The sequence below is a fragment of the Pyxicephalus adspersus genome, chromosome 3, assembly GCF_032062135.1.
Source record: "Pyxicephalus adspersus chromosome 3, UCB_Pads_2.0, whole genome shotgun sequence".
NCBI classification, from domain to species: domain Eukaryota; kingdom Metazoa; phylum Chordata; class Amphibia; order Anura; family Pyxicephalidae; genus Pyxicephalus; species Pyxicephalus adspersus.
In genome coordinates, this window is record NC_092860.1 from 138646203 (window position 1) to 138698304 (window position 52102).

Sequence of the window (52102 nt, forward strand, 5' to 3'; positions counted from 1 at the left end):
CTCCTTTCCTTGGCTACAGAAGGCTTGTAGGGTCCCTTCTCTTCATTGCTACAGAAGGCTTGTAGGGTCCCTCCTTTCTTTGGCTACAGAAGGCTTGTAGGGTCCCTGCTTTCCTTGGGTACAGAAGGCTTGTAGGGTCCCTCCTCTCCATTGCTACAGACAGCTTGTAGGGTCCCTCCTTTCCTTGGCTACATAAGACTTGCAGGGTCCCTCCTCTCCATTGCTACAGAAGGCCTTTAGGGTCCCTCCTTCCCCAGGTTACAAAAGGCTTACAGGATTCCTCCTCTCATTTGATACAGAAAGCCTGTAGGGTACCTCTTTTTCTTTCTACAGAAGCCCTAAAGGGTCCCCCCTTTCCTTTGATACAAAGGGCCTTATATATTAAAGCTCCCCAAAGCTAGAGAGCATGCACTTCCAGCAAACCTGGAATAGATCTGGTCCAGGATTCAAAACATTTGCTAGCAAATTACTTTGAATAAATCCATTCTAGGTTTGCCAGATCACCCATCTTCACTGATGAACATGTATTCTCTCCAGCCTTGGAGAGCTTTAAAAAATCAGACCCAAAGAGCCTGTAGGGTCCCTCCTTTTCTGTTGCTACAGAGGGATTGTAGGGTTCCTCCTTGTGACCACTATCTCCTACCGGCTACAGGGTGGTGCTGTGAAATTTATTACACATTTAGACCTCCATGAATGTAGACCTAGAGCAGCTCTCCAGAAAGTGTAACCACCTACGGAGACAACAGTCCTCACACTTTTCTAGGGGACGTTGACAGATAGCATTGTCTATTTTAAAGCCAGGAATAAGTAAATGTTCTCTTCTGCGATGCTGACTCTGTTTACATTAATGAGACATGAAATTACAGGAGCAAGTGGTGAGCTACTATGGGTCCAAACTGATAGGTTTGGGGGACTCCTGATGTTACAAGGGTTTCTCATGTAAAGGGGAACACTTAATGTGTAGGATGGGACTCTGATTTGCAAGATTCAGTATGCATTTTAAATTAACCATGGGGGATCTTAATTATCCAGGTAATTGTTTATCTAGTAGTAATTAGTGACCTTCATCTGGACTTGGCTTTGTAATGCTGAAGATGTTGCACGGCACTCCAAGCTGCTTCACTTGAAAAATCTTCAACATTACAAGAACAAGACCAGATAAATGTTACTAACTACTACTAGATACATAGATAACTAGATACTAGATAAATTGAGCAAGTTTTAAATTATAGTTGGTAACTTTTAAGTGCTGTATTTCTTCTTTTTAACCATGGGTATGAATTGAATTAAAAAGAATGGAAAATTTTTGGTTTCATCCCAGTATATTCTCATTCCATGACTGATAAATGATTCACTTAAATTCAGACTGCAATTTCAGGGAGCTTTCACAAAGTAACCCTCATTCTTCTCAGCAATTCAGAAATCTTATATTTAGAAAAACGTTTAATGTTTCTATAGTTTTCTTTCCACAGGTGTAAACAGAACTAAAGAATAAAACAATTGCACAGGATGAGGAGTGATTTACAGGAACTGTGTGCAGGTGATGATGTCGTAACGCTTGCTTTAAATGTGTAATTAGCACTTTTGTTTACACCAATAGAACTTGGAAATGAAAACACTTGTTCTTGATTTCTGTCATTCTGTAATTCTTCATTATCATGCTGAGTTTGCATCAAACTTTCTAAACTCTTTTACATCTGAGACATTCAATGACACTTTTCAAAGCTTTTCTTTCATGATACAGTTTTTTTAAACTTTAGTCTTGGATGGTTGTAAAGCTTTGTGTAGTTTCCAGAGATCCTTATATTCTTTCTAAATTAATTGGGTTTAAGAATATTTGATGTCTGGGGTATCAAATCTAGTCAATGCAATGCGTCTTCTGACAGTGGGGACCCATCTGTTAATTACAATGAAATCCCAGTATAGCCTTTGAGTACAGTGCTATGTATGAATAATGGAGCACAACAATCAACAGTATGCAGTCCTTGTAAATAAAAAATACACCGACAGGGCTTTTCGCAGCTGTAGAAGAAGTCAGTAAAAATAAAAACACTAAAAAACTAATAAATAACAAAAAACAATAAAAATAAAAAAATAAAAATCAGATTTTCCAATATACATTTCTACAATAAAATAAGTTGCTGTTTTTAACAACCACACTTACAATTGAATTACATTGCATTATTGAAGAGGTCATTCAGGCAACTAGAGAAGGAGAATCGCCATAACTGCCATGGCCTAGTGATAATAAATCTCTAAACAAATAGAGATCAGAAAAATCTGGTTATTTTACTTTTTAAAATTAGGTAACTCTGACACTAACAAATGTAGTATCTCTTTAATTTGTAATATATATTAGTTTACCAAGTTTACCCCAAATTTTCACATTTTTACATTTGTGTAAATTAAAGAATGTATAGGTCATAGGTAAAATTTGATTTACACGTTTTCTAACTCATTCTAATGTGTAAGTGAGCACAACCGTTTGTGATTCTTGGGTGAAAACATTTAGAGATAGACTTTATAGGTTTTCTTTGAGTTAATCTTTTTTTATTTTTTTAACTTTGATTTTAAAGATGAGTTATTATAATTTTCTCAGTTATCTTGCCTTAAGCCCTGTACAGCTGTCTAATGGATATCAGATGATTTTTTAAATTTTTTATGATCATTTCCAGTGACAGACCCACGTGTCGTTCTGTTCTTTGTAGGGGGTTGGAAGCTGGTGAGCAACCTCCCCGCTATGGTCTTCTCCATTGAAATGCACAGTAGTTGTTCCCAATCAGTTTTTCAGATTGCTAAATGACATCAGAGGACCTCTATATACATGTTAGACCAAGATGAGAATCATCTGACGTGTGTACATAGCTGAATGAATAGACTTCAAACCCATTAATAAAGAAATTCTATTCTAATGAAAGTGGAAGGGTACATGGCCTTAGAGTGCCATAAGGATTAATGAATGTCCAATTTCCAATAAAATTTCAGCTAATCTGAAATCGGTATTTTTTGCTGTGAAATCAAGTTCACCAAATTTCATCCTTATTAGCAACTGAGAACCCCAAAATCTTAAAGTTCATATGCAGAATATACCTATATTTTAGTTTCGTATAGAGTAGCAAAGGGTTAGAAGATTATTATTGTTATTATTAATAAAGACTATTTATGTAGCGCCAACATATTACAGAGAGCTGTACATTAAATAGGGGTAGCAAATGACAGACTGATGAGATCATGATGTGTTTTTTTTTATCTAAGCATTTCCTGTGAAAACCTAAATACCACCTGTAAAACATTGCAATACTTCCTGTGAAGCTCCAAGAAATTTTATGAAAATTTAAATGTGAGGAAGAGTGCATACATACCGTACCTTCTGTGTGAAGATATTTTAAACACAATTTGATGGATATCTCTTCTTGTACAGAGAACGTGCATGGTGTTATCTGTGATGAAATGTTCAACTGAAAATTCTTCATATAGGGGACTATTGATGACACTATTGATAAATCAGCTTTCAGTGTGTCTATCTTAAAAAATAAAGGTACCTGAAAAGTCCCAATTACACATTTTTTCCTTTTTTTAGAAAATAAAAAATTGCAGAGTTAAAGCAGAAGTAATCCCGAAATATAAAAAAGTACTCTTACCTTCAATCCTGCAGATCAGTGTATCTGTCGGGAGGTTTCTTCCATCAGGTCCTGTGTCATTCCAGTATCTGTCTTCACCCCTGGATGGAGCGCCAGGCGCCGACATCTTCTCCTCTCTTCTTGCATGTTCTTCTTCCTACGTCACCCAATCTCACACTGCGCATGCGTGATATAGGCACTTTTTTTTTCCCTATTGATAAAAGGGCTCCTTCTAAGCATGTCCGAAATGCAGCCAAGAACCTCCTGGGATGCATGATGTAGGTATTACAGGAGGCTCTGCCCTCCCATTCATTCTCGATTGCCTAGGCAGTGCTGCACTATAAAAAAAAAAAAAAGGGTGCTGCCCTAGAAAAGCACTAACAAACAAAATATTTACTTTAAATAAAGGGTTGCTTACTATTTTTATGTAAAGCAAAAATTCGGAGTTTAGGTATGCTTTAAAGGGGATGTGGTACCACAAGCTACAAACTCTACCTTAAACTAACAATATGACTTAAACACAGACAGATATGCTTATTTATTTTTCTAGGTAAAATATGAAAAGAATAACCATTGTCATATTTGCTATTCCCTTGCTTAATGAATGGTGAAACCATTGTCATCAGAAAAGACAGAAACTTAGGGTAAATCTCCTGAATAGAGCTCCAACCAACAGTTCCAACCTTTCTTAGTTGGTACAAAACATGAAAAATAATTTTTTTACTTGACAAAAACCTATGGTGAAATTTATTAATAAAATAGAGACCGAGCAGCAGAATGTAAAAGAAGATAATTTTTTTTAATTTAATGGGTGATAATTGTTTTTCACTTCTCAGCCTGAACGTTCCATTTCTTTAAATAAATTCTTACTAAAGAAGAAATCTTTTTCTAGTTTTAGATTGGAATTAGAACATCTGTCAAGTTTTAAATGCTTGGTGCGATTTCTCTTTACTCCCTGTTGTGTTTGACAACTGTCACACTAAGTTTTTACAGCAAATCTATCCCTTCTTCCACACCATGCAAGAAAAAAAGTTTTGGCTGACGTAAGGCTTTAACGTTCATTTAGAGAATCAGCAAAAGTGTAATAAAAGATCAGCGATGGTAAAAAAGATGAAACAATCAGCAAAAATCAAAGTCTGTCTGAAAGCTTCCTAGCATGTCATCCCTGCAATTATTCCCACTCAAGCTTCTATGTGCTGTTTTGCTGGCTGTACCTTTGCTGCAGATACCTGGACATCAGAGGCAAATCATTATTCCTATCAGAATTCTACTAAAGGCACACTGGAGTGGACTATTTAAGAAATACAAAATTACAGGAAAAGTAAAATTCCTCTTGTAACACTCAGACATAAAGTACTCAGATATTAAGTACAAGACTTCAGAGGCCAGTCATTATTTCTATCAAAGTTCCAAATGCTACAGAGCGCAAATTCAATCTGATCCAATAAAGAATGAAATGAACCTGTACGTCTCTTTTGGCTAACCTTTTCAAATAAATTTAATCAACATAAATGTTATCACCAGGATGATGTCAAGAAATGGTTGTGCATGCAACTTAAGTGAACAAAAGCATGAAATATGCCTTGAAAAACTTACATTACATGGTTTCTTTAAGACCTCATTCATCAGTAAGTCACATGTATTAGAGGGTTTGTCCAATCAAAACTTTTTTTTTTTAAACATGGGAAAGATTATCAAAGGACTGGAACCGGTTTGTACTGTTACAAATGCCACTGCCTTTTGCTGTTACCCTGTTTAACTTGAGCAGGAAACATGTTCACAACTCACTTCTGGTTCCTGGGTCACCTCTGCTTTCAGGGTAATTGTGAGTTTATAGATGTCATTTATAACACAGCTCAAGAAAAACATTTGAAAGTTTTTTTTTTACTTGCCAAGAATGTTTCAATATATTTAGTGTATTTCAGGTCTTCTGAACCCAGAAATGATATCAGTTTCATTTAATAGGCTCTAGTTCCAAAATACCAAAAACAGAATAGCATATTTTTATCAATCTTTATTTACACCGATGTTTTGCATTTTATATTTTAAATGTAGCATTATTTTCATGAAACTTTCATTTGCCTTTTTTCTTTTCATACAATTTCTTTTTTTATGGAAATATGAGTTCTTCAAGTAGAAGTTGTTTCTATTACCCTAATGTATTTTGCATTTGTGGTGAATATTCCAGTAAAAACAGAAACATTACAGAATTTGTGAAACAAGCATCTTGAATATTTTGGTATTAAACTGGGCAACCAAGATAAATATTGGGCTCCCCATATGGCATGCAAAACTTTTGTAGAGTGTCTACGTCAGTGGAAAAATTGAAAACTGAAAAGTTTGCAATTTGGTGTACCTGTAGTATTATAACATAATGATTGTTATTTTTGTGCTGTGAAAGTAAAAGGTTTCAATTGTTACAAGAAAAACAGTGGGAGTATCCTGATTTGGAATCAGCAAGGCGACCTGTGCTACATGGTGCTGATGTTCCCATACCAGTGTTCAGTACATTCCCTGATATTCCTTTATCTGACATGGAGGATATACAGGGTTTGGAGTGTAATCCAGGAGTTAGCAGTGGAAGTGAATATGAAGGAAGTGTATCATCAAACCAGCAGTTCTCCCAGGAAGAGCTCAATAGTTTAATACGTGACCTAAGTCTGTCAAAACAAGCATCTGAACTAGCATCCAGGCTAAAAGAAAAGAAATGTCTGAGGCCGGAAGTTAAAATAACAGTTTATAGGACAAGAGAGGTGACACCCCGACCATATTTCAGTGAAGATGGAGACTTTGTGTACTGTTGTAACATCCTGGACTACCAGCCCATATGGAAGTACCAGAATACTGAGCAGAAGACCGGCGGCTTTTAATAGACAGTTCCACTCGAAGTTTGAAATCTGTTTTACTGCATTTTACTTAAATGACAATTACTATTCATCAATTCCAATTGGTCTCTCAAAAAAACTTTTTCTCTACAAACTTTCATTAAGGAGCCAATGGTTGACAAAGAAAAAAATCATTCTTCCCCCACTACACATAAATTTGGAATTAATGAAGCAATTTGTTAGAGCTCTGAACAAGGACGGTGATTGCATCAAATACCTTTGTAGATTATTATGATTACCTAATATAGTAAATCATTCCAATTTCACAAGTTGCATGACTGATACTGAAGCTTCTGCCTGGCACAGCTATATCATGGTTGTCAAGAACTTCTTGGGTAACCATAAAGTACAAAATTATAAAGAACTGGTACAAAACTTGCTCTTAAACTTTAAAGATTTGGGTGCTACTATGAGCAAAAAGGTACACTATTTTCATAGCTATTTGTAAAAGTTTCCAGAAAACCTTGGCGATTTCACTGAGGAACAAAGGGAGAGTTTCCATCAAGATATAAAGGTGATGGAAGAAAGGTATCAGGGCAGATGGGATAGACTACTGCTGGAGCCTTCAATGTGATTGCCCTGATCATCAGCAAAAAAGGAAATCATACAAACAGAGATTTTCAATGAATCCTTTGTGATTAGTTCTGTAAATATACTTAATATAAAATATATTGACATTAAGTATTTAAAATTTTTTATTTTGTATACGTAGGCATATCTAGGGTATTATTGAGGTCATTAATTCATTAATTCAAAAACTAGAGCCAATCTAGCAAAACCAATACCATATTTGGAATCTGTGCATCAAATATAACCTAAAATGACTTTACTCTGTTTGGCAAGAAAAGAAAATGTTTGTTGACCAGTTTGTTTGTTTGTTGCCAGTGTTTCTAAAGCTTTTTAACATGGGGAGACTATTCAAATACATTTCAGGTCTTCAGGGAACCCCTTCTATAAATACTATACCCACAGCTCACAGTATATTAGTGTAGTTGTTACTAGGAAGAATATTTCTTACATTGCTGACCAGTGGGAAGAATGTTACCCTTACAGATAGCCAAAAAAATCATTGGTGTCAGTTAATCTGACCTGGGAGCTCATTGTTTAAGGAACCCCTAGCAAACTTCTGGAGGAACTCTAGGGTTGCGCACAGGGGTGTAGTCATAAAAAAAGAGGGGACATGGTACTATCCATGCGAGTGAGCCGCATTGTTATGTAAACATGCCCGCCCCACTATACCCCTGCCTATGTGTCACTCAAAGGGGAAGAAACTTCCCCCAGAGTGATGTCATGATACCAGAACACGCCCACTCTGAAGGTGGAATAGTTTATAAAGGAAGGGGATAGAATTACAGACCCCTTTTGGAGCCGCCTATCAAGACTTGAAGTGCATTCTAAAGAGACCACCCGCCCACCACCCTCAGGCTGCAATTCCATATGGGAGAAATGGTCCGCGGCTCTGGCAGGTGCACCCCCCAGCGGAGTCCTTCTCCTGACCCCACGTGGGCGGAACGGCTGGAGCCGCAGACCACCCAAAAATTCTTTGCAAAATAAAAGTTCCTGAACAAAGTGAGGGCACTGCATTCCTACCTGTGCCTACCCCACTACACTTCTGGTTCTGCAGAGCCCTGGTTAGTAAACACTGCTTTGTTACCATTTGCAATTACCATGTATATTTTTAAGTCTTTTGTATATGGTTTGTTCTGTTTATTGATTGGATAAAGGTAACCATTGTGCACCAGAAAAACAGTGCAGGCTTTTCAAAGAACCACAGTTAAGAGATTTCGAAGAACTGTGAGTGCTGACATCTTTGGATTTGTATGTTGTCACCTTTGTCATAAACCACACTCATTGAAGGTTTGGTTTCTTCTGCTATCTGTTCCATTAGAAGGATTCATATTTTTCTTTACTTTCTGTCCTGCTGATTTTACAAGAGAAGAGGAAAGCTAGAAACTTTGCTATATTTTTTATTTCTGCCTGTGTCCCAGGTTGTTGCTCACTTCCTATCTAGTGAAACTATTGTCAACACAAAGTGAGAAGGAATAACCTTCCTCATTGACTCTTATTTCTTTAGGCCAAATTTCCTGAATTTTAATAAGTTGGAATTGCCCAATTTTGTCCATGCCTATAGAGGACTATTGAGCACTAAGGGTAGAAAGACCCATGAGTGATGCCATGCACCCTATGGTAACCTTACGAGCACACATACTCATGCCTAAACATAGCACCACTTTCCTAACATTGAAATACTGCATACAATTTTGAAGACGATGAAAATTAACTAAGCAATGTAAAACTGGAAGCACTCACTGAAGAAAAGCAAACACTGTGCACTTATATAGCAGGTTGTACACACAGCATCCCTGCAACTGATCCAAGGGCTGGCAATCATATGAAAGGCTTGTAACTTTATGCCAGGGAAGAGTCACATACGCCCACGGCAAACACGGAAACACAAATCATTTGTGGAACTCCTCCATGCAATTCTACAAAAGACAGTCCCAACCCGGGTCTCCTAGTTTAGGTGAGCAGCTTCTTTTATCATTTGCAAGCATTTCTTAATAAATAACCCAAACTTACATAGTAAAATGACCATGTTATAAAAAAGCATTTAGCTGCAAACGGATGAAAATATTTGAGGGATGTAATAAACCAAATAAAATTATGAGTACTCCAGTGCCTAATCTATAATTCTGTTTTGCGTCCCAGTAGTGGTGTCTGCCATGTGTTATCCCGGTTGCCATAGAGACCATGAAATGTTTATGAAGAAATACAACAGACGTATTGAGCAGATTTTCGAGCACAGTGAAAGTATTGACAAGAATGATGTTCCTCTAAGCCTTTTATTTCTTCACTAATACTACATATACAGAGGATTAGATATACAAAGGGGGGGGGGGGGGGGTAGGTTCTGTTTTTAGCTAATCATCATTACGGTCTGTTTTATTTTTCGTATGTTACGTACAGAGAAATATGTATGGATCATGACGTATTGGCCTCATGTACCTCCTCTCCATTGTTACTAGTCAGGCAGGGTGGCATACACCAGGGACAGCCTGGCCAAAAGCCCTAAGGCCATACATTTTAGGATCCTAGCTATAAAAAGTAATAAATAATAAATAATAATAAAATATATATTTAACAAGAAGATCATTTATGTTGTTATTATTTTCAGCCGTCACTTTTATAAGGTAAAATCATAGCAGGGTGGGCAAACAGGCTGGAATTCTACTTTTAACATATCATTCCTACTCATATTTAATTAGAGGCTAGCAATATAATAATTAATGGGCAATAAAAAATGGTATTGCAAAAACTATGGTTTCCCCAATTTCTGTGCCACATTTCTTACTAGAACTGCAGATAATTAACTTGTTATAAGCACAGCACCAAATAAACATGAAGAGATTGGATGGGAACCCAGAGATGGCTTAGATCTGCCAGCCTAATTGTCCATGTCTAGTTAGCAGATTGTTGAAATGATATCACACTCCTGGCAATGCTGTTCAGCAAAGATGCATGAATCACAAAAGTGGCTGGACAGATTACAAATCCTTTTGGATGGTTAGAGTAAAGCTTGTTAGAAAGGGAAGCCTTGACTGCTGGAAACATGTGTAGGGTGTACAGAGAATTTGCATGAGTCATCCTATTGTTGGATTTATACGGTAAGGATTAGGGTTAAAGTAAATGAAGGTGGAATAAACAGTCTATAAAGGAAGGGGGTTGAATCACAGACCCCTTTTGGAGCCACCCATCAAGACATGAAGTGCCTTCCAAACTTCCCTATTGTGGTCTTTCACCCCTCTCCCCCTTTTTTTCTTTTCTTTTACAGGTTGTCACAGCTTTATTGATGGTCTTTGTACCTAACCAGCTGACATCAAGGTTATGGGAATGCCTGATGGGAACAAACACTGGTTGAACTCCCTGCCAGATTCAGCCGAGCTCCAGCCTGTCGCCCTGCAAGACATCGCTCGATTCGCCTGTCTGGAATTTAAGATTGTGGTGTTTACAGCATTGCTGGTGGCCAGTGAAAGTTCATCCAGGTATTAGCACTATTCAGGGGTGTGGTGGTAAAATAAAAAAAAGAGGAGGCACAGTACTATCCATGGCGAGTGCACATGCGCATCATTGTTATGTAATCGTGCCCGCCCTACTACACCGCTGCCTATGTGTCACTCAAAAGGGAGAAAACTTCCCCCAGAGTACTGTCATGATACCAGAACTCGCCCACTTCAGGCAAGTGAGACAACCTGCCCACAACCCTGAGCCTGCATTTCCTTACGGGATACAAAGTCTGCAGCTCTGGTTGGTGCCGCCCCCCCAGTAGGGTCCTTCTTATGACCCCGCGGGGGGCGGACCGGCCAGAGCTGCAGACCTCCAAAGAATTATTTGCAAAACAAAAGTGAGCATGCGAGCCCAAAATGTGAGGGCACGGCGTGTACACCTGTACCTGCCACATTACACCCCTGGCGCTACCAGCAGGGGAGGCAGATAATGGCAGAAGGCGAGTGAATCTTCTGTGTTGGGACACACCACACATACAGACTAAAGCCAATTACAGTCTAATGCCTTAACCAATCTAAAAAAAAACATATAAAAAATGCTTGGGTTTTTCTTGTAGCAACAGAGAGTGGAGTTTTGGAATTTTAGTGAATGATGATTCTGGAATTTTCAAGACAAGTGGACAAAGGCAGATTGCTTACTTCAATCTCAAGGATCTCTAATTGGGTCTGCAGAAGAACCTTAATAACCAGAAATGGAAGGGAGGTTCCTCAGTCTCCTGAAATGCAAGACCCCATAAAGACCCCATAAGGCTCCCAGAGAACCCTCGGATAAGTTCCTATGCCCTTCTACTTTCCTGTTTATAAGGACAGAATATGCAGGCTGCATTTATAATTCTATTTATTGTGAATCAAAATGAATTATATAATGTCACAGGAAAGTTGGATCTGATACTCCATTTCGTGGCTTTGCATTTACTAAGAAATATGAGTCACGTGTGAATAAATGGTAATGTTGTCATTGTACACACTTAGTCACGAAAGAGGTTTGTTTTGTGAAGGGGTTGTATAAATGTATAATATTGTAGAACAGAAGAGATATATTGCTGTGCCAATGCAACACTGCCTACTTAAAAGGATAATCATTGTCTCCTGCCACTTCACTTGGAAGACTGTTCTTGTTTATATGTAATACTTGGTTGATTTTTTAGAAGTCTAGTGAAGGATATTACATGTTCATTGTAAGTGCATCAGAAAAGACGAAATATACTTTGAACATTGTAAGTTTGAAAACAGCAAGAGTTTGCAGACAGCAGAATGTCCTTGAATAACTAATTTTGATTTTGCTAATTATTTTTTTTAACATTCTTAATCTAAAGTTTTTCAAATAAAACAAGACATACAAATAACACAATAATCAAAAAGGTATAATAGTATGTTACAAACTAACATTCAAACAAAGCAAAAAAGGAAGAACGAAGAGGTGGAGGAAGGGAAGGAAGTTTAAAAGGTAAAGAAAAAAAGGGAAAGACAAGGGCTATGAACATGAAAAGGAACTTTGTGAACAGTAAAACAGCAAATAATCCATCAGGGGGTCTGGGCTTGATTTATTAAAGCTTCCCAAGGCTGGAGAGGATACACTTTTATTAGTGAAGGTGGGTGAATCTGAAAACCTGGAATAGATTTCTTAAAAGTAATTTGCTATTTGTTAACAAATGTTTTCAATCCTGGACCAGATCCATTCTGGATCACCTAGCTTTGCTGATGAAAGTCTATCCTCTCTCTCCATCCTTGAGGACATTTAATAAATCAGACCTTGAGTCTTATGTCCCATTGCCCAGGTAACCTTTGTATCCTGCTGAGTCCAATTGAGTCCCGTAGAATCAGGTGAGTGAAATATTTTTCTCTTTGTAAACATGACTGATATCTTGTGCATAGCAAGACTTTCAGGCTGTGACATGATTGCTTATCTAGATTTGGAGGCTATCAGCAAGCTGCCTAAGGTATTTATTTTGTTGGCTTACCTTGCAAAAAGCAATTTGAAGACAACTGAAAGAGAAATGTGGACTTTTTTCGGGTCTGGATAAGGAAGGAACTTTGAGCACCAAATGTGTAGCTTTTCTTGTGTCAAAATATAAACTCCATAGTTTTCTCTCTAAACTAGATTGTGATACAGAGGTCGAAGGCATAGCAGGGCATTCGATGGAGATTCTTGACAAAATTTAGTTTTTGTTGCAAACAGGGCAAGAATCTTGGATGATGTGGGTTGTAAAAAAAAAAAAAATTTAATGAATCAACTGCAAGAGAAAATTGTGTGGAAATGTTAGGTTAGAAGAATTGAAGATTGAGCTGAACAAAAAAGATTGTCTGCATCCCTCGTTAAGCTATTGCTTTTAAAATTAGGAAGTTTAAGTAAGTATTAAGTGCGTATAAAAGAAAAAATTGGGTAAACTTTATAATAAACATTTCTGTCCATTCTGTGCTTAGTTTCTTAGGACTTGGCTGGTTGCACAGTTAATGCGATTATAGTTTTTACCGCTAAAAATCCAACAGTCAATAGCAGTGTTCTGCCACATCACATGCTAATGGTTTTGATAATAAGCTTTGTGAGCTGACGGCTCTTACGTCAAGGAAATCAGACTTGCAAATACAAAGACATGGTAAGACATTCAAGTAATGACTGGGAAATACCTATACTTGGGTACGCATTGTACAGAAAACTCAAAGGAAAGAGGGGAGGTGTGGTTTCCATTTATGCCAGGAAATTCTTTGGGTTGGCTTACAAATCTTTGAGATAAATCTTTTCACATAATTGATCAAGTATATAGACCCTGAAGATTTTAATAGCCTGTTGATTGATGAGATGTCTCAAATGACAATGCATAAAAAGTCATTTATGTTAACATTCTAGAGATTAAGTGTTTTTAAATTATACTTACAAACAGGTATAGAGATATGTTGGAGGCAGTTAGAGGAGTTTCATTAAATAATTGTAAAGCCCAACCAGAGAAGATACTTTTCTAAACTTGGTACTGACAATGGGGACCAATTACTTGATGTTAAGGTGAGTAACATTTGGGTTCTAGTAACTACTAATGTCTGAGGTTTTGATATAAGAATAAACCTGAAACGTTATTCACGGGATGAGGTGTAGTGGCTATCTCTAGTGCAGAGCATTCGTCCAGGGATTCGGGATGCTTCTGCATTGGGTACTCTAAGACTGAGTGTGAACTCTAGTATGTGTGTAAAAAAAGCTGTTTTCCAGACTTATGTCTTATGAACTTTAATCTGTATCCACCACTCTCTAGGTCTTCATACAGCATACTGGACATACTTTAACTAAACTATAGTCTTTTTTACAGACACTGATCACCTTGGAACTGGATTATGGAGCCTCCCATTTATTGATAGACAATATTGAAAAGAGTACAATACAATTTAAATGTTTCACATGGACATACAAAGCATGGACACGCTAACAGAACTCTATCCAGGGCATAAGCAGACAGACAAATCTGTTGATAAGGCACAGATATAAGGCTGTGGTCTTAAGCTACTTACACACTTCCAATTATTATCGTTGTTAAACGAACGACGAACGATCCTGCACGATATCTGCGAACGATCGTATAGCACCGATCCTGCACATACAGATAACGACACGATCGTTCGTAGATATTGTACACACAATAGATACGATCGTTTGAGCGATACAGGGAGTGACGTGCACGACAGGAAGTGAACGAACGTTCGTTCGTCACGCATGCTCAGACCATGGACGATCAACGAACGATCGTACACACGAACGATGGTCAACGATCGTCGTCCAATACGATCCGCCGGTCCGGTCGTTCGTTTCCAACGACTTTCCTCGTTCGTCGGCGTCGTTGGTTACTTTTTTTACGAATGATTTTTGCCCAATCGATCATTCGTCGTTCATTTTGAACGATAAAAATTGGAAGTGTGTACGCAGCTTTAGTTTAGTCAACTAGTGTGAGTAGGAAAGAGGCTGAAGTTCTTAGTAGAGACCATATCTGAATAATGACAACATGTTTTAAAGTTTTAAGAAAAATCATTACAAATAAAAAGCAAAAAGTGATTGAAACGTCAAACTTATATATGGATATATGGATAAAGCTTGAAATAAAAAGAAAATGGTTATGTTATACTATTTAAAATCCCCTCCAAAAGAAAAGTGGAAAGGGCTGATTGTATAACCCAGGTGGCAGAGGGCATAAACCATGGGCAAAGCAGTCCTGGGGTACAAGGTGACTACCAACTGTAGGTTAATTAGTTGAAAGAATAACTGTGGGTATACATAAATATTTCCTTATTCCCTTCTTCTCCTACACATACCCCATTTTGTTTACCCTAGATGAACCAGTTATTTTTTCTACCAACTGCAGCCTACTCTAGAGCAGGTATCATTAGTCCTCAATGTGCTAGGGTTTACAGCAGAAACTACCACCCTTGCCCAGTACATCACATCCTAGCAGTACATTTCAAAGGTTTGAAGCCACTCAAGCTTGTTCAGAGGATGGCAATTGTTGGAAATAACTGGAATTTTTACCTTTATTGCAAATAAGAACTGCAGGTATGGTTTAGATTCCAAGCTGATTGAAAGGTCATGTCCAGTGATGTTGTCAATCTGCACTAATTTGAATGATGTCTGGAGAGACACATTGTCAAAGCCATGTGGTTCTTTTATAATGGATGGCCAAATGGAACAATGTTCCAAGAACAGGTAAGCCTAAATAGATGTGATGGTGAATGGGTGACAATACCAGAGAAATTCGGTAAGGAGAATAATAGTTTTCACCTGTTCACCATGGGCAAACAATAACATTGAGCCATGACATTGAACTACCAGGATAATCAGAAAGTATGGACATGACAGGAGGCACGACTAGATGGATTTGATGGCAAATGGGTGAGATGGGTAAGAGAAATTTAGTAAGGAGATTAAAGGTTTTCACCTGTTCACCATGGGCAAACAATAACACTGAGCCATGGGCGACCATGACATTGAACTAGCAGGATAACCAGAAATTTTGGACATGGCAGACACATTGTTTTTAATTGTTAATATTTTACCAATGCAGACACACATTTACTGAATCTTTGTATTTATTTTAATGCATTTTCTCTTGCTACCCTGAAGTCTATTCAAGTTTAAATGTTACAAATTCCCAGGATTCTCTGCAGGCAATAGGTTCCTAATTCTGCTGTTGGCTTAGGAACTGTCCCTGACTAAACTCATAATGCCTAAATCAAAGTGAAGACACTTATCAGTCACATTTCTGAGTCATTCGGAATCTGATACTCGATTTTCAAGAAGAAGCACAATTCTTCTAAGTAAAATAGAACACATTCAGGAACAAAGGGAAAACAACATCTTATATAATATAAATTTAGATAACAAAGTGCTTCACAAACACGGGTGTAAAAATATGTCACAGTAAGGTAAACATGTAAAAAAACAATGAAATGTCAAAATGTCGAGTATGGCTATTTAATATAGTTTTATATGTGCTTATATATTTTATTTATATGTATCAATTTTGGCTTATCTAATAAATAAAAAATTATATGGTATGATATAAACCAGTGTTTCCCGACCTTTTAAACATGGGGGAACCCTTTAAATAACCTTCAGGTCTTCAGGGAAACCTTCCTATATTTACTATAACTACAGCTTACAGTGCATTAATGTGGTGATCAGTGGGAAGAATTCTCTTACCTTGCTGGCCATTGGAAATTTTGCCACTTTTACAGATAGCCACAAAGATAATTGGTATCAGTCAAACTGACCTGAGACGTACAAATTTTTCATTGCTCATGGAACCCCTAGCAACCTCTGGAGGAACCCTAGAGTTCTATGGAACCTTGATTGAGAAACACTGAAATGGACACGTCTAAATTTCAACTCATTAAAGAGACGGGATTATCCTTATACCAAGGTGTAATGGAGAATTTTCCAGTTCTCTGTCCTTCTCTTACAACTTCGCTCTTGCATTGCCATTCTGTTACATCTGCATTTGGTGGAAACTATAAGTAGCCTTGCTGACATTCATTACTTGGGTATGTTCCATGGTTGTCACCATCAGTAATGACACCCTGAGCACAGGGATGGTTTTAAACAAAATTGTCAGATATGCAGTGGAGACCCCATTTGCACAGCATTTAAGGTTCCTGTACCCCTGACAGTCTGTCAATGGGGGCCCTAAAGAAGGAGGGGCTTATGGAAATTGCACAGTTTGTCTAATTCTAAAATTGTCTTTTCCTGCACAATACCATACATGCTGGTGTGCATGTGGACAAGAAGAAGAGGCTGCAGAAGATCAGTATCATCAAGATGCAAAAAGGAAAACAACAGTAATTTGTAAAAGTAAATACATTATTAGCATTGTCCTATATATTCTGAACTTTAGCAAGCTAAATATTATTTGTACTTGAACAATAATTCCCAGATAATTATATGTGGCACAAGGGAAGGGGAAGTGTTAAGACAGCCTTGCTGCAGATTTTTGCCGGAAGGCTGAGTAGTGACCACGCAGTGAAATGATTGTAGCCTCACAAGATGTGGTCATATTCTTCAGGGTAAAGCAACTATATAGCCTGAGGGACACTAACAGAGCTGAGGTCTGGCTGCATAGAAAAAAATAAATGGCTGTTATAATTAATGGATTTTTTGTACCGGAGCTGCTTTCATTGAGATGACTCAGCTTAGTAAAGAAGACAAAACAAACGTCAGAAAGACTTGTGTAAAGAATTAGGTATATTGAACTGGTGCTACAACTACAAACAGGCCCTGTGTGTATTACACAAATTAGGTCTTAAAATGGTGTTAGGCACACAGTGAAAAATCCTTCTATAAAATACATTGGTTTTGTAAAAAGAAGGCAGGAGTGTTTGAAGATAAAAACAATGAGAGGCAGAGATACCGGTTGAATGAGAGCAATGCTATCACTGAAGATATTCCTACTGACAATATTACCCTACTGTACCACAATAACCCCTGAAAGCCAATGGTTACATTTTAGGTGACTCATTCATGCAGCGCTGAGAATTCTGCAAGGTGCATTTATACTAAGGACAATGCTATGACACATGATGATTCATGGAAGCCATTAAAACACAAAGAGTGCATTCGAAAATATTGGTTTAGGCTAAAGGAGGGCATAACAAGCTAAGGGCTATGCTACATGGGCAATCATGATGCTGGCCATTTGTTTCAAGATCACCGATGGACTTCACAGTCTTTTTGGAATTACTCCCACACAAGTGATTGGGATTCTTTTATGTTTGGGGCAAGCAAGGGAAAGGCGACCAATAGGCACTCCCATTTGATTTTGCAGCTGGTGTTTTAAATGACTAGAAGTGCATAACCTCTGTGGTTTTAACTCACAAGCTTTTTTACTTAAGGACATGATGAGGTCAATTTACTAAAAAACCTAGAAAGATAGAAAAAGCAGCGGCTCTTTATGACAAACTTAATAAAAACTAGAAAAACTCTTTTATTAACTCTTATAAAATGGTCACACAAACATAACAACATACAAAATTTTATAAACACAATAGGGGAGAATCTTTATAGTTTACTACACGTGCTACATAATCTCTAGTAATCCAGAGATCTCCAGTATGTAATTTAGATGTGTTTATAATGGATGCTCACCAAACACAAAATTACTAGGTCAGGATAGGTGTATATTTACAGTCTCTCTCGACGTGTTTCGACCCCAATGGGCTTCCTCGGAGGACAATTGAGACGTTGATATATTGACCCAATAAGTGACACTAATAGTAGTAAGATGGAAGATCAGAAGCTGAACTTACATTAATGACCAGAGTTCTAGATAGAAGGTAAGTAAGTTGAATATGTTTTGGACGGTATGATAGTGAGTGTAGTTTGTTAAATATTTACATCATGGATTAAATTCCTATGAAGAGTGAGTTGAGATCGTTCTGAGATGAGTTCCAAATGGAACCTAGTAAAACTAAGGTAAAGGTGAATATTTGTATTCCTGATGGTGTTAAATGTTTAGGAATATGAAGAGGAATTATGTGTAGATGCTGAGCAATGTTCACAAGATAGTATTATTTTGACAAGAGTTTTGTAGGGTAACTGAGTAAAGTAAGTAACTGAGTACAGGAGTAATGAGTTAATCTCGTCAAAATAATACTATCTTGTGAATATTGCTCAGCGTCTACACATAATTCCTCTTCATATTCTTAAAGATTTACCCCATCAGGAATTAAAAATATTGACCTTTATTAGTTTTACTAGGTTCCGTTTGGAGATCTACTTTAGTAGCTTATACTTGTATCACCCAGGGTATTAGCTATTACCACATGTACTACTAAAGGACTTCAACTGTTTACTTAGCAAAAGTCAATTATCACTTGACTGTGTGTGTGACTCAAAGGGGAAGAAACTTCCCCCAGATTGACTTTATGATGCCAGAACCCACCCACTCTCCCATCACAGGTCTGAGCCTGCGATGGGAGAGTGGGTGGGTTGTGTCCAGAGACCTGCGATGCATACCGGAGACATGGTCCGCGGCTCCGGCCAGTGTGCCCTCCCAAGCAAGGTCCTACCCCGCTGGTGGGTGTACTGGCCAGAGCCACAAACAACCAGGGTTTGGGAACCCCCGCTGTAGATGATTTAAAGCTACCTTTATTGGCCAGGCCAGGATGAAGTAACTCCTGTGCAGACACTTGAGAGTTCATTCATTCCTGACACATGCAACCAAAGTTGAAACTGCACATGATTAAATCAGCTTTTTGACAGATACGTTGAGTGATCAAGCAGGTAGGAGGGATTTATTGCAGAAGAGGCATCGCCTGTCCCTATTTGCAATAATGACCTGCCTTGTTGTGGATTGCTAAAAGTGGAACTTTTGTTCTGTTTTAAGTAAATCAATGCCAATAGGTTCAATTTACAAAGCTAAGAAACCAGGATAAAGATATTTATTTTTCAGATGGGTCCAGTGGAATTTTAAGTAGCATGGCTAAAAGTTGAGACACTTATCATTGTGTAAAGATTTGTAAATTGACTCTCAAATATTGTAATTATGAGGCTACAACCCAAATTTATTGCTCTTCAGCATCACACATGACAAAAATGAACCTTCTTCAGTTTAAGTTTTGCATTTTCCTGCCTCAGAAGATGTAGGATAAGGTCAGATTCCCCATAGTAATATAACACATATCTATCATATATATTGAATGTTATGTGGTTCACCTATCTACTGTAGAGAAATTCTGCAGAGCTTTATAGAGTACATAGACTAAGGGCATTGCTCTTGCTCTAAAAGATTCATGGAACCCTTGATATCTGTACTTTCTCTGACTCTTTTCTTTATCTCTTGACTTTGCCCAGAGTCAAAAGTTATATTAGATTTGCAGGATGTCATATAAAGCACTCAAGTATCAGATGGAGAAAAATGAAACACTTTTGGTGCTCTGATATTACACTCTGATATGAGTTATGATTAATTCTGCACTTTAATAGGCACCAGATCACCATGAAATATGTTCTGGTCCCAGTCTATACCAATACATATGGAGGAAAGGCAGACTCTAGGCAGACTGCATCCTTGGTGAGAATGAAGCTCTATCCTACACCACTATTCAATCAAGTCTAAATAATTTTTTGTACTGTAAAAACCAAAAAGAAGAACTATATATTTGTTCAAAATCAATGTGGAGAATTTTGTACCTAATTCTATTGGTTTTCATAAAAAATCCCACTGCCTAATGAAACAATGAAATATTGTACAATTATTTCTGGATCCAAAAGGCATCTGCAACCTTTAATTATTGGCATGGACTATATATTTTCTTTCTCCTAGAGAATTATGAAATTATATGTCTTTTAACTTTATATATAGAGTTCTAAGATGTTCATTGTTATCACTCTGTAGGGGATTTCTCCATAAGGTTAGTGAATGTAATTTGGAAAAGTCCCAAAGCAAAGCATACTCAATGTATATGCAAGGAAATAAAAAAAAACATAATTTTTGCTTAGACGGGATTGGATAGTTGAAGTCAGGCTTGAACTTGTAGAGTAATAATTGATTATGCTAAGTGAGAAACCTGAACTCATTTAGTAAATCAACCTCATAGTTGAATAATATCCACCAATAAAGCGTAAAACCTTGTCCTTAAACATAAAAATGCCAAATACCTTAAAAAAAGGAAAGAGGAATAATGTACTTTCCCACTGCCTGCAACAACAGAACTCTGTCTTTTTCAATACAAATCCCAATCTGATGTCCACGGGAAAAGTGACGCTTCTCGACAGCGGCCAATGGTTCCTTCCACCAACATCAATGTCACTACAAGAAACAGTTATGATGTGGAGATCAGCTGGAGGGGACCTAGGAGTTTGTCACTCCTAGGAAGTTTTAGTTTCTATCATTTGGTATTGTATGGTGTCGTGTTCTAGTGGTGCAGCAGTGGGAAAGGTATGTATTCTCTCTCTTCTGTTTTCAAGTAGAGATTTTGCAAACTTTTTGTTTTTAATGATAGAATAATTTTAAAGGGGATATAACGAATAATTTTATTATGATTTGCAAGTTTATGAACTTTTTTTTTTATACTTTATTTTATCCTAATTTTGTAAATAATATATTATGCATATAGATAATGCATCAATGATTTACAATTTGAAGCATGCTGGACATTATAACAAGAAAGCACAGCACTATTTGCATGCTTGGCAACACCCCACAGGGAAGAAGGTTGGCCCTTTCTCAATAAATCATTCTGCAATGTATTTAATCTGATCTTCCAGGCATTCAGGTCTATTTCATGACATCTGCTAATGTATGATCCTGTAGAATGATAAATACTGTTATAAGTAGTAAATACGAATAATTTTTTTGCAGCTGTAAACATTAATAAAGTATACCTAAAAATGCTAAAGAAGCAGTGTTTTTTTCTTCTTTTTTATATACAGGGAAACACAGGAGGTGGAGCTTCATCTTAGCTGAAAAACGTGGGTTTTAAAGTCAGGCATTTCATTTGTGTTTGGAAAGACTGGCTAGAAACTCTACCCCAGGGTGCAATTGTGTATGCTACCTTAAGTTTGTCATAAGAGCATTTTTGCAAATATAAAATCATATAAAAAAGAAAAGTGCATAATTTAGTTATATAAAAGCACAATAAAAAAATAAATAAAACTATATGTATTTTCAGGTGCTCTACAGGTATTTCTACTTTAAAATGTAAGTTACCAATTAGGGAACAACTTCCTGTTCATCCAGCACATTAGATAAATTGACACATGGATACACGTGAGTTTTGCCACCTTTTTTGTACTTCTGTATACTGACTCTGTCACTGATGAATTCTTGCCAGAGAAAGAATTGGTAGTGTGACATGGCCTCAAGGTTACATTTACATACATTACTGATACAAACAGCACCCAGCACTACAATTTATCCAAAGTTGGAATGTTAAAGCCCCCTGCAAGGGGAAGCCCCTAAATCAAATGCTTGACATGGAATGAACTCTAAATTTGTCTTGTAGATGAGCACAAAGTGACATGATTCCTAAAACCAAAAAAGTGGACCCCATTCTTGGAAGGCTTGCAGGTTATTGAAAAAGTCAAGTGTGTCCTTTTAGTGTCCATATGAATGCAACCTTATCAAGATCTGGTTATGAATGTACTCTTGTCAAGGGAGAGTCAAGATTAGCTGATCAAAGCCAAGGTGTGCCAAGTAAACCTTTGCTTTTATAAAGTGTTAAATACTTTATTATACATAATAAACACTTAGATTAGGTATTTTGTGTGCATCAGTCCCCATGGTATTGAAATGAATGGCAATTTCATACTTGAAGCTGTCAATCTTAGAGAGACAAAAACCTTTTCTTTATTATATGCTTATAGCATTCCCTATTATGTAACCACATGTGGGAGGATAAAAAATAATTCCTATAGATGGTAGACCACAAAGCAAAATTCTGCTCCCACCTAGTACAGTTACCCATTTTAATCGATCCAAGCTGTTCATTAAACCTGGTAGAGCACAAGCAGCACACACAAGTTTCAGGGTTATCAGGTCTTGAGCTTCATATTAACTGATTGAGTACTGGAAGAAAATGTACATAAATGGATATATTATCCATTTAAATAAGAGAAAACTCCTCTTGTTGAGTCAATATTCCACTTTGGAATTACACCATTGTGAAAAAAACTGTATTCTGAAAACTGAATTATTTAGAAAAAAGTACTTTATGTGACTTTATCCATATTATTATCAACAATTACAAGTGACAGGGGTTGGAACAAATGATGTCAATGCCAGGGTTGCTTGAACAGTTTTCTTTTAATGAGATTTTAACCATATTAATTTAAGGAGAATGTTGTAATCATCCTTGGGTATTAGGTGGCCAACCATTGTCACTGGCCCCAGGGGTGGTCGAGGTTAGGTGGTAAAAGTCAAGGGGTACCAAGTAATCCTTGCTTATATAAAGTATTAATAAATTTTTTATAGGTGACATTTTTTTTAATATTATTCTTACCAAAGGAGACCTTTGTAATAATCCTGGGGCAAAAGATAACCCAACCCCTGTCACAATCACCAGGGGTTGAAAAGAGTAGGTAACCAAAGTTAGGGGTACAACATAACCTTTGCTTCTATATAGTAGTGATTACTTTATTATAGGTGAAACATTTTTTTTCTAAATAACATTCTAACCACATTATTAAAAGAGACCATTGTAAGGATTCTTGGGTAGAAGATGGCCTAATCTCTGGGTAGTAAATACTTGGCGACCAAAGTCATGGGGTACAAAGTAACCATTTGCATTTATAAAGTGGTAATGTTTTATCAAAGGTAATAACAACTTAGGTAAGTCATTTTTAAAATAAAATTTGAGCCATATTAATAAAAAGACCAGTTTTCTTATTCTTGGATATAAAATAACCCAACCCCTGCCACTGTCAATATTACTTGATGGCTTGGGCTGAATGTGGTGATAAATAGCAATAGCAATAAATATGAAATGCAGTAATGATATATTACATTTTAAACCTATACAGGAATCAGAATACAATATTTCTCGCCATGGTCCTTTAATGTCTGTTAACTGTTTGCCTGCCTATGATTTCTGCACAGAAAAATAAAACCTTGCAGCAAGGCTGCATTAACCTCCTAAGTGCCTGGTACAAAAAAGAAAATACCTCTAGGGTAACATGCATGAACACAGACTTGTCTGAAAAAAATACAGATGACTTGTTTTATTATGAAATATATTTGTTATTTTCAGAAGAACAAATGCAAAATATACTGTAGCAGAAGGTGCCTACATAAGAAAAAAATGGCATACCTGGTGGACAGCAAATAATATAGCAAATAAGCCCCATTTTTTTTCTCCTGGATCTCTGTTCTGGCTTTTTGTTTAAGGTAGAAAACTATGATTCGGTAAAAGACATACAGAACAATATTGGGTTTGTCACAGAGCTCAGTGCTAGCAGGCATCCCGCCTGTACATTCAGACTGCCATATATTGTCACTTTGCTTTGGGTCAGCAGTGATGAGCTCTATCTGGTCCTCCAGATCCCCCTCCCCTGCGGTGCTCTGCTTCCACCCTAAGGCAGTGCAATGTCAACCTTGCCATATATCTCAGTGAGTGAATTTCTTTCTCTTACTCAGGCAGATGATTTTCTTGAAGGATCTCCTGAAGTCTTGGTTGAAGATAGTATAGATGACAGGGTTAAGGGAGCTGTTACAGTAACCTATCCAAAAGAAAAATTTGAATAAAGTTTCTGGGATGGCACAGGCTTCCCTACAAATGCCATACAGACAGTAGCTGAAGAAGAAAGGGAACCAACAGACCACAAACACACCCATCACCACTGCCAAGACAAAGGTGAACCTCTTCTCCCTGGCTTGGGTGACTTTCCTTCTGGAGATGCTGCTTCTCTTCTTTTTCCTGGAGGAGAACATGTCCATAGATTTGTTACTAGAACGAGATAGACGACTGGACTGCTTGGAGAAGCTCTTCCTCTCTTTTCCAGAGTCAGTATTGTCCTCCCTACTACTGCTCTTCCTTCTCTTGCTCTCAGATATACTGCTCTCCTCAATGTCCAGCTCATCTAGATCTGTTGTGGTTTTTGGTGGCATTGGGCGGCATGTAGGGTAATGTCCATTCTCCCTGTCCCCAGGAAACTTGACTGAAGTTCCTTTGCTGTAGCCATTCTCAGTATGTGAGGAACAATTTGGGGCTGGCTTTTTCTCTGACAAAGTCCTGGTCCTCAGTTTGGCCACTTGGTAGATGCGAACATAAACCAAAATCATAATCACACAGGGGGCAAAAAAGGATCCTATAGAAGAAGAAAGGATGTACCAAGTCTCATCATTCAATTCACACTTCACATCCTCATCTGTCCAGTTGACTTTCAGTAGGGCTGCTTCACTACCACCAAGTCTGTCCATTGAGATGAGAGGTGGGAAAGAGATGACAGCAGAAATAAGCCAGACAGTGACAATGATCCCTTTAATTCTCCTGGGGGTTCTTTTTAGGTTGTACTCAACAGCCTGAGTAACAGACCAGTACCTGTCCAAGCTGATGGCACACAGGTGGACTATAGAAGAAGTACAGAAGAGCACATCCAAAGCTAGGTAGACATCACACCAAAGGTTGCCAAAGTACCAATATCCCATCAGCTCATTGGCAAGAGAAAATGGCATAACCAGGGCAGCTACCAGGATATCTGCCCCAGCCAAGGACACCAAGAAAAGGTTCTGTGGAGCTTTTAAAGCTCTACTAGTCAACACAGCAATGACCACAAAAACATTCCCGACAATTGTAAAGATAATCAGAAAACCTACTATAGCTGTTAAGGTCCAGATGGCAGTTATGGAATATTGCCCCTTGCTAGTGTACTCAGAAGGTGGCAAAAAAGTACTGTTGATGTAATCAGTGGAATTCTCCAGCTCAGCCATGCTGTTAAAGTGACAACCACATTTGTTGTAGGTCCCTTGCCAAGTTAGGATTTCATTAACCCTCATCTCCAGTCATTGTCTGCTGTCTTCTCATGGCTGGTTACTTCCATCAGCATACACGATCCAGAGCTCTGCTTCTTCTAAGCTTCTTGATTCCTTCTGTAGCTGGTCCCGAGGTCCACACACCATGGGCATGAAGCTGTTCTCTTTCTGGTCGTCTGTCTTGTCTTGGACATTGTGCTCCAGCAGGGGCAGTGTGATCACTGGGAGGAGGAGGTGGTACTGAGACAAGCACTCAGATCCTTAGGTTATAAGCATCCCCAGCATCTGCTCTTCCATCAATCCCACAGCTCAGCCTGCTCTGCTAGCAGCAAATCACTTTCTGGAGAGTGTGATGGCATAAAAAGCACCCTGTGATCTCCTGCTATTAACTGCTTTGTCTCTTTCTCTCTTTACCAGGAAAAACAAAGCTTCTGAATTAGGAAAGGATGCAAATGCAAGTGCTAAGTACACTGAGGCTGTTGGCTGAAGTACTGGTAAGTCCTCTCTGTCTTTTAGCACAGGAACACTTTTCAGATGGGAAGTGACATGAAGGAGTTGGTGGTATGTCATGCAGTGCTCATGTCTCAGCACTGCTATTGTAGGGAGGATTAAAGGGTATGCATTGCCTACATCAGGAGCATTCACTGTCATCCTCTCTGAGTTATTGAACAGAAATAGAATGAATAGATAATCTTAATATGTGCAGAAATCATTTCTGCATAGAAAGTAGAATTTGCATTGCACATTTGCTTTAAAATAATACAGTGAGATGAACTGGAGAAAATGTATAGCAGTCTCTGATTCTGATATAGTACTACAAATTCCAGAATGTCCAGCCATTGCTTTTCTCTGCACAGCTTTTGCAAAAAAAATATGTTATATAATTACCAGTTAGAATATAGCAAAGAAATTCATTTCATGACATTGCAGTGTAATTCTGATATATGCATCTATCCTCCTAGCATAGAACTCTATGATAATAAATAGTGTAAATGCACCCTTTTTAGATGGTTTGTAGCTGTGCACATATTCTGATGATGGGCACTACAAAAAAAAATAAAAAATAAAAAGTGCCAATAGTATCTGCAGCATTTGTCAGCACTGTATACAGTTCTCATAGAAAAGATGTTTGGAAATGTAAATAGCAGGAGTTATAGAGAGTGAAAAGCTTCTTTTTTTTGGAACATGTATTTCTACAAGAACAAGCTAGCCCAAGCAAAATATGCTGACAAATTGTCAATGGCATCCACATGAGTGAAAAATGGTTTATAAAAGAATTTGCATGTAATAATCTGTCAGAACAGATGGTAGTGGGTGGGGGGTTTTGTTATTAGTTGTGGGGCTGGTAGTGTTATCACAAGTCTTCCATCATCTGTGTATATATAACCTTTTGTATTTTTAACAGCTATTTTACTAGTGAAGAAGTTCCCAATTCCGCCGCTAGAGGGCAGTATTAACTCGCAGATCCCATACAACAGATAAGGCTAGAATGCCATTTATTGGTTACATTTTGCTACTATTTCCAAGGCTTCCAACATTAACCTTTCTATGTAATAGCTATTGTCATCCTCACAGCTTTGTGACTTGGTGTAGCAAACTCTGCACGATACATATACCACAGCTCTTTAAAAAACTCCAAAATCATAATGGTTTTCTTCTTGTGTCAATATTGTAAAGCTCTATATATTACATACCTTTTATTGCGGAATATGTAGTACTTCTCTAATTTATTGATTTGCTTTAAAACATTTTACTCTTTCCAGAAAGCCTGGGCACGGTATAATTTTATTTTATGTGATCTAATTTGTAGTATGGAAGAAACAGCAGGGAAAGGCTGACCCAAGGCTATTGTAATAATGGCATTCTGTGTTTTTTTTAAAGAGCAATATTCACCTAAACATCCTCTGAGGTCAGAATTTAGACTAAATTAGATTTAGATTTGTATTTAATAAATAAATGGCTTAGACTTGGAACAAACTAATGAACTGGTTTTTTTCCAGTGGTTTAAGTGCAAAACTGAATTCTTGATTCTCCTTAATTCTTTACTCCCGTCTCTAATTTTTTGTTTAAAATTGTAGCTTCTTTCATAAGTCCCTCTCCTTCCCGATTAAGGGCAATCCTTTCCCAGATGAAGATAAGGGATGCACTTTTGGTCCACTTTTTCAAGTGTATGTTAAGGTAAAGCCTTTTTTTCAAATATAGGGAGTGGTTTAAACCAAACTTTCTCAACTTTTTTTTAACCTGTTTAAATTATTTTTAGATGTCATGGAACACCTAATATAAATTAATGGGGAAATTGGTTCCCCAATAGGAACAAATGCAGATAACCTTCCATAAGGTGTTGGTAAGAACGCCATCTTTGCAAACACTGAAAAAAGTTTTATGTAGCAGGCTCTGCCAAGTGATGTTGGGCCCAGAACTATGAAACATCATCCTATGGATGTCCATCGGTCACAGCTTGAGGAAGTATAGGGTTCCATGAAACCCATATTGAATATAACTGGTTTATATAGGCAAGTTTCTACATTTTGGAATTATCATAAGTTGGTGGAAATCTTTTAATGAGAACGAATGTTCTGGTAACAGTTTTCATCAGCTCCAAAACATTTATTAAAGGCAATGTAATAAATAATATTATAGATAATAGTGCTATATGATAAATTATGATCATTACATTGCTGGGCAGGTTAGGGTTCACATGGTTTTTGTGAATCCTGCATGTTTGAAGTTTAAAAGACCTGACAAAATAATTTGGGAATTTGCCATAGTGTTTTAACTGTCTGGCCTTTAAAGTAGGTTGAGTCAATCAAGTCATCCAGGTGGCTTTTCCATAAGTCAGCTCCATCACTATTATTGGGTAATATCACAGCAGCCACACGGACAATTTGCTTTATCTGACATGAAGGAAGCATAGGAAGTGTTGCTAATAAAGTGATAAGTGTAGAGCAGCTGCTTTCAACCAAAGATCCGTTTTTCCCACACTGACCCCAATACATTGGTCTTAGGTGTGGTGTTTTCCATAGCCTGAAAACATTTTCAAGGGTTCTTCATGACCTGAAAGGTATTTTAGGGTTTTTCAGAAGTAAAATACTAGTGTTATGTTTGTAGGCACTAGTAGGCTTCCTAAAGTAGATGTAGCAAAATTCTGTGTTCCATGAGGAATTCATTGCTTTATCTTTAGGCTAATCTTTGAGTATCCCCACACCCCTGCTTTCTGGCAATACCACATATATACTTTATACATACCATTGACTGACCTTTTCTGTTCACAGAAGGAAGGGTCAGGTATCATGACATGGACCTGTCATAACATGAACACCTTCAGTTCTCAGGGAACTGTTGAGGACTAGCCAACACAAGCACATCATTACCTGTTCATCATTCTTGGATTTGGTGCCTGTAAAAGGGCCCTGAACAGCAGACTTAGGTGAGGGTATCTTGCTTAAGACAAAAAGGTAGGCAGGATGTGTTAGAAAGTTCGAAGGAGAAAAAATATTTCCCTAATTGTTTAAAAAAAATTTCACTTAATTTCAAATTAAAATCTTTAAAATAAACAGATACTCAGTTTATCCAAAAATATCAGAGCTATAGTCCTTAGACATGGTTTTGTAAAACGTTTTGTGGATTATGAGTAGGATTTGACTAGCACCCACCTTAAATTAAACCTAGGCAGATTTGCCCATTCCTAAATGCTATCTTTTCAGGAATGATGTTTCTGTACTCACTGGATATCCAATAAAGGATTTAGGGTAGGTGTCTTCACTAAATCTCCAACAGAGTATGAGGTGGATGTACTCTCTGGTTCTCCAGCAAAGCATTTAAGGTAGGTGTACCCACTATTTCTCCAACAGAGTTTGATATGGGTTTATTTATTATTAATATTATTATTAATAAACAGGATTTATATAGCGCCAACATATTACGCAGCGCTGTACATTAAATAGGGGTAGCAAATGACAGACAAATACAGACAGTGGTACAGGAGGAGAGGACCCTGCCCTGAAGAGCTTACAATCTAGGTGTACTCACTGGTTCTCAAACAGAAGATTTAAGGTAGGTGTACTCACCAAATCTCCAAGATAGTTTGAGGGGGGTGTACTTACTAGATCTCAAACAGAGGATTTGAGGTAGGTATACTCACTAAATCTCCAACATCGTTTAAGGTGGGGGACTTACCGGAGATACATGAGAGTTTGAGGTGGAGAGATTACTGGAAATACAACAGAGTTTAAAGTAGATATACTCACAGGATCTCAAACAGAGTTAAAGATGTGTGCACTATAAATATGCTTTAATGTATCGCCACTTCTAGTGCTTATTTTTCTGCAGATTACAGAAGATCAACTCTGACAAATTTTAATATGTTAGTTAATACTTAGCATGGTGGACAGTTGCAGCTTCAAAAAAAGGAAAACAAAACATAAACAAAACCTTTACAACATGATTGTAATCATAATGTTGCTGTTGTTAAATAAAAAAACTGTCAGGACCCCATCCTAAAAAACTGGTCATTTCTCGTGAATGGAACTTTGCTGGTTAGAAATTGGGGGCAGCAAACCCCACCTTTTAGCCCATATGAAGCACCCCCTTTACCTGGCTGGCCAGAAATGGAAGGAGGCCTGGAGGTCTGTAGCTCATCCTCCATTCCTGGCCATACCCAACTTCTTCCTATAGACCATGGGGTTCCCTGTAGAAAAGACTGCATACCCACAATCTCTCCTGCAAATGGTTGAAGGGCTCTTTGGTTGCAGTCTGAAGTACCTTTTAATATTATATCACCTCTTACCTTTGGGAATGAGTAGAAGTACTCCTTACTTATTATCAAAAGGGGTTAAGTTAATAAAGACATAACCCAAGAATTTAAATGACTTTTTATAGATTTTTACCTAATTCTTATCTGTGTGGGGTGCAAAAATGTCCAAAAAAGAGATCCCACAGCATCCCATTCAGCTCCAGAAGATCACCTGTACTTCCTTTTTATTTATCTATCTTTGCTTCTCTCTGTATTTTCATGCCTCCCTCGTATCTCTCACCTCCTCTATGGTTTTCTTTCTCTACATCTCTTCCTCTCCCTGTCTCTCCTTTACTCAATCTTTCTTTCTATTCCTGCCTCTCTGTTATCTCTCAACTCTTGTTTCTACCAGGAAAGTAAAAACTTTTATGTTCCTTATGTAAATTAAGTGTTTATGAACAGTCATGCGGTGTTCTTAATTCTTAACACCCTTCGAGTGATTTATGTGCAATAGTAAAGAGTGAGCAAATTGCACACTGCAATGAAGCACATCATTACTCGTTACACTGATTGAAGTCAGCAACATAATTATGTTCTGCAAACTTTTCAATATCCCATTATAGCGTCCTGTATTATATCACTTGTTATGTGTGAAAAATATAATTGTGTTCCAAGCCAAGCTCTTGCAAAGAAGAACATTCTTAGTTATAAAATTATTGGACAAATGAAAATGAATTGGTTGTTTCATTCAATGGACAAAGGTTATTGTATATTGAATATACAAATTCCATCTGGTGTTGAAAAGATTCATTTGGGAAAAAAAAGTGCACAATGTTTTACTTTGGTAATTCCTGCAGTCTTGTTTGAACTCTTATTCTAACTATTGCAACCAATGAAGAGCACAGGGTGGGTTTGCATGAAAATGCATATTCTGGTTCTCCTGGAAAAAAGATAACAGTGGGTTTATTAGAAATACCATTGGGCTTCTGAATATGCAGCAAGATGATGTTTCTAGAATACAAGTCACTGACAAAGGAAAATTGGGGGTTGAGCTGCAAAATGAACTAAAACAAAATCCTAGATATGTAGAAATGTCTCTTGTATAAATACCAAAGCTTTCATTTTTTATATCCTGCTGGGGCACCAAGGTCTCCAATCATTTGTCTTTTTGTCACATAAAAAATATATTTCAATTTGTGATTGGTGTTGGGGGAATTAAATGATCTGATGTATTCCTATATCTCACTTTGGTGAGGAGAACCCAGGTATGTATACCTACCTACCACCACATTATGGGGGGTCTCCCAATGTCACACTAATGATGAAAATTTTAACATTTCCATATAAAAGGTATAAAGGTATGATGACTAAAATAGATACATTGGGCCTGATTTTTTTAAAGCTCTCCAAGAGTAGAGAAGATAGAGACTTTTATTGGAGAACCAGGGTGATCCAGCAAACCTGAAAATGATTTAATAAAAAACAATTGTTAGTTGGCAAATGTTTTCACTTTTGGACCAGATCCATTCTGGGTTTGGTTCTCCCATGATGGTCTATCTTCTCCAGTCTTGGAGAGCTTTAATATATCATGTCCATGGTCAGAACTGTAAGTAAAGGTAACCTAAACCAGAAGCCACAAAATCTCAAGGTTGCAATGTACCAAGTAGTGCGAACAAACTTCTAAGCTTCTTCAAACTCTTCTGTAATATTAGTTTTGCTGTCCTTACCAATTACCTAATATATTAATGATTAAACTAGGTAGACTTATTGATTTGGTTTTTATTTTACATGCCAGGACCAAGGAAGGTCTATTTTCTGCAGTTTCTTGTACGTTGGTATATGTAGACATGGCTCCATTGTTTCAGCAAAGAATTTATGCATGCTATTTATTCAGCGTGCACAGTGCTGTGCATATGATGCATATGGAGCCGTGCTTTTATGCTTCTGTTCCAAGTATAAATTAGCAGTAACCCTGTCCCAGAATTTGAGACAACATGCTGCTTCTGCTCTGAACTGCATTTTCCGAAAACATTCTTGGTAAAGTTCAATTTAAAAAAAAATAATAAAATGAAATGGAAAGAACAGCTTTGCAAAGGGACCTATCACAACAGTCTGGATGAATAAGTGCCCAATTGCCAACCTACTAGAGAGAGAGAAATGTGTTTTGATTGTTAATCTTCTATCTCTGCACTAAGCACAACCCTGCAACTGCCCTGTAGTAAAAAACAGTCCTGGTCATATAAGGACACCTCAAGACTACAAATAACAATTCTTTTTTCTTCTTCACAGATTTACTGGCTGATTTGTCAATCTAACTGAATTTTGGATTTTTTTTATAAGAAACTCCACTACTATATTTCCTGGTAACTGTGCTGTCCTTTTTTCCGAGGCCACTCACACACAGCAAAGCACAAAAATGGGATTGCCTAGCAGATAATCGTGGGGCAAACAAAAAAAAAAACAAGGAGAATAATTATAGAATAAATCTGACACAAGAAATGCTGTAAATATAAATGAATGATTAATTAAAAATAATTTCTTTGGTTAGAATTATGCAATGTTTTGCTTGAGAGCTTTACTAATTGTATGGTAATTTCAGTTACTGCCTAAATTTGTTTACCGTATATACTCCAGTATAGGTCGATCCCAGTATAAACCAGGGTAATCTGAGTATAATCTAAGGTACCTATTTTTACCTTGGAAAACAGGAAAAATTGATTGACTCGAGTATAAGCCGAAGGTGGGAAATGCTGCAGCTACTGGCAAGTTTCAATATTTCAAATAAATACTAAAAAAATTACATTAATTGAGGCATCAGTGGGGTATATGTTTTTAAACATTTATTTCAATATTACTATATTGATATTATGATCTTTAATAAGAGATGTTATGGTAACAATGATTGCGCAGAGTGGTGGGCGATGACATCTGCTTAATATCTGCTACATCACTGCATCTATAATCAGAACAATGAAAGGCTCCATGGAAAATCACTTCATCATTCACTGCATATACTGCACTTATCAAAAGAATTGCTTTCCTAAAGGCTCAAGAATATTATTATAAGATTAAATCTTTCTTCTATTAGACAAATAACACTTCTGTGATGGCCCACATATATATAGCTTTGCTATCATTTTTTATTTTAAATTCAACAGTGTGAATCCTAACGCAAAATGTAAATGCAATGTGAATCCTAATGCAATATGTATGGAGCCCGGATTCAGTACAGTCTTGTCAGCGGGGCCTGCATCTCAATACCTGACTGGAGTATAACCCGAGGGTGACTTTTTCACATTTTGGGTGCTAAAAAAGTCGGCTTATACTTCAGTATATACGATAATAGGCCAAATAACAACAAAAAGTCAAATGTAAACGTAACACTAACAAAGATGAAAGAAATCAACCTACCTATAAGTACAGAAGTGAAAACATTTAACATAGCATTAAAAGCATTTCTAAAACTATTACAAAATTAAGGTAACATTAAACAACAGAAACTCAGTTGTTACAGTTCTGGAAATTAAGAGCATATTTCCAAACCTCGAGACCTTAAAGCTTAGGAATATTGTACAGACAACTGTTCAAGACAGGTCTGATTGTAATTCTAGGCAAAATCAAATTAATGGTTTTTATTTTCAGAGAGTTTTTGTCACAAATGAGCAGGGTAGTGGACTCTCTTTATTACCATGCTAATGTAGACTAAAGCTGCGTACACACTTCCAATTTTTGACGTTGGAAAGGATCTTTCACGATCCTTTCCAACGACAAGGGAGTGCACGATGCATGAACGGTGCTGTACATACAGCACCATTCATGCTCTATGGAGAGGGGAGGGGGAGAGCGACGGAGCGGCACCCTGCTGCGCGCTCTCCCCTTCCCTTTCATTAGGATCGGCTGTCGTCCATCGTCCGTGGATCCGGCAGGTCGGTCGTCTGGACGATGGACGACACCGACACGACACCGACTGTACACACGGCAGATTTTCGCCCGATAATTGGCCGATGCCGATTATCGGGCGATAAAAATCTGACGTGTGTTTGTAGCTTAAGGCTCAGAGTCTAAGCAGCACCCAGTGTTTATCAGAACATCAAGGAATGATGGACTTTGCCCTTGGTGGCTTACAGGTTGCAGCTCTCGACTACACAAATAGTGGCAATCCCTGACAATCTTTTTGGACTTTACCTTTGATAGTACAAGGGGGTTGGAACAAGGGGTTGGGGAAGAACAGCAACCATTAACCAGTCACCACCATTAAAGGAGAGGTGGGGGATCACATGCCAGGGGGCCCCTAGAAGGTAAAAAAAAATGTGCTGTAAGATGTTAATGTTGTAAAATTTAGTCACTTGTAAGTTACTTTCTTTTTAGTTTTTAACAATAAAAAAAAAACAGTATAATTGTCACAGCAAGTTAACAGATGGTATGATTAGTGGTATTTTTTTCATTCAGGGATACATGGAATTGGGAATGCTTAAAAAGATGGCCTATCTAATATAAGTTTTTTTTGGCTTGTTGGTAATGGTTCTATCAAAAGTAGTAACAAATGCTCAATCTAGAACTGTCCTCAAGTCATTGGGGAGGGACTAGGGGAAAAAAAAGTTTAAGTTACTGGACACCTAACGAACACCACCGGATAACACAAGACAAAAATTGTCATGTTTTTCATGTTAGTCCAGTTCTGTATTTACTAATTTTTATTGAATTGCTAATTTTGTACATAAAGGGCTACTGTGACATGACTATGGACTTTGTACATCCCTGCATAATATGATGGTGCTGTACAAATACAATGGAGCACAGTCTAAGTCAGACAAGGAACGCAATTAAAAATACAAAATTGACAAATCTATCATATTAATAATGTATCCAACTTGGTGTAGCATTTTTAAATCAAGAGGTTAAAGAAAACCGTAAAACTTTTCCAGCTTATACTGAGCAAATAGTGACAGATGCGGCAGATATATAAAAGGAGCTCACCATTACGAAGGGGTGCTGGGAAGTTCCTGGACTGCCCCCCTTCCAGATGAAATAGAAAAATGAGTGTGGGGGCATATGACAGCCTAATATCTTAGTATGTAACTGTACAAATATCAGGTCTTTGCGATTCCTTAAACTGTTTTTTCTTTTAGTGAGAAGCTGTGATGGCAGAGGCACAAGCAAGTTTCACATCGTTGGAGTTACGGGCCGTCATGAAGTTTTTGTTTCTCCAGGGAAAGTCAGCAAAGGACATTCACACTGAGATGTCACAAACACTGGGGGAGAAGTGTCCTTCCTACAGCACTGTCAAAACCTGGATATCTTGTTTCAGGACTGGGCATTTCACCGTTGAAGATGAGCCCCGCAGTGAGCGCCCCCCAACCTCAACTGACCCGGCAACCTGTGATGCTGTCCATGAGCTGAATATTGAGGACCGGCGAATACCCGCAAAAAAGATCTCACAGGAGCGTGTTGGGTTTGTTATCACCACTATCCTAGACTGGTGCAAGCTTTCAGTGAAGTGGGTGCCGAAATGTTTGAACAGTGATCAGAAGAAGGAACAAGTTGAAGCATCCAAAGCCGTTTTGGCCCATTTTGAAGCTGCACAGGACTTTGTGGCTAGGTTAGTGACTGAGGATGAAACCTGGCTCCACATCTATGATCCTGAAACCAAGGAACAGTCAAAGTAACAGCGCCACGGTGGGTCCCCGCGGCAAAAGAACTCTGAAATCATCCAAAAAAGTCATGGTATCCATTTTCTGGGACAAAGTTGGTATTCTGTTGGTGGACTACCTACCTCAGGGCTCTAGTATCACCGGACAGTATCATACTAACCCCCTAAACTAGCTGAAGGAGGAAATTAAGACGAAACACTGTGGAAAGTTGACCAAAGGGATCATTTTTTGCAGGACAATGCACCTGCGCACACTTCCAATGTTGTGGCTGCCAAATTGATCACCCTGGGTTTCCAATTGGTCCACCAAACCCCCTACTCATCTGACCTGGCCCCTTCAAATTATCTGTTCCCGAATTTGAAGAAATATCTGAAGGGGGAAGGTTTTGAGGACATTTCTGACGTCAAAGATGCTGCTGAGAGCTGGTTTGCGCAACCAAATGACTTTTTTTTGAACAGTCTAGATAAGCTGCAACTTTGCTGTACCATGTGCATCAGTCTCAGGGGGAATATGTTGAATAAATTTGTTATTTCATAACACTGGCTCTCTTCTTTCTGGGCAAAGCCAGGAACTTCTCAGTACCTCCTCATATATATGTAATCTATTATATGTCCTGTAAAAGCTTGCTTGGCCCTGCACACTCCAGTGCCTCCATATTGGTCAATAAAGCTATCCATCAGGGCAATAGGAAAGTCCTAGAAAAGGGCAATAGGAAAGTCCTAGAATTTGAAAAATACTGGGTAGTAAAATGTAGAAAAATTTTGTTAGAAACAGTTAATATTTGGCTATAATTTCAGCTATCTATATCTTTGGATTAAATTAAAATTGTGACATGGTTACCAATGAATGTAATTTCTGCTTAGACTTGTATATTTTTTTATCATTTGTTCATTTTAACTCCCCTTCAATCCCTGATATTTATGCAGGTACTACTGTACAGTATTAGTAATGGCAATGGCACTAGCAAAATGTAAGCCTGATGCAAAATCTGTGAGAATAAGGAGAAATAAATGGTCGGTGGTAAATGCATTCCTTATTTAGGGGGTGGCTTGCTCTTGCCTCTCCCATCCAATTGTTATTGCTTTCATTTGCACCAAAGCAGGTGAAATTGATTTACAATCAGTTACTCTTTCTAATTGAACACATTGACATCCAAGAAGTTTCATTGACTTGCTGTTATACAGTATTGATTAGCTGTTCCCTTATTTTTTGGGGATCTGTGTATTCTAAAAAAGACTACTGCCCAGATTCTAGTAAACTTTGAATTGTTATATTTATAGCCAACTTAAACCTTTTTGTTAATTCTAATAAATCAACTCAAGAACTGTATTTTTCTAGAAGTTTGGTCTCACAAAAAAATAGCATTACTTACACATGGCATACACAATTTAAGGCGAAAGTGTGAACATTCTGTAGACAATCATAGATCATTTTTAAACTGCAAATTTCCCCAAACACCAAACTGTGACTAATAAGTAATCATTTTTAGAGTACTTGAAATCTATGGTGCATCATCTCAAACCCTGCATGGGTTTTTACTGGTATCTTAAAACAAGTAAAAATGGTGTTTTGCAGCATTCCTAATTTTACTGTGCTATCAATTATTTATTTCAAGAGCATCACAAGAGCTCTGGCAAAACAGCAAACTGGTTAAATTAAAGCTGATGTCAAATGTTAGCAGAGATTCTATAGAGCAGATTTTAGGAGTTCCGATTTGCACCATTGATTTCCTCCCTGCTTTAAAATTCTGTTTTAACTTTCATTAGGCACCCTGCTGAATCAATATGTAAGGGAACTGGAGGGGAACATTAATACTCCATGTAAAGCTGAATTAAAGTGACAAGAAAAAAATAGAAAAAAAAGAAAGTTGGTGAATGAGAGCTACAAGAGTGCAAATTAGAATTTCATTGATTTCAACTCATAATAAAACCATAATACAAAAATGCCATTATCTTTGGTAAATCAATGTCAAAGGAAATCAGTAGGATTATGAAGCAGTAGGGTGCAAATTAGGCTGATATTCTGGCTCTAAAACTACAATATATTCAATTTAACAAATACATGATGAATTTTACATCTTTATTGCAATAGATTGGTAAACTAATTCTACAGATGGGTGTCAGTGACTGCCTTGAGGACAGAATGTCATTCTGTCAGACAGAATGAAAAAATCTATATCAGATGGTCTTCACATATGCAAATTAGATCTGACCATTATTAGTTCTATCACATAAAAGGTCTTTCTACAATTTGATTGGCCTATTGTGCATGTTTTGGTCTAAAATTCCTCCCCAAGAGATGAACAACACTGCAAAATAATCTCTGTTCTATTATATTTTATAGAAAAATAGTAGTAATGATGAAGGAAAATCCTGGGTCAGCTTTGGAGTGTTTGTAGAGGTTGGGAAGTAGATACAGACATATAATTGGTGCCTGACTCTAACAAGGCTTACCATGTGTCAGTAGAAGACTTAAGGTGAAAGTCTTGGCCGGGATACTCGCATTAAAAAATACCTCTTTCTAAATAGTCAGACCATTAATTAAAAAATAATATTCTAAATGAGCAAAATATACATCTGGTCTTGTGTTATGTCAGTTGCTGAGTCTCTAATGTGAGAAGGTTGTTATTCAAGGTGCCTGATGATCTGGAAACCTCCGAATGGAAACGCCTATCACCAGTTCCTTATAGCGTCCTGAAAACTTCAGCAGTAGTAACTGGTCAGCAATGAGTTTAAATTGAAGCAGTGAATCCCGGGTCTTTTCTTCTAAAATGGAGAACAAATGGCTTAGAAGATGGACATGATCGCTGAATCCTAACAACCAATTTAATTTTACAAACTAAAACATATTAAATAAAATCATGCTGATGTGTTTATGGCCATCAGGTGCCTTTTATGTAAAGAGCATCCTAACAAAGGTTCTATAATAGCTTAGCAGAAAAATAGTAAATTACCTTGCCAACTCCTAGGGCCGACCTCCTAAATCACATTCTACCAATCTAAACCCAAGGGCAACATTAAGATACAGGGTCCAGGTGGCATTTTTAATTCGAAAATTCAAAAAACTGCATCCAATAGTACAAATTTCCCCCTTTTACCACATATGATGTAAGGTCCTTATATGCTTAGCTAAAGGCACCCTCACCATTGCAGCTCTAGGTCATCGGTTCGAATCTCAGCCAGGACACAACCTGCAAGAAGTTTGTGTGTTCTCCCTAGGTTGGCGTGGGTTTGCTTCAGGTACTCCGGTTTCCTACCGCATCCCAAAAAACATGCAGTTAGGTTCCTGTAAAAAAACAAAACAAAAAAAAACTGCCCTTAGACTACATTAATGACATATGATTATGGTAGGGACATGTGACTGTGAACTCCTTTACGGACAGTTAGTGATATGACAATGGACTTTGTAAAGCGCTGCATAATATGTTGGTGCTACATACTGGCTAATAAAATTAATAATAATGTTATTGTCATTGAATCTGGATAGACAATCTTTGGTAGTGACATCTGTTTCCAAATAGAAGCCCTAGCCATGTAGTTGCAGTAGAAGATAAATCTTCATAAAGATATAAAGTCAGGTCATCAGGAACAGCAAAATCTGTTTCAAAAATCTTCCAGACCAAAACATAAGCAGCATAGAGCCAGGAGCAGCCTGGCACTGCCAACAAACCTCAGGGACTCATGGGAATAGGCGGTAAAGTCCCTACAGTGTTCCATATACCTTACTACAATTCCATATCCGATTTCCTGATAGCTGTTACAAATAAAAGCTTTATGTGTCAAATGAAAGATTTTGTGTTTTTGGGCCTGTGAAACCACTGGATTTATAAACATTTTGATCAACTAATGTGATTATCATTTTAATAACCTTTTTTATTAAATCAGTTCGTAAGTTATGGCCACTAATTACTATGACGTAGTTAAGTTAGAAGAAGATGAAAGTTCAATACATTCAACTGGTGCTTTATTTATTACCAGGTAGCATTGAAAATGGTGATAGTGGTGAACATTATAGACCACAGTGGACATTAGCAGTGTTTCTTTCAAATACCCTAATCCTCACTTTTGTAGCGGTTGGCACATAGTTTGGCTGCAATGTAAGCAAATGGGCCACAAAGGCTCCTTCTAAATTAGCTGAGTTTCTGATTGTTACTTTAGTGCAGTGTTTCTCAACCAAGGACCCTCCAGAGCTGGCTAGGGGTTCCTTGAGCAATAAGCAGTTTGTGTGTCTCAGACCAGTTTTACAGATGCCAAGGATCTTTTTGACTATCCGTAAGGGTGACATTCGTCCTACTGGCCAGCAATGTAAAAAACATTCTTCCCAATGACCCCCACATTAATATATGGTGAGTTGAGGATATAGTAATTATAGAAAAGGTTGTCTGAAGACCAAAAGTTCTTTCAAGGGTCCCTCCATGGTATAAAGGTCAAGAAACACTGCTTTAATTTAAACATATGGATGACACCTTACACAATCTAATTCCTATTTTATACATTTGTGTTGTAGAAGAGGTGATAAGATTTTAGGAGTTGGAGAACAAGTACGTATCAATCAGATCTCCACTTTTTTTTTATAAATGTGCCTGATTGACTTCACTTCTTGCCCAGAGTTGCTATTTAAACCCTTTAAAGCTACTGAGAGCACTCTGATCTCATTATTTAACAAGCAGAAAATTGCAGCAATTAGTAGCTGTGATCATTTCATTAAAAATAGTATCTAGATGCTTGTTTCATAGAAAATGGCCATATTGGGTATTTCTGTGTGAGATCTTTGGTCTTAATGAAGCTAATTATTTAATGAATCATCCTTCTAAAATTACTGTGCACAACGAAAAGTTTCCTTCTGCCTTTTGTGGTCCCAGCTGACAATCCATAACTACTGAATCATTTCCCGAATCTCGCTAATCTCCTGAGTTGGAGAATCTTTTTTGTTACATCATTTTTTCAGTTCTTCTGAAAATATGCCAATAGATTTGTTCAAATGATGAGAATGGCTAGTTCATTAAATCTGTATGATTTGAAAATTGATTCACTCTCTTATTATTAAAACCTAAATAATGCAACCTTTAAACCCATCAGAAACTAAAAATGGCACAGAGATTTGTTTTAAAGCAGAAGAGTGAAATGAAGAGGAATAAATATATGACAACTGTTTCACCTGTCAAAGGATTTGTATTTCTGCTTTTTAGTCGGTTCTGAAATTTACAGAACCACACAGCACAGCCCTGTCTATGCTAGTTAAGTAACACTTATGGGTCTTACCCTGGCCCTAACCTGTGATTGGCTCCTTGTGCTGCTTTTCCCAAATGCTGCCGTTCAACAGCTTTGTTTATTCTGACATTCATCAAACATTCAAGGAGAATCAACCAGTCCCACTGAAAAAGACCTGGAAGATTTACCACCAAGGAGTGCTTGGTGAACGTTAGATCTATTGCTTTATACATAGGCTATATATAAATATTGTAGTAGAATGAAACATCTGATGCCAATTATCTACCTGAATTTCTCCTGGAAAAGGGAGGAGTGCTTTGGCCCATATATTTGTTCGGGGACAATCCGGGCCTGGATCCCAAAAAAAGAGTTGCAAGTCTGCAGCAACGCAATTACTCAGGGCCCTATGCTGGCCCTTTAATCCCTTTTCCAGGTGAAAATGAGTTAGATGATGCCAAATGTCCTTTTAATTTGGCATCAGATGTTTCATTCTACTATATATATATATATATATATATATATATATATATATATATATATATTTGTCTGGAGTACAGTTTTTAGTATCATTAATTATTTTACAGTTAGTTTTTAGATTTTACAGCGTTGCGTAATATGTTGACGCTATAAAAATCCTGCTTTCAATAAAATAATGGAAGTAAAAAAGTAAAGAAAAATATTAAAACAATTTCAGTGATACCTCTACTAAAACATTTGCCCTTTTCATATATTGAATTTGATGTGTTCGCTGCAATTAATTCATCAATAGATCAATAGATCACCAGTTTAAAAATTACCCTATATATAAAATAATCATCAATCAGTTCCTATGCTGGCCGAAGGAAAGCTGTAGATATCTCGTCATCTGTTTATGATTTAGTATGTGATTCAACACTAACCAAAAGGTGAAAAAAAGATTAGGAAATAAGCTGATGAACTCTAACATATGTTGTAAGTCATAGGCCTGTTTGACAGAACCAATTAAAATTGTGTTCTAGATGTATTTTTAGGAAAGAAGTTCTTTTTTGGCATTATTGCAATTACTCATTACAGGAGGTGAATTTATAGCATATTAACGTGCTAATAAAAAAAAGAAAAAGTATATGGGAAATAGTGGAGAATTATTTTTATATATTTTGACAATACAGTGACTTTCCAAATGTTATCTTTTTTTGCATATTGAAAGTTCATTATACCTTAAAGTGTACCAAAACTCTGAATTTTCACTTTACATAAAAGGGTAGATAACCCTCTAATTCTTAGCCGCGGGGACGGATGCCTAGAAGATGCGGGACCGGATGCCGGACACCCCTGAAGTGATCGAACTGCCCTGTGGGATTGAAGGTAAGTGTGTTTTTGTTTTTGAGTATAGTTCCTCTTTAAATGGCTTTGTATTTTACACATTTTTACAGGCTATACGCCGACCTGTATAGGGTATATACTGTGCATCAAAAGTCTCATGTGGTCTTTTTTGGGAGAATTGCTACAAGCACAAGCATGACGAAGTAAACCTCAGCAGCAATGGTCTTCTTTATTGCCAAAGTCCCTTTAAAAGCTTGTAGCATTACAACTTGCTACTTTTCTGCAAGCCATGTTATGGTGTCATTACAGCCAGTGCACAATGGAGGACAACTTAGTGCAACTCAGTTCTATGTTCTTTAACTGTTACATATCGATTGCATCTTGCTGTTCAGGCTTTATCCAGAAGCTTGCAACACCAGCTAATAAGCAATCATTTTTATTGTGTAACTTATAAGCTTTCCCAAACACTTACCAGTCATGTAGACCAAGAAAATAGGAACTGGTCACCTTGCAAAGTCCTACAAATTTGATTCTACCTTGCTGACGCCACCACAAAGTGCATGTGTTGGTTGGGGGATAGTAGCATTTTGGCATTCTACTGGTAATCACTAGGGATGAGCGAGCGAGTTTTTTTAACTCAAAATTGTATGCGAAAATGGGCAGTGTAAATCCCCCGATCGAGTTCGAATTCAAAAAATCGCAGTGGATTCTCAGGGCTGCAATCATTCTTGCAGGCCTGGGAATCCTCCTGTTTGCGATCCCTGGCACTAGTTAATTAACCTCTGGTGCCAGGGATCACAGTGGAACTGCAGATGAACTCTCAGTGGAGTTTCTCCATTGAGTGTTCATCTGCAGTTCAGTTCCCATGGTCACCAGGCTGATAAGTAAAGCCTGGTGACCGTGGGAACTTTGCGGTCACAGCTGATTGGCGGAAGCATGCACAAGCCTCCAATCAGCTGTGACTGCAGGCCGGTGACCGTGGGAACTGAACTGCAGATGAACTCTCAATGCAAAAACTCCATTGAGAGTTCATCTGCAGTTCCACTGCGTCCCCGGCACTAGACCCATCGAAAGTTCAAGAGATTTTCTCTCATTCCTAGTAATCACCCATGAGACAGAAGGTGGAGAGGACCCTGCCCAGAAGAGCTTACAATCTAAGAGGTTGCCTAAATAGTTATAGAACTCACATTTAGTGTAGAAGAACCATAGTACAATTCTCTGTATATCACAATAGAGATTCAGTACCAGATATTTTACCTAATATTACCATACTAGACAAGTTCTCATAGATTGATGTGTAGCCTTTTTTTGTATCTTAGATGATTTTTCCTGATTTACCTGCATATATGTAAATAGTACATTTTCAAAAGAATGCCTCTGACAATTCTTATTTCATTAGAATGTTTATTAGGTATTGTAAAACTAAGCATTAAAAAAAATCATAAAAATGTTTATTTTAAACTTTCAAGTGGTTAAAATCAACTATTCAGTCTCCTCAGCAGTTTGATCTCTGTATTAAATATATAATGAAGATAACTTGTGATATCTTAAGCAATGTTTGCACTAAACCACACTCACTTCTTCTTATTCAATACTTTAAGTCAATGCTCTTGAACAAGTAAACGTTAGAACCTCTGACACATCAGATCTGGGTCAGCAGCCAAGCAACTAGCAATTTCAAGAGGAAAGAAATTGCAGGCTAAATATTACTCTAGGTGATGTTGATAATATTTTTCGGGTCCAGATCAGTACACAACAGTTGTGATCAGGTTCCAAGGAAATTACAGGTCAGAATCATTAGTAAATCTAGAGATATAGAATCCAGAGTTTATATGCCCAATTTGATCTTGAATTTCACCTTAAAACTTTAAAGCCCTAATAATTTGTTACATTCTTTTTGTTTATAATACATTTACTTGTGGGAAGCATTGCATGTCATTTGATGTAATCTATATCTCTTGTCCATGTATGTCCTCAAATAAAAGACATAGACATACTGAAATATCTCAACAGCTTGGCTGCTGCATTCTGAAAAGTATCTGCACTTATTATTATTATTATTATTATTAAACAGGATTTATATAGCGCCAACATATTACGCAGCGCTGTACATTAAATAGGGACCCTGTATAAACATATTATAGCAAGGTGAAGCAGGGTATACAGACAAGATAGTAGTGTACAAAATGCATTGATGTATAGAAAAGTTATGCAACTTCATTTCAGTTTTGTTCGATCTGAAACATTATCTGTGCATTATACTGTGTTTTTTTCTTCTACAACATAATACAAAATCATCAACAGTATATAATCATTTGTTGTCATGATGCCTTATTCAGATACCAGATAAAAATATTTTTGCTTATTTATTAAATAAAATTTGAATATATGTAAGAAGTTGATGACTCTGTACTTGTTACATAAAATTAGAACTAGAAGTCCAAAAAAACTCTCCTAGGGAACAGTGAATATATTTTCCAAATCTTACTTTCTGCTACTTAAAATAATATTAACAACTCTGCTTCATACATTATGCAGTGTGAAGAATAAAAAGATAATAAGAACAGTGTTTATTTCAGTTCCTATCTTAGGTTACGTTGGAAGGAAATGTCGGATGTCAAGGTAAAACTGACTGCAGACATTAGAGGACGGTCACATGGAAAAGCAACATTTGACTACAAAGGTTTTTTTTTCTTAACTGGCAAGTCAATAAATATAAATTTAATCTTTTACCTCTGGGTGGTAGGGGCATCACTCTATGCCACAGTGACAATGGGCAAAGGACCAATTAAGAGGGTGAATCAGTAATAAAACATGAGAGGTTTTCTAACCATTTCCTTCTATAATATAAAAAATACAATCAATAGTTGAAGCATTTCTAAACCCAAATGTTTAAACTAAAAATGTAGCTGCACATATTCCAGCAATATTAAAGTTTAACAGATTTGTTCATGCATCAAAATGTTTATTTATCCAATTATATACAAATATTCTTCCTGTTAATTTATTTTATTTGCCCATGATGAAATGAACATTCTCCGATCCTTCAAATGGAAGTAAACCCCAAACTACCCAAAAAAAAATTAAAAACACTTACCTTCAATCCCTCAGAGCAGTCGATCCATCGGGAGGTTTATTTATGTTTTTTTTAACAAACTGGTTAAAAATTTGCATCAAACAAAATATTACAGGTACACACTTAAAAAACACATACACACAATCTTCTTTTCTTTATACACATATTACAATAAAAATCCAGAGTTAAAATTCCATTAAAAAACACTACATGCAGGAAGCTTTTCCATCAAGTTAGTGTATCCATACACGGTTCATATATATAATATTGCTTCTTCAGGGGAAACACTGGTTTATTGTACAGTTGATTCTAATATGTAACAAATAGGTACTCATGGAGAACACTTCAGCTGTAAATAAGTCTAATGGTCATCACTGACCTCCCTTTACCAACCTTACACTTCTATGAATAGGTTTGTTTAATACAAAACTTATCCATGCATTGTGAATGTGTCTGTGGAAAAACACCCATTTGTATCAGGCTCTAGTAAATGTCTGGAAAGAAAAGTTAGGGGAGGTTGAGGCAAATTGGCTTTGTAGGAAAAAAGCTACAGAGAAGCAGAGGCTTCATGGGGAAAAGTGGTGGTGGTGGTGGTTACTCTGGTTAGGTGGGCAGAAGAGCAGTGTTTTTTCAGGGGACCAGAATGGAGCAAATATAAGAGGATAGGGGAGAAAGATGGGAAACTTGACAGGCATAAGGAGGAGTTGTGACGCGCACAAGTATTTTTTTTTATACATTTCCATTGGTTTTGGCCTTTTCTGAAGTTTTTTACCAGACAGTTACAGTACTTCCAGTTGCAAGCTGAAATGCTAAACCACTGCCTCACCATTGCAGCAACATTGTCAGACTGCTGTGCACTTTCCTTTATGTGGTTGTTGGGCAGCATTTCTGATAAAATGGATAAGCAGCCCAATGACCATCTGAATGGGCTCCCATAGCAGACTGACCCTGCCGCTAATTGTAAAGCAATGACTTAGCATTGTCAGCATGCAGCAGGATCTCCTGGGAAAGAGCGAAAAATAAACACAAAAATAAACACAATGAGAAACAGATTTGGGGTTTACAGACACTTTAATGCTATGCACAGTTTTAAAACCACTGATAGCAAAGATAAGTAGGTGAGTGAATGGGTTTCTGTATAACCACATGATTCACCCATTGGTAAACCTTTGCTACTGTACTATCACAATTACGGTACCTATTTTTTCACTAGACAGAATAATACATCTACCACATATTTGCTAAAGTACTTTTCAATTTGAAACACACTAAACTTTCCAGTTTCATCATCCACCCATGTTTTTCAGTTAAGTAGTAAATCTATTCTGTTCCACTTATATAAAAAGAAGAGCTAAACCAATATAATAGCAATATAGATAAGAAAAAAATATATATAACAATACATATATAACAATAATAACAAATATAAGAACAGTTTTTTATATCAAAGTGTAAAAATTATAATTAGGAAGCTCCTTGTGAGACTAATTTTGCTTTCTAAAAATTGCATCGACAAAACAAATAAAAAAGTAAATTGACTTTGGCTTTTCAATAAAAGCAATTCAGAGGGAAAAGCACTCCAACACAATCTTCTGATAGATTTACTGATTTCAGTAACAATTATGCAAATGTCCACAAATAGAGTGAAAGGTAATATGTCAATTTCCATTTGCTTCCTTGCTCCTTTCAAATATACCCAATGTAAAAATACTCAATTATCATACCACCAGGGAGGTTAAACTAATTTTCCGTGACCAGGATAGAGTCACCATTTTTTTATATTACTACTCCAGTTGATCAGCACATCCCCTCAATCATCTCTAATGATGATAAAAAGAGCTTCACACCAAAATAAAAGAAACGAATGTTGAAATAATTTCTGTTTCTGTTTCAATGTTCAATCGCAGTTCTAATCCAGATTTCCTCTGCCCTCCTTTTATACTCATTTATATTTTAGATATGATCAGTGTGCACCTCTTACAGAAATACACTGTATATCTTGTTTAGCTGCAGGCTTTTTCTCAAAAATTGCCTTCTGTTGAACAGATGCAAGGAGATGCTGACATGCATGTTGTCTAAGAGATGTGATTTGGTGACTGCATGAAGAAAATGATCCTTCAGTGGTATAAATAGAATCACGTATGTTTGATCTATGTATGCTCCCTTCCACTGACACTGAGAAATGGATTCCAGCAACACTTTGAAAATAAAGAAAAACTTTAACTTTGATCCCAATTTACTAACACAAAACATGATTTCCTATGGTGTCATACATTTCGTTCAGGTTCTGTAAATACACAAGGGATGACTTTAGATGAATACAATCCTATTAATGTTCTTCTTTCAGGACAACATTTACTTTACCAGTCTGGAACATCCTTTATAGAGGGAAAGTAAAAGTCATATAACATAAATAAAATGTTTAAATAATTACTTTTAAAACACAATTATGTGTGTACCCAATAACAATCTCACTTGTTCTTTCAAAAATGAGTGCCCTATGCTTTTTCTGCACAATGTCACCAAACTCAGCACAATGTGCTTTGTCAGTAGCACCTGTCATTGGAAATTTCTTAGTGACAGAGAATACAAGCAGGGAGCATGAGAATATTGTAGGATATGACAGTACCCTTTCCCCCAGTTCTTTATAGGACTTTATGTAAAAAAAAATTACATTTTGGACATGTTGCCTGAATGCCCAAGGGGCCCCAATGTTGAGGGACAAGACTCCTTTCCTACTGATATTCCTCCGAAAAGGATGTGGGCATTTGTCAGGAGGATTACAATGGAATCTGGAAGCCCTTCTTGATAAGGGGGCCCCAGGGCGTCCTCCGCTCACCTAGGGGAATGAGTACAGGGGTACATTAGACCAGTGGTCGCCAACTTTTTTGGTTCTGGCTAAAATCACCGGCTCCTCACAGTGCATGCGCGGGGAGCAGTGTGTAAATTAAAGGCGGAGAAACATCCCCCATAGTGACGTCACCGTGACATAGCCCTGTCCATTCTCCCATCGCAGATCCAAGCCTGCGATGGGAGAGTGGGCAGGTTATGTCCAGGAACACAGTCTGCCCACTTCCCTGCATCTGGGACTTGTACGCCTCTGGTGCGTCTTCCCAGCTGGGTCGTTCTCCTGACCTCCGCGGGGAAGCACCAGCCACAGCTGCAGACCCCTAAAATGTTCTCACTGACCACCAGTTGCGGTTGGCGAGCGCTGCATTAGACCACTCCCAGAAAAAGTTAGGAGTAAAGCAACAACCATACAGTCCTTGATACAAACTATAAAAAAAAAACACAAAACTTTTTACGTGTTTTTATGTGTTATTACCAATTTCTCTTACTATACTTTATCTATGTGCATAGGATCAACCACATCAGCCAGGGTTGTATATCCAAGTCAATCACAGCGAGCAATAAATGACAAGGTACATTTTCCAAATCAATTTGCATTGATACATGCTTCTAATGCCCCATGGTTTAGAATATCCTGGAATATACGTTGCCTATTAGCTATTAGCTATTTGAAGAACCAGCTCCTATAGACTTTAGTAGGGTTTGACATAAAATTTGTGTTGAACAAGGATTAAAGAATGTTTACCAAACCATTCACTGGCATATTCCCCCCTATATAACCAACTATACTGGCAACTATGTAATTTGTTTCTCTGGCAGAAAAACTATTCATTTATTTTCCAGTTATAACTTATGGACATTTCACCCAGATATTGGAATGCAATCATTTTGCTTAGTAATTTTATATTTCCACTTGAATTTGTGGAAGGAATGGTAAAAGAAGCAACAAAGTAATTCAAATTGCCAACAACTTGACAACTGGATTTGGCCTTTTATTGGAATAGTGTGCTTTGCTTGACTGGTACTAATGTTGCTGCTTAGTAATATAAGTTATTACTTTGAGGACATGACAGTTTTATATTAATGCAATATTATGGTCGGTAAGATAGATGTAAACCCGACAAAACAATTGCAAGCTCCAGATTAATCTACCCAGGCATTTACCGGTATTTATTTTTCTCTTGGAGCCATGCAGGCAGGGCTGATCATGAATTATTTTTTGAACATCAAAATTATATAAAGGTAAATAGAAAACCAAAACAGAAATCAACATGATAACTTACATACCCAAAGCCATATCTGTCTTTCTGTAGATTAATTGTAATAAACATAATAATACCACAGGAACATTGAATAATGCTTATTTATTTTGACAGATTTCAAATATTACTCAGCCTTTGTTCAATGTTTATAAATTTATTGTTGGCTCGTATAATCACCAGATGTACATTAATTAATCGAAAAAAAAGTGTAACTCAGATTGTCCATTATCCAAAATAATTTCAGCTCAATAATTTCAGAGGGTTCAACCATTATTTAGGAAAAATGATTGTGGAAATATGTTGCAGATAGTTGCTTTGATTCCTGCTTAGCTAATAGGCAATACAAACATATTTTACATACAAATGTTCTTGTTTTTACTATTTGCATGGAGTGTGTATGGATTTTTTCCAAGTACTACAGTTTCCTCCTACTACTAAAACATGTAGTAAAGCTAATTAGCTATCACCCCAATTGGCCCGAGGATTTTTGTGTGTGACTGTGCAAGGGATGTTAGATTGTAAACTCATTTGGGCCGAATTGATGTAAAAAATCCCTTGTTTCTGTGGAACTGTTTAGGATTAGAGGACTGAGAATAAAGCCTTGAGCTAGCAGAATCTACCCGCTAATTTTATTGAGATTTTAGAATAGAAATATCAGATTACACATGCTTAGTCATTGGATTTATAGTGTAAAAAAACAATGAACAATGAGCTAAACAATATAAGAACAAATCAAAAAAACTCATAATCCAAAGGTCAACTAGGGTATGAGAAATTGTAATAAACTGTACATGTGTCCAAAGTTGTTTCAAAACAACAGAAGGAAAGTATTACATATTGCATAGATTCTATGGAATGAGTACTAGTTCTTAGGATCCCTTACACAGACAAGAAAGTTCAGGGACTTCTATATTCTTAGGAAGACACTATGGCCCTGATTTATTAAAGTTCTCCAAGACTGGAGAGAATACACTTTCATCAGTGAAGCTGGGTGTCCCAGCAAACCTGGTATGGATCTGGTCCAGGATTCAAAACAATAGTATCCTAAGTGGCAGGCAGATTCTAACGATACATAATGCTGAGAGTAGTTGGTGTCCCTGGCTTGCTGACCATGTAGGTGTGCATGGCTTAGCGCTGGCTAGGACTGTATGCCTTGGTAAGTCTTTTCCTCTCATTACCTGTGTAATGCAAGCGGGTATGGACCCACTGTGCCACTGACTGGGTATGCTCCAGAGGGGCATGACTAAGCAGCTACCGGGTCTTCACTAGAGCCTCTGATGGTGAGGATAGGCTTGGGCCGCAGGGTAGCTGCCAGGTGCCACTCCAGAGCAATCCCCGAGTCAGTGGCAGCTGACCACAGGAGTCAGGGTACTCGGTCCAAGCATCGAGGGGCTTGCGTGGCCAAGAAGGTATAGGAGAGGTAGTAATAACACTGTGAACAAGATCCGAGGTCAAAGTCAGGCGGCAATCAGGCAGAAGTCCATACACAAAATCCGAGGTCAAGGTCAGGCGGCAAACAGGCAAAGTCCAAGGGTTTGATAAGCAAGGTCCGGTACACAGGAAGGCAGACAGAAGAAGCACCTTTGCACTTAGAGTTAGACTAGTTAGGACCATGAGATTGCTCAGGCAACTTCCTGTAGTGGGAAGTGCCTTTAAATAGTAGCAGGGCTCCCGCCATAGGCTGTAGGAACAGAGGGCGTGTATGTGTTGCCTCATGGATGAAGAGAGACACACCCACGCCAGCTCAAACACCAGTGCAAGTCTCCAGCAGGAAGGAAATTCTGGCATGGAACACATGTACTGGGGTTATTCTACCTGAAAGATAGGAACCGGCGCCCATGCCTGCAATTAGGAGCAGCGGCGCCAGCACTACCTGCAGGGCCAACAACCTAGACCACCTGCATTACACCTAACTTCTCTGTCATACCTAACCTCCTGCCTATCTCTGCATACATATGCATCCTTGCCTGCCCTCCCCTTCTTGTCCATCATAGGAAGGAAGGGGGAGGAGGGCCAGATATCAGTAGCCATTTACAGGCTCTCTTCTTACTGCTCACTTCCATATCATGTTACTGAATAGAGCCACTGTGGTAGCCAGGAGTTTAGCTATTACCTAGGGCAAGATCTGCCATGTTGTCTGCAACCAATGAGATCCCCCTAGCAGGTGCCAATGTACCCCCAGGGTTCCCAGATGCTAGGTTAAGAAAGATTACATTCATGCATTTAAGTAATTAGGACAAATGCAATATCACCCATTGTCAGAGGCCTCCCACAAATTAAGACCTGATTATCATAAAGTAGATCTAAAACTGGCCAATGGTTTCTGCTTTTGACCAACACAAATTGCACGGTTCACTTTAAAACTTTTGTTTTATTGCCAAGATAAATACATAGAGGATTTAGAAACAGCATATTCACTTGAAAAATTAAGCAAAACTCCTAAGACCTTCAAACACATTTTTATTTAATATAATCGATTCCAGATAAATAAACACCCAGAAATCCAATTAG

At 37.5% G+C, this 52102-nt stretch overlaps 1 protein-coding gene across 1 annotated transcript; it reads right to left on the bottom strand.

Moving 5' to 3' along the window:
* Window positions 1-22306: 22306 nt before the first annotated feature.
* ADRA2C (adrenoceptor alpha 2C) lies at window positions 22307-26054 on the bottom strand. The gene has a single exon (XM_072406506.1). It carries the CDS (start codon window positions 25530-25532, stop codon window positions 24144-24146), a length of 1389 nt encoding a protein of 462 aa, XP_072262607.1. The 5' UTR covers window positions 25533-26054; the 3' UTR covers window positions 22307-24143.
* Window positions 26055-52102: the final 26048 nt, after the last annotated feature.

What these genes read in the sequence shown, in the direction of transcription:
- ADRA2C (XM_072406506.1), bottom strand. Translation starts at nt 25,532, where the DNA reads ATGAGGGTTAATGAAATCCTAACTTGGCAAGGGACCTACAACAAATGT.